We start from the raw sequence: 60,661 nt of genomic DNA, 5'->3' as shown, positions 1-60,661 counted from the left end.
AGGTGGAGACACGAGGATGCACACGTCTCTTCCTCTCGCTGATCAGGGCTGGGCAAAAGGAATAACCAGCAGCTAGGTAGAGAAGTTGAATGGTGTTTCTCGCTGTTGTCATGTGAACCATAATCTGTTATCCATAAAAAGTGTTAATGGATACATTTTGTGGAGTGTTCAGAAAAATTACAGGTTGGGAAGCTGCTTGAGACTTGGTCCTGATTAGAAAATATTGGGGACACAGGTTTGGGATCCACTGTGGTTTAAGGTATCATGTTTCCTCACTGATAGATAATGTTGTTGGACACCATGAGAGGTATCCTGTTTCCTCACTGATAGATAATGCCGTTGGACACCATGAGAGGGGGGGAAGACCCAATACTGGGAGGACGGACACCTATGCTAGTGGTCAGTCATGTGTGAAAAATACAATTCTATTTTAACTAGGCAAGTCAGTTAAGAACAAATTCTTATTTACAATGACAGCCTAGGAACAGTGGGTTAATTGCCTTGTTCAGGGGCAGAACGACAGATTTTTACCTTGTCAGCTTGGGGATTCGATCCACCAACCTTTCTGTTACTGGCCCAACACTCTAACCACTAGGCTACCTCCATTAGGGCACATCAATCACTTTGCAGGTGCATATTGAATTCAGGGAAATGTCCTAAAGAAACGGGGGTGGGGATTAATGTGTGTGTGTGCCTGCTGGTGAGTGTGTATGTAGCACTTAGGTGTGTTGAGAGATCATGGACGTGTTTTAGTCAAAGGAGGAGGGGGTGGGGATAGATCGCTGACTGACTGCTTGCTGACCTGCACAACAGAAACCTCTATTAGGGCTCATCAATCAGTTTGCAGGTGCATATTGAATTCACCATAAACCTGAAGTGGCTAAGATGGGGGAGCACCTGAGACCAATGGATGCTTTACTTCTTGATAGTTACAGAATGAATAACCTATAAAATGACTTTCACACGTCTCCCGTGGGTTTTTTCATATGGTTGACTCTCATGCCCCTGGCCTGGGGTCAGCCGGTCCGGTGGTCTGGTCGGTGGAGACCGGCTGTCCTTGGCGACGGGTCAGCAGAAAGAAAGAGACGGATAAAGAGAGATAAAGGCAGGCCGGTCACACGAGATGAGAGGGTGTCACAGTGTCTGTCACGTCTGCAGTGCAGTGAGTGACACAGCCAGCCTATTAATAGTTGTTCCTTCAGCAGGGCAATTAACCACAGCTTTGGCAATCAGCTCAATGCCAGCCAGGCTAATGCCAAAACACCACTTTTCATTTGACTGGAGACAATGGAAAAAATGTTAAAGTTTTACCATTACCATTTTGCCCCTAGGCAAATGTCAATTTATTACAAATCATGTGGACTTATAATGTAGATTTAAGCAGCACCACAAAGAAATTGCTGAATCCAGAATTAAGCATAGTATGTTTGAATACAACTTTGATTTCTTGCGCTAGTACGTGTATTGTAGTCATTTAAGATATCTGCATTGAGCTTACTGAACCAATTATTTCATTCACTAGTGCGGGATAACCAATCAGCGGCACTCTAGACATGCACTTCATGTGAGGAATGCACTGGGCAATCTCCATAGCGCCCAAGCTAACGGGCACAGCCTGGTCTGAGGGGGTGATCTGAACTCAGAGCCCCGCCTGAGATGCTGCTCTGTGGAGAGTGTCACGTCCACACTGACCGATAAGACTGCAGGAATGGGAAAGGGCAGAGCCAGGGAAATGTCCAAAAGAAACAGGGTGGTGGGGATTGTGTGTGTGTGCCTGCTGGTGAGTGTGTATGTAGCACTTTGTGTGTTGAGTGCAAGAGACATCATGCACGTGTTTCAGTCAAAGGGGGAGGGGGCAAGGATAGATCACTGACTGACCGCTTGCTGACCTGCACTGGAACACAGAAACCGGACAGTCATCCAAGATAGAGGGCAGGAGAGGTGACTACCAGAATAGATCCCCCCCACACCAAATGTGTGCAAGAGAGAGGATTTGAGCCAGTCTAGAGGCAATAAACAGGTGTGTCACAGAGCAATGATTAACTTCAACCCTTCTGTCCTAATCAGACCTAACCACAATTCAGCTTTTAACTGTTAATGAGAAAAATATCCAATCAACCTTACTATATAGAACAGGTCTGAGAAGAAACAAATATCTCGTATCCTCCTCAGAAAATACATCTGTCCATGTCACTGGGTGAATGTTTGAAATTAAGCAAAAAGATAGAAAGGCAGGACACTTTAAACACTTATTTGCAGCTGATGGAAGGTTTATTGGTTTAGTGCGAAGAGGAACAGTTCACATTCAGTAAGCAAACTACATTGAAAAGGCAGATTATTAAGGCAATATACTGTATAGAGAGATGTAGAATTTGCACAAATGCTTTGCTTCATACACCTGTACTTTTCTTATAAGTCATAAGCAAACCAGCACTTAGAATTTACTGTATAAACACTAGTAGCAACTCTGCTTCAAATGTAAGTTTCCAGTTCTTGTCCTATCCCTGTGACCTCTCGAGAACTGTGGTGGGGGGGGGGGGGTCGTTGAGGTAAACCGTTTAGCCAGCAAAACCCAGCTCCATGTAAGTGACGTTGATGTCAGCTATGATCACGCCCATCACCTGCCTCAGAGCTTCCTGCCCTGCCTCGTCCAGCCCTGCCTTCTCACCCATCACTTTGCAGATGATGTTGGTGATGAGCTGGTGAGCAGCAAGAGATGTTAATGTTTAGTTTCATACTGAATAAAAGCACTTTATAAAGGATATTTTTCATTCAGCATTTTAGTCAACTAAGCATGACAGTGTCATGGTAAAACTGGAGTGAATGCAACAAATGTATGAATAGAAGGAAAAACGGATAGTTTAAGAGAGAGAAGGGAGGGAGACTGGAATCATTCATCCTCACCGTGAAGTTTTTGAGGGGAATCTTGTGCTTATTGGCGTGGGTGGTTGCCAGGGATTTGAGGGTGGCAGCGTGGTCACCTCTCGCATTCAGCAGCTCACCCAGCTTCCTAAGCACAGTGGCCCCGTGGGCAGCTACTGCCGCGTTCCCTGACAGGTCGCCCGCTGCGATGCCTGCGAACTTAGGGAACAACGTCAGGGTTTCTGGGTGCTCTGCAAACAGACTAGAGGTAAGGAGAGAGAGGAAGAGATTTGTAAGGAGAGTTCTGTGAGCCTCTACAGTACACAGACAGCATTAAAAAAAAATTACAACTCATTCCTGATTGCTATATCGACACATTGGCGTCAACCTATTTCTTAGCATTACATTCAACACAACAGTCTAGTAGTTAATGGCCAGAACCATTCTCCAGAAAATTGCTTAGCCAACTCAGTAAAGTCTGGCTCTGGTCCATGGCATTTCGTGCATCTTGCTGATGTGTCTGAGCATCAGAAAGAAAAACGTAACGCGCTGGGCCAGAGCAAAGTACAGACCAATATTGTCCACTGACCGGCTCAGAACTAGTCCTCCGTGATTGTTGTAGTCAGCCTCCACTGGCCCCCAGCACTGCAGAACCATGTCATAGTTAGCCATGATCTGAAGAAGACAGACAGGGAAACTGAGTGACATGACATACAGTACAAATCAGGGCTGGGGTCTTAACTAATAAAAAGGCATCCATTTTCAGAAGTGTCACGTTTACGCGCGCTCGTTATCGCCAGTTTATTCATTATTACGCACACCTGCTGCTAGCATCGTTACGTTTACCTGCGCCTCATGACTCACCTGGACGACATCGCCTTCCTGATTACCTCCACTATATATCTGTCACTCCCTTCGGTTCTTTCCCCAGGTGTTATTTTATTGTTTCTGTTTTATGTCTGTACGCTACTCATGTTTCGTTCCATGTTCGTTTATTTGTCTAATTCGCTGCCTGTACTTGCTTCCCGCTTATTAACGTGCACGTTACAAGCAGCTATTTATTCCCAACATGTTTCCTTTTTTTTCAATTCAAATTGACCCCAGCCCTGTTAAAAATGCTTACAGTAGGAAAGCTAATATTTTCTGTGGCAAGAAGTCAGTGGGTTAGTAATAGTCATACTGAAGCTGAGTAGAGGAACAGATTAATAATATCAGATTGAACAGGACCAATGAAACAGGGAATTATATCGTTTTTATTTACATCATACCTATTCAGTAATGCATTAATCTAATCTAACATATGGCAAATCTACTCAGCATCAGGTGGTAAGTGTTAGGTGGGTAGTAGGGGAGAGTTGAAGTAACTGACTGAAGACATTCGTCAGTGAGTCAAAGCACTCTAGAAATGAGGATACATTACATTGATTTGTTTACTGAGTTAGATAATACATGGCATGTAACATTGATAGTTGAACGTGCCAATACAGTAATAAAATATTAAATCCAGATGTTATCTATTAAAATGTTCTCTTTTCAAAGGCAACAATGTAGTAACTATGTAGTAATTAAGTCAAAGGTCATTTCCCAATAGCTTTTCATTGACCTTGTCCTCATAGGATTCTATACCCACAGGTCAAAAATGGTCAGTCCACACAGACGTCAGCCATAAAATTACAGCCCCGTCAGCTCGGCCACACGGTCTTTACTAGCTAATTGTTAGATATTAATGCACTGTTGGAGCTAGGAACATAAGCATTTCGCTACATCCGCAATAACATATGCTAAATATGTGTAGCCGACTAACAACATTTGATTTTCTACTCTGAACAAGATAGCTTGATGTAGAGGCAGCAGACTTGTTCTCTCAGGACATGTTCCAGCATCAGTGCACCATAAGTCCACCTGTTGCATTGGCTTTGCATAGCCTCTAGACCAGGGGTATTCAACTCTTACCCTACGAGGTCCGGAGCCTGCTGGTTCTGTTCTACCGTATAGTTAATTGCACCAACCTGGTGTTCCAGGTCTAAATCAGTCCCTGATTAGGAGGGGAACAATGAACAAATGCAGTGGAACTGACTTCGAGGTCCAGAGTGTAGGTTGAGAGCTCTGGACTATGGGCCTTCTGTGTACATGTATGTGTTGGTTTCTCTTCGAAGACACTGACAGTCAAGCTGATGACAGGATTTGATGTCATACAGTTCAAATAGTTTACTGAAATTAATTTTGGGTTACAATATCAGCTCACCCAAACTCTCACTCATGATTATAATACTGTAATGTGCTTTTGCAGCCTCAACACTAATGCTAGGTAAAAAACTATAAACATGGTTTTTTAAAGTGAATAAACATTTGATCCAAAAATGTATTTCTAAAGCAAGGTTATCCAACCCTCTTCCTGGAGATCTACCACACTGTGGGTTTTCAGTCCAACCCTAATTTAACACACCTGATTATACTAATTAGCTGCTCAACAAGACCTTAACTAGGCGAGTCAGATATGCTAAATTAGGGTAGGACTGAAAACCTACAGGAAGAGGGTTGGGCAGCCCTGTTCTAAAGCATGACATAGAAGCATTGATACTTTACCAGTAAAGCAGGTAAACGTCCCGTGTCAATATTTCAAACTCCAAAAAACTTTATAGTCAAACCCATCCCCAAACCATACCTTTTATACCTCCTCCTCCCTCTCACGCACTCATCCCAGACCAACCATCATTCTCTCTCTCCAACTCCACCTCTAACCCTTCTAGCCCGCCCTCCGTTAGGTTACCAAATTATGATACCATACCAGTTAGACTCCTTTCTGTCCCTCACTGCATTGTGAATTCTATTGTCTCATAGTTCATAAGAAAAGAAGGTTCCAAAATCAAGATTTCCAACAGTCTATCAAATTCTGATTAGAAATGATTTCCACAGTTGCTAAGGTAATGCTGTATTGCTACAGTTCTTCAGAACTCTAAACCGTTTACAGGCTCGGCTTAGTATGACCATTTAATAACATACATACATCTCTCAATTGTTCATAATGTGTAAGAAATGCCATTTGACTCAATCCTATGACCGTTAGTATACGACAATAGCAGTGGTGTGATACCAACAGCATTGCTTTTTTTATGACACACTCATTGTTTTGAACAGGGCGAAAGAGCATCTGTCCTTTACAAATACATTATTGGCATGGTCAAAGACAAATGCTGCCAAAAGTCAGCAAATGAGAAAAACAGTTGTTACACTGCAATGACAGAAACTTTTGAACCTAAGGCCAAACAGGATTGTGACTCTCATATGTCCATGAATAGGCTATACATTGTCACAATCTAGATTCCTTCCTCTCTCTCTCTACTTTATCTCACACCTCTGTCTCTTTTTGCCATTATCCCCATCTCTTTCTCCTCTCCAATCTTTCTCCCTCTTCAGTCACCATGTAGCTTTCTCCTCTCCTATCTTTCTCTCTCTTCAGTCACCATGTAGCTTTATAAATAACTGCTGGCAGCAGCCAGGACCACTAGACAGTTTTGCCAGAGCATTTAAGCATGGATATGTTTAGTCCCTAGCCCTTTTCCCTCCTTTACTGTGGTTCAAGTTCAGGTCAAGTTTAAACCCTGCCGGTTAAACCGACTGACGGTGTTCTTTATTTTGTTCTACTGAGCTATATGGAATTGTTTTAAGGTCACACCAAGGATCATTTAGCTATTTGATTTTGAATTTTAAGACCCCTTGAATTATCCCAAAAATATATTTTTAGCCTTACTGCTATTAGCCTATACAAACGCATTGAATAACAGATTCACTACATGGAACAACAGATAGTCCCTAAAAAATATCAAAAAGGAAGTTTGTTCTGAAGTGTCTCTCCTATATCTATTCTCAAACAATTGTAGGCTTAGGGTTTTACCATTTCTGCCACCTGGTGACATTTTGCAGATACAACAGCATCCATCCACAAAAGGCCTTGTAGTCCACCTCTAGAATGTTTCGAAGGCTGGAATTTCCTCACTAGTTTTCTAAATTATTTTTGTTTTTCATGCCGATAGGCTAAATGTCATGAAATGGTTGGAACAGACAAATTCTGCAACAAACTCTAGGCCAATGCCATGAGCTATACTTAGATGGGAAAAATATATATTGGGGACAAAGACACGTTGGTCGTAGTCTTGACCAATTGTTTGGTTTATTGCTAGAATTATATAATGCTGGATACTTTGTGACCGCACCTTGTCTTGTTAACACCTTGTGTTAACTCGCTCTGTTCTCCTGACAAAGAATGTGATTGGACAATGTCTGACATAGAATTGGTGCGCGCACTTGTCAATCATTTAACCGGCCGCTAGATGTCCAATGTTATTCGCTAAGGGGGAGACGCATTCACATTTCATTGGTCAAAATAACATGTAATCACTTCACCCGGAAGTAATGGAGAAGCGTTTCATAGTTTAGGTAAGCGTGAATAGTTGTTGTAATTTCATAGCTAACGTTTTATTATATATATATATTTAATATATCAATGCTGTGGACGTATAATGCTTATGTTTAGTTAACAACCCGATTTTGAAGTTGGTCTTTCAGAATAATGCAAACTTTGAAAGGAGTCAGACACTTGACATCAGCTACCATGAAACAAGCAGGTAAGAATGAATCCTTTCTTGATCATCAGAACTTATGGGAGCTGTCTTGACATGAACTTAGTGAACTCATTAGTGTGTTGTTTGTTGAGCTTCTTATAACACTTCCTCATGCACTATTACTGATTGTCGTGTCATGTTAAATGCTTAGTAATGCGTCTTAACAGTAATTGCCCTTCAGTGTCAGAGTTCAGTATGCCAGTGCCATGGGGAGAGATAAGGGGCAAGGTCTGGGGTCCTGACCATGGTCGACCAATACTCTGCCTGCACGGCTGGGCAGACAACTGTGGCACTTTCAACACTCTCATTCCACTGCTGCCAAAAGGTGTGTATGCTGTCTGCCTGCTAGATCAGCACAGAGAATTCTACAATAGATTCATGAGAACTTGTCAATGGAATTGGAAGGACATTCAGTTGCATAGTTGTTCAGTACGGAGTGAGTCAGGCTCTTACGGTCTCTCTCTCTCTCTCTCTCTCTCTCTCTCTATATATATCTATATATATATATATATATATATATATATATATATATACACACACACACACACACACACACACACACACACACACACACACACACACACACAGAGTGGAAGTATGTAGCTGTGGATATGGCTGGCCATGGCCTCTCCTCCCATAGACCTCCTGGAGTCTTCTACAGCTTTCCTGCTTATGTGGCCGACATACAGCGAGTCATTGGAGGTATTAATTATTATTGAAATTAATTTAGTGGATGCATATATTTGTCCTATTTCACACATGCACAAGTGTGTATTAATACATATGTGTGAATGGGAAATGTGTTTTTTGCATATCCCACTCTCTCTGAGACACCCTCTGAGAATGGGGTCACGGCCAGTGTCTTCCTGGGGGCGACCCTGGAGCAATTAGGGTTAAGTGCCGACCTTTTGGTTACTGGCCCAATGCTCAAACCGCTAGGCTACCTGCTGGTTTGAGCGTATTCAGACCAGTGTGATCTTTGCTCCAGTAAGAGCTGAAAAGCAATGATTGAAAGTAAAGTGAAGTTAGACACAGCTATATGAGGTTTCCTCATTCTTTCTCTCCTCGGTAGGTGTAATTTAAAGTATGAAGCTACATTTAGCAGATTATCTATCTATCTATCTATCTATCTATCTATCTATCTATCTATCTATCTATCTATCTATCTATCTATCTATCTATCTATCTATCTATCTATCTATCTATCTATCTATCTATCTATCTATCTATCTATCTATCTATCTACTATCTATCTATCTATCTAATCCATTGAAATGGTTTGCAGCTCTCCAATGGAAGAGATTCTCTATTATCGGACACAGTATGGGTGAGTGACTGTTCATCTTCATGTTAATCTCTCTTCCACTCATTGTGTTCTGATCTGACATTGTTGTTTTCCTGTCTGTACAGACATCTGATCATGTGCTCTCCATTGTACAGGTGGCAATGTAGCTGGAATGGTAAGCATCTTAAAAAAAGAAGCATGTTAATGCTGTTTCATATCTGTGTGTCTCTTCGCAATTAACAATATCCAGAGACAGTACCTGTGTATGGTGTGTATGTAACCATGTCTTGTTGTCTTTGTCCAGTTCAGTGCCCTGTATCCAGAGATGGTGGAGTCAGTGGTTCTCCTGGACTCCTATGGATTCTTACCCACAGACGCGGTACTGAAACACTCACCACTCTTTTATCATTTGGACATCCACATTTTATAATGTCTCTCTACCATTGTGTCTCTTACCCTAGAAAGAATTGCATACTGTGATAAGACAGGGATTTGAAGGAATGCTTGAGTTTGAGAAGAAGAAAGATGAGAAGAAAGAGAAGGTTTACACCTATGAGAACGCATTGATGAGGTAAGACCACACTTCCTTGTTTTACAATGACACTTCTGTTATGTTGGGCTGTCTGGCCATAATCTCTCTCCTCTGATAATCATAGTCATTGCGTCACTCCTATGATGTGTTAATCACTTCCAGGCTTTTGGCAGCAAACCCCTCTCTCTCGGAGCAGTCAGCCCACATTCTTCTAGAACGAGGACTCGCTCAGGTTGAAGGAGGTAAAATAATAATTCTCTCTCTCTCTCTCTCTCTCTCTCCCCCTATCTCACATTGTCACATTTTTTTTCTCTTTTCACTTTGTTTGTCCTTCTTGTCATCTTTCGTACTCATATCATTGTAATATAATAGTAATCCTAATGCTTTCTATTTTTATTTCATAGGGGTGGTGTTCACCCGAGACTTTAGAATCAATCTGGTAAGACTCATCTTTTTGTGTCAATAGTCCTCATAAAAAAAGAGGTACTTGAGTTGATTTGTATATTTGATCTGTTTTATAGGAATGCTAATGTGTTCTGTTTCAGAAAAACGTTGTGCGTGTCAGCCTGGAGCAGAGTCTAGAGTTACAGTCCAGGATACAGGCCAGAGTTCTAGTAGTACTGTAGGACACTCTCCCATCATTACACTATTTCACAATTATTACAGGATTATTACACAGTTTCTATTGTAAACTACACTTCACCATACCGTCAATCACCATTTTTTTTTACTGCTAATATGTTTTACTTGAAGATCTCTCTAATTCTCCTGATAGGGCGGAGGAGGGGTTTGAGAAGATGTTTTCTGAACCACAACAGAAGACATTTACCTCAACGCTACTTCAAGGGTATAAAGACCAAAGCGTGAGTATACTTACGTATACACCTGTTTACAAAGAAACAATGTCCTACTCACATTTTAATGTCACTTTTTATGGTTGCGACTGAAACATTTTAGCAGAATATTTGTATGTTGTTACTACAGTCATATTGTGCTCTGCTCCTTGCAGCTACAGTACTGTATAGATAACTAATCAGAGACAGTGGTAAAAGCTCAGCATCACAGAGAGACAGTAAGAATAGTTTTAGCTGCAAACACTGACCTACATACTGGCACTCACATTGGTCAAATGCAGGGTTTTTGAGAAGGAATAGTTTATATGTATTTGTTTTCAATCTCTCTCTCTTCCCCTCTCTCTATCTCTCTCTTCCCCTCTCTCTGTCTGTGTCTCTCTCTTCCCTTCTCTCTGTCTGTGTCTCTCTCTCTGTCTGTCTCTCAGGGCATGGTGGTTGACGTACCTGGTGATCATCATGTCCACCTGAACACCCCTGAGACTGTGGCCCAAATCGTCACTGACTTCCTCCAGGAAGAAGCTCCTTCACACAGCACTGCAGAGGTTACACAGGCAGCCAAGTTATAATCCCCCGCCCCTCCCCCACTGTGTTAGTTAGTATTTAGAACTCTCAAATACATGCAGTGTGCCTGTAGCCTTCCTGGTGCCTTCCATCCATTCATAATATGAGCAGTATCGAAGGTAGACTCAGCGATATGATGCAGAAAGTAAATCATTCCTGGTGAACTCGTGAACTGAACTGTGTGTGACTGTGTGAGAGCGAAGTCTTGCATCTCGCTCATCTCAATATCTGTGGTGCTGCCCGTGGCAACGTCATTCTGCTGAATCTACCCATAATATGAGACTGGATCAGTTTACAAACCTGTAGACACAGAATATATTGCTACTTGTGCAAATAGACAACTGTTACATAAACAGATATTTAAAGACTTTGAAACCCTAATATTTATTATATTGTGCTGTATCTAAAACACACCATTACTTTTTAACGGTAGTCTGTCGAGCTAGAATACTTGATATTTACCAGTTGCTGTATGTCATGTCTTTTTAGATCTGGGCTGTTTAGAACTGGCATGTTTTCTCCCAACTGATGACACGGTGATGCCTTACAGTGCCTTGCTACTGGTCAGAACCTATTGAAATGCATTCATATTTTAATAAATCACACATTTTTATAAAAAAAATATTGTGTAGGGTTCGGGTTCAAACCAATCAGATGCAAACCTACATGTCCACTTCCTGGATGTGGCCCAATGAGAAGTGGATTAGAGGTTGATCTATCAAGCTTATCTTTCCTTCATATGGTCCTAGAGCTGAGTAACAATCATTCAACTAATTGGATAAAGGCTTCTTCCTGGTACAGTTTGACAATAAATAAGTTATCCTTCCTGCTCTTCAGTCTTATTTTAGTCATTGTCTCAGATAAAAGTCATTGTCTCAGACGTCAAGAGAAAAAAACATGACATGTTTTGCGTTGTAGATGAGCACTCTCCCTATAAGGAAAGCATATTGCTTCCGCCTGAGTGACTGATATGAAGGAGAACATTACCCTCTTACTCTGTGATGGTTTGTGCGTTAAATGGACTGGAATCGATTTCATGCAGAGGATGGAGGAGGCGACCGGAGACATCTGAAGTGTCCTGGCCCAAAAAAACACCACAATAACCATTGCATAACATCCGCCTCCACCCATCACTAGGGCTGTTGTCATAGCAATGCCCCCCCTCCTCCCCTCCCTTTGAATGTGACGTCAGAACCCAGAGCAGTATGATGAACCTCTCTGTCGTCTGTACAGAGAGATCACCTTGGATTATATTATACCATCCAGCTGATGGTTGTGCTGCATTAGACCAATACATCATCTGATTAGTGACTCCATTGCTCCTCCATTTTACACAACCACCATATTCAGAGGAAGGCAGGCACAGCAGAGACTACAGGTATGTGCCGAAACCTGCTAGCTACTGTGGGGTGATATTTTTTGTCATGATCATGTGCAGTTACTCTAGCAGCTAATGTGTGCAATCAGTTACAGTGGACATAATCTATTGATACAGTAAAAGGATGGCGAAGCATGTTAGAGTATTTGAATGGCAATCGCCTGCCACAACTAATATACCTTAACACAGAGGACCATTTTATAGGCTATTTTGATAGGGCAGATGCTTGCACATAGTATTTGACTTGAGATTGTGAGTATGTAGTATGTTTACAGGTAAAGCTGCACCATGTGTACAATAAGTAGATTGTGTTTGGTATTTCATCATCAGCTCACAATCTAATGTCTCCCTCCTCCTGTACCGCTCCGTAACAGTACCATGTCCTGGATGTTCCTGGACTGGTTCGTCCCCGTCTACCTGCTGGTGTCGGTCCTGGTGCTGGCCGGCTTCGGAGCCTGTCTCTACTTCCTCGAGCCAGGGCTTCAGGACGCACACAAGTGGAGCAACAAGACTGTGAAGCACCATCCGCTGGTGGTCAGCTTGAACAGCAAAGACGAAGATAGCAATGCCCTCATATGATATGACCACACACACTACAGGAAGGACAGAGGCTGACCAATGGAGTGGGACTGGGACTGGAGGACCGCAGGATGGTAGACAGACAGACACCTCCTGAGAGGTTTGGGACGTGAGAGGCCTGACTGGGAAGAAACAGCATTGAGAGGAAGGCACTGTGGTCAGGTGGTGTCACCCTTTGAAATGTGAAATAACATTTTCATAGAGAGGGGAAACAAAAATGAGGTCATTTGAACAAAGTGATAGTTCCTGTTTTCATGTTCATATTTGTGCCATTTCATGATTGTGCCAATTTTTGCATATATTTTGTAACCAGACATTCACTACATTTATCATGATGTTTAAGTATCGTAGTGCATTTGAAGCTGACTAATAAAGTGCAATAAATTACTAAATGTTGAAACCCAAAATCAGTTTTCTGAAAATGTCAATATGCCAGCTGCTATCAAGATGTCTCTTGTTTGGAAGTATTTGTAAAGGTGTTTGAATGAAACTGTACATTGCTTTCAGTAATGATATCAGTTATGTGCCAAATAGATTCATGATTAAATTGTTAAAGATGCCAAAATAATCCATTCAGAGGTCGATCCTAAGAAAACATTTGTATTTTATTCTCATCACACTGTCCTTTTTTACTCAAGGGTGGTGGAAAAAAGTATGTATGTATCATTGTACACTTTTGACCATGTTACCATAATTATATATTCATAAGAAATAACAAAATAAATGGTTTTATCACCACTTGAATACCCAGTGTTATGCACTAATTCTCAGCCCTGAAAAAAGAAAAACACAAAAAGATGAACATTTTTCAAAGATTTGTTTCAAGATTCTCCACCGGGAAGCATTGTAGTCGTTTACCCACAGACACATTTATGTTTCCCATAGACAAACAAAATGAGGAGGGTGGGAGTGGGTGAGTGAAACAGTGCAGCTTTAGATGAGAGGAATGGGGAGAATGTAACTTTGGTACACACAACTTCCAGCTGTTCTCCCTCTCTCTCTCTCTCTCTCTCTCTCTCTCTCTCTCTCTCTCTCTCTCTCTCTCTCTCTCTCTCTCTCTCTCTCTCTCTCTCTCTCACTGTCTCTCACTTGTTTTCTCTCTTACTCCATGTCAACAACCCAGATAGAGCCTATCGCATACACTCAGGTCAGTGCTTGTTTAATTGTATACTCATCTTTATGTTTATTTTTAGTTGATCAGGCTTGCAGTCTTCTGTAATGCAATGTAATGCAGATGACTATTTGAGTATGCAAGTTTTCTGCTATGCTTTTTACATGAAAGTTATGTTTCTTACAGACTTACTGCCAAATGTACAATAAAATATATAAACATAACATTTTTTTAAATTAACGTAAAATGTAATTCTCCCATTTACCTTCTCTCACTCCCTACTCATGAAAACTGCCAGGCTTTGCAGATATTCATAATTTCTCTTTGCAATGAGTTTTGATAACCAACTTGCAACTTGCACCCCCAAACAACCCAAAAAACACCTACTAGTCCCATCGCCCCTTCCTCTCCAGCTCTCACCTATTGTCACTAAGAAACCCATCCAGATCTCCTCCTTTGACGGCCAGGGACTCCATCTTCATTCAGAGAGGACTCTTGGCAACAGAAGGACAACACATCCTATTCTAAAGCTCAAACCTGGTGTCTCTCCGACACTTCCTACTCCGAAGGTCAGGCTAGGCCCATCCCCAACACTTCCTACTCCAAAGCCTATTTGGAAAGTTCCTATTCCAAATCCTAGCATCTCTCCAAAAGTTTCTATTCCAAATCCTAGTGTTTCGCCACCACTTATCATTACAAACCCAGACCTCTCTCCAAGCCTTTCCATCCCAAAGATCCGGCTTGGCCCATCTCCAAAACTGTACTGTCAAACAATGCCATTGGAGAGCCAAGGCACAAAACAGACCTCCCCGGTGGCCAAAGAAAGATGGGCCCGTTCAATCCCTATCTCTAGTACTAGAGGTCAGGCTGAGCATCGTAACCAGTGTTCCCCTAAACCAGCAACCCATGACATACTTGACCAAGAGGTTCTGATGGACTTTGTAACACGTTCTGGGTTGATGAAACCTGTACCAACATCTTATTCTAGAGGTGTAGGCACACCGCCTGATACGTACACCCATTCCTCTCCACAATCTCAACAGCCAGGGGCCTACAGGACAAAAGGCATGAAGTCTCAGGACCCGAACTTGTTGCAGGCCAGGCTCAGACTAAGGAAAACTGGAATGATAACAAAATCCAGTCCTGGGTTTCTTCTAGGTAAGGATGGCATTTCCAAGCAAAAGGTTGCTGACACAATATCTGAACCAAGACCAAATGACCTGGTAACCCCATCAGGTACTGCTCTGTCAGGAGGTGTGGCAGCCAGACAAAATGTTGTCTCAACGAGGAAAGTCCCAATTATTGTTGAGAATGATTCTCAATCAATTAATTTTCAGTTTAACTCAAAGAGGGGTGGACAGGGTTCCCAATGTGGCCTTGCTTCACCAAAAACATTAAAACACATTGGACATCTTCAGAAGGGACTTCAGTCTCAGGCTGCCAGCGTATATGCTGGTCGACTACCTTCCAGTCAAAAGGAATACTGTAAAAGTGCTTCTCCTCCTATGCCTCCCAAGACACCATCTTGGAAAGAACACCTAAGTCGATCAACATCTGCAGCAGTTACAGAACTCAAAAGAAGCAGCTATGACCTCAACCCTTGGGCAAAGAAGGGAGCAACATTCATAAAGGACTTTACCACCAAAGAGTCTCATCTGGAAGAGTCTACAAAGACAATCTTAGATGCTGCATCTCAACCTTTAGCACAAGCCAGCCCTAGTAGAAAATACAAGAACCTCCAAAGACCCAAATTCTGGACTAGACCTCAGTGTCAAAGTCTACCGACCGATACACAAACCATTGAGAGGAAACGGAATCAATCTAACCAGTCAAATAGCAGCATTTTGATGGGTAGGTGTCTTTTAGAAGTCAGTCAGAAACAGGAAGCCCTTCAGTCTGGGGTGAAAAGGTCAAACAGCGACAACTCCCAGACATGTCTGGTGGTACCTCTGACACAGGGGTCCTCCCTCACACCCTCTACCCTGTCAGAGGCCCCTGAGAGATCAACTATTAAACATGGACAGGGCTTGGATTTGGACCATTACCAAAATATCAATAGTGGTCAAGTTACAGAATCCACCAAACCCAATTTAGATGAATGTGTGCTGCAAAGTGGAACCGTTCCCAAAATGTTCAGCCAATCACAGAAACCTAATTTACATCCTGTCCAATCGGCTTTACGATTGGTGAAGAGCAACGACAGCAATCACAAAGGAGTCAAAGGACTAAGGCCAGTTCATCTAGAACCCACCCAAACAGGTCCACCTCCACCACCTGACCATGAGAGGCCCAACATAAACCCACCAGAATATTCCTCAGAAGAATGGACTGTGCACTGGCTCCTGTCCATGGAGCGCAACCAGCAGCACAAAACATCACAGGTTGGCCCAGATTCAACAGAGGTCGCTGAACAACCATCCCAACCCCAGAGCCAGGGTATAGACTGCTACATACCAGGAGAGATGGATATCTCACCATCACATGAATTGGATCACCCTCTTTCAAGCATGACATTTGTTGATGAAGAGGCAGAGCAATTACATGATGACATCACCACACCTCCTGGAGTGTATTTGTCAATGGGTGAGTAATGAGAAAAAGTTTCAATGAAGGCCATGCACATGATAGTGTAAACAAAATCGGATTTGTTGGTTATAATTTCTCTTTATTCAGACTTAACATATTACTCTGAAAGTCAGGATGAGAGAGATGGCAGAAAAGAGAGAGAGAGAGAGAGAGAGAGAGAGAGAGAGAGAGAGAGAGAGAGAGAGAGAGAGAGAGAGAGAGAGAGAAAGAGGAGGGGGTCAGAGAAGGCACTGGAGGGAATTTGAGACATGGCTCCTTATCAGAAGAGTAACAGACATGCAAAAACTGTGTGATAAAACCAAGTTTGGGGGAACAGTGGGGTAAAGTGAGTGACACATGACACAACACAAAAAGTCTGCACACCATGTAGACTAGAGAGAACAAACAAACTCAGACAACATGAACACAAAAGACAGCAGTGCGAGAACCTAAGAGCTAACAACAAAACGCCATATATGTGAGTATGGTACTATTTGATCATTGGATGCAAATGCTTCTCCTTTCAATTTTGTGGTGTGCTGTGACTGATTCAATGCATTTCAAAATATGGAATGTTGTAGTTAGGCCCAGGGTTGGGGAGTAACTGATTACATGTAAACTGTAACTGTAATCAGTTACATTACCAGCAAAAATATTGTAATGAAATTACAGATACTTTTGAAAAAAACATGATTACTTCTTGGATTACTTTTAAATTCAGAAAGGATGTTTGTGGAAAAAAATACATTATGACACCTTTCAGCATTTAAAAAAGGCGCAAGTTTAGGTTTGTTCCACCTGAGAGAGTCTGACCACAAGTCAGAGACCACTATGATGACACACCAAATGTGTTTGATGGATCCTTTTCTCTTCTTCTAATGCCTCTTAAGGGGAAAGGAGGCTAATCCAAAAGTAATTAAAAGTAATCAGATTACGCTTTGGGTAATCCAACAGTTACTTTACTGATTACAATTTTGGACAGGTAACTAGTAACGGATTACATTTAGAAAGTAACCTACCCAACCCTGGTTAGGGCTCCAGTGAATTATACAATACCAATGAAATTGTGTTTGGTTGTTGCTTTTTAGTTTACACACAACAATTTTATATATTTTTTTATCATTCATGTATACAGACTTGCTATTAAGCATTTCATGAGAATTGTCTCTCATGACTTTAAATTACCAAAATGCAAATGAAAGAAATTATGAAACATGAGACATGACTAATCTCGATAAATAGGCTACATGGGTCAATATATTTTTCATGCAGATTTTGTATAGATTTTTGTCAATTACAATTTGGTCTAATCAAATACTGATTGGTTGTGCAAAAATGACAAAAAATACTCAGGTGATGGCAAAAAGGTTCCCTAGGGGCAAAGTTCTGTTTGAGCATGCGTTCTGCATCACCTCTCTCTCATCTTGTCGCCTTGGTAACGGAAAGGGGGGCTCTTGACTAGAGAGAGAGAGAGAGAGAGAGAGAGAGGGGGAAGAGAGGGACGGAGGGAAAGAGGTACTCAGACAAATCACATGACCCGTTTCCTACATCTTTGCTTCCCTATGTTGGACATCCATCGTTTATTCTTGAGCATTGGGTTGAAAGACTAGTCGAAATTTCACTAGCGCGGAACAAAACTATTTGGGAAATTGAATACAGGAATCGGTAAGTCGCGCAACAATCAACATCACAGCAGACGAATGCGGACAGCTAGCATACCTAACGTTAGCTAGCTAACTTAGCATCATTTATCCAGCATGGATGGAGCCGGAACAATGGGTTGGTTAAACAGGTTTTGGGATGTAGGTAATCAGCTGCTATCGTGTATCTTGTGAGGTTAAACATGATCGGGGTTATTGTTCAGGATATTTATGATCAAGCTAGCGAAATGTGGATTGATCTGGCTAGCCTTCAGTCAGACCGTAGAAACGACGTTAAAACGTAAAATAACCACCCTCAGCTTGCGGGAGCACAGTGGGAAATATGGCCTTAATTGTCGCCATCAGAAATCACACAAAGATACGTGGATGCTCTAACATCATCATTGTAGTCTATCTTTGATGGGATGACAGACCACACATTCAGCCAGAGAATTTAGATTTAAATTTGAGATATGATTTATGACAAAAAAAGAGAGGTAAAACCAGGTGAAATAACATAGGGGGAGCTTAGTAGAGAGCCCAAATATGTATTTTTGCATTATTTTGTGCAGATCTAGCTATTATTTGTGATACCACTTCAAATTTTGAGCAGGCTTAGCATAATCTGTCAGAAGCCTATTTGATGTTGTGTATGCCTGTTTGATGTGTAGACTATTTGTGTGTGTGTGTGTGTGTGTGTGTGTGTGTGTGTGTGTGTGTGTGTGTGTGTGTGTGTGTGAGCAAGAGAGAGACAGCAAGCGACAGAATATGGTTATTCATTGATGCTCTAAATTCAGCTGACAGACTCTGCTTTTCTGACCTGTGATCTACAGTACCAGTCAAAAGTTTGAACACACCTACTCATTCCAGGGTTTTTCTTAATTTTTTTAACTATTTTCTACATTGTAGAATAATAGTGAAGACATCAAAACTATGAAATAACACATATGGAATCATGTAGTAACAAAAAAAGTGTTAAACAATAGATTATATATTTGAGATTCATCAAAGTAACCACCCTTTGACTTGATGAAAGCTTTGCACACTTTTGGCATTCTCTCAACCAGCTTCATGAGTTAGTCACCTGGAATACATTTCAATTAACAGGTGTGCCTTGTTAAAAGTTAATTTGTGGAATTTATTTCCTTAATGCGTTTAAGCCAATCAGTTGTGTTGTGACAAGGTAGGGTAGTATACAGAAGATAGTAGAGGTCGACCGATTAATCGGCATGGCCGATTAATTAGGGACGATTTCAAGTTTTCATAACAATCAATAATCTGCATTTTTGGACGCCGATTACATTGCACTCCACGAGGAGACTGCGTGGCAGGCTGACCACCTGTTACACGAGTGCAGCAAGGAGCCAAGGTAAGTTGCTAGCTAGCATTAAACTTATCTTATAAAAAACAATCAATCTTAACATAATCACTAGTTTACTACACATGGTTGATGATATTACTAGTTTAACTAGCTTGTCCTGCGTTGCAAATAATCAATGCAGTGCCTGTTAATTTATCATCGAATCACAGCCTACTTCGCTAAACGGGTGATGATTTAACAAGCGCATTCGCAAAAAAAGCACTGTCGTTGCACCATTGTACCCAACCATAGCTCGTAAGCATTGTACCCAACCAGGCTCGTAAGCATTCATTCAAACAGCACTGCGTTTGCCCGCAGCTCTTTGCAATGCTTGAAGCACAGCGCTGTTTATGACTTCAAGCCTATCAACTCCCGAGATTAGGCTGGCAATACTATAGTGCCTATAAGAACATAAAATAGTCAAAGGTATATGAAATACAAATGATATAGAGAGAAATAGTCCTATAATTTCTATAATAGCTACAACCTAAAACTTCTTAACTGGGAATATTGAAGACTCATGTTAAAAGGAACCACCAGCTTTCATATGTTCTCATGTTCTGAGCAGGGAACTTAAACGTTATCTTTTTTACATGGCACATATTGCACTTTCTTCTCCAACACTGTTTTTGCATTATTTTGTTTAATTATTTATTTGAAAACAAATGTATTTTTATTTATGTATTAAGTTAAAATAAAAGTGTTCATTCAGTATTGTTGTAATTGTCATTATTACAAATATATAGATAAAAATTGGCTGATTAATCGGTATCGTCTTTTTTGGTCCTCCAATAATCGGTATCGGTGTTGAAAAATCATAATCGGTCGACCTCTAGAAGATAGCCCTATTTGGTAGAAGACCAAGTCCATGTTATAGCAATAACAGCTCAAGTAAGCAAAGAGAAATGACAGTTCATCATTACTTTAAAACATGGTCAGTCAATCCGGAAAATCTCAAGAACTTTTAAAGTTTCTTCAAGTGCAGTCGCAAAAACCATCAAGCGCTATGATTAAACTGGCTCTCATGAGGACCTTCATGGTTGAATTGCTGCAAAGAAATAACTACTAAAGGACACCAATAAGAAGAAAAGACTTGCTTAGGCCAACAAACAAGAGCAATGAACATTAGACTGATGGAAATCTGTCCTTTAGTCTGATGAGTCCAAATTTGAGACTTTTTGTTCCAACTGCTGTGTCTTTGTGAGACGCAGAGTAGGTGAACGGATGATCTCCGCATGTGTGGTTCCCACCGTGAAGCATGGAGGAGGAGGTGTGATGGTGTGGGGGTGCTTTGCTGGTGACACTGTCTGTGATTTGTTTAGAATTAAAGGCACACTTAACCAGCATGGCTACCACAGCATTCTGCAGCAATACGCCATCCCATCTGGTTTGTGCTTAGTGGGACTATCATTGTTTTTTTAAAGGTCAATGACCCAACACAACTCCAGGCTGTTTAAGTGCTATTTGACCAAGAAGGAGAGTGATGGAATGTTGCATCAGATGACCTGGCCTCCACAATCATCAACCTCAACCCAATTGAGATGGTTTGGGATGAGTTGGACCGCAGAGTGAAGGAAAAGCAGCCAACAAGTGCTCAGCATATGTGGGAACTCCTTCAAGACTGTTGGAAAAGCATTCCAGGTGAATCTGGTTGAGAGAATGCCAAAAGTGTGCAAAGCTGTCATCAAGGAAAAGGGTGGCTACTTTGAAGAATATAAAATATATTTTAATTTGTTGAACACTTTTTTGGTTACTACATGATTCCATATGTGTTATTTCATAGTTTTGATGTCTTCACAATTTTTCTACAATGTAGAAAATAGTAAAAAAAATAAAGAAAAACCCTTGAATGAGTAGGTGTGTCCAAGCTTTTGACTGGTATTGTATGTCAAGGCTTATGGATGATTTCATACTCATGCACAGAAGCAGCTACATTTGTATGCCCTGGAGTGTCCTAGGCTCAAATTGCGCATGCATAGCCATATGTGTGTTTTCATCACCATCTGTTGTACAGTAGTGCACTATTTACTGTGGTAAACCAGTCTGCTACAGGTATCATTCTCTTTACAGTGCCTTCAGAAATTTGCCATACCTGTTGATTTATTCTACATTTTGTTGTGTTACAGTCTAAATTCCATATGGATTAAATATTTAAAAAATCTCAGTCATCTACACACAATACCCCCATATTGACAAAGTAAAAATATGTCTTTCAAAATGTTTGCAAATGTATTGAAAATTAAATAAATATCTAATTTACGTAAGTATTCACACCCCTGAGTGTTAGAATCACCTTTGGGAGCGATTACGGCTGTGAGTCTTTCTGGGTAAGTCTCTAAGAGCTTTGCACACCTGGATTTCACAATATTGCCCTAGAGGTCGACCGATTAATCGGCACGGCCAATTAATTAGGGCATATCTCAAGTTTTCATAACAATCGGTAATCGGCATTTTTGGATGCCGATTATGGCCAATTACATTGCAGTCCACGAGGAAACTGTTACGTGAGTGAAGCAAGGAGCCAAGGTAAGTTGCTAGCTAGCATTAAACTTAACTTATAAAAAACAATCAATCTTCACATAATCACTAGTTAACTACACATGGTTGATGATATTACTAGGCTAACTAGCTTGTCCTGCGTTGCATATAATCAATGGGGTGGCTTTTAATTTATCATCGAATCACAGCCTACTTCGCCAAACGGGTGATGATTTAACAAGCGCATTCGCAAATAAAGCACTGTCGTTGCACCAATGTACCTAACCATAAACATCAATGCCTTTCTTAAAATCAATACACAGAAGTATATTTTTTTAAACCTGCATATTTAGTTAAAAGAAATTTATGTTAGCAGGCAATATTAACTAGGGAAATTGTGTCATTTCTCTTGCGTTCAGTGCAAGCAAAGTCAGGGTATATGCAACAGTTTGGGCTGCCTGGCTCGTTGCGAACTAATTTGCCAGAATTTGACATAATTATGACATAACATTGAAGGTTGTGCAATGTAACAGCAATATTTAGACTTAGGGTTGTCACCCGTTCGATAAAATACGGAACGGTTCCGTATTTCACTGAAATAATAAACGTTTTGTTTTCGAAATGATAGTTTCCGGATTTGACCAAATTATGACCAAAGGCTCATATTTCTGTGTTTATTATATTATAATTAAGTCTATGATTTGATATTTGAAAGCGCAGTCTGACTGAGCGGTGGTAGGCAGCAGCAGGCTTGTAAGCATTCATTCAAACTACTGCGTTTGCCAGCAGCTCTTCGCAATGCTTGAAGCACAGCGCTGTTTATGACTTCAAGCCTATCAACTCCTGAGATTAGGCTGGCAATACTATAGTGCCTATAAGAACATCCAATAGTCAAAAGTATATGAAATACATATGGTATAGAGAGAAATAGTCGACACATCATAATTCCTATAACAACTACAACCTAAAACTTCTTAACTGGGAATATTGAAGACCTGGGAATATTAAACGTTAGCTTTTCACATGGCACATATTGCACTTTTACTTTCTTCTCCAACACTGTGTTTTTGCATTATTTAAACCAAATTGAGCATGTTTCATTATTGATTTGAGACTAAATAGATTTTATTTATGTATTTTAAGTAAAAATAAAAGTGTTCATTGTTCATTCAGTATTGTTGTAATTGTCATTATTACAAAGATATATATAAAAATCAGCCGATAAATCAGTATCAGCTTTTTTTGGTCCTCCAATAAACAGTATCGGTATCGGCGTTGAAAAATCATAATCGGTTGACCTCTAATTTGCACATTTATACAAAAAAAATAATCTTCAAGCCATTTTCAAGTCTTGCCATAGATTTTCAAGCCGCTTTAAGTCAAAACTGTCACTCAGGAACATTTACTGTCGTCTTGGTCAGCAAGTCCAGTGTATATTTGTGTTTGAGGTTATTGTCCTGCTGAAAGGTGAAGTTGTCTCCCAGTGTTTGTTGGAAAGCAGACTGAACCTGGTTTTTCTCTAGGATTTTGCCTGTGCTTAGCTCTATTCCATTTCTTTATATGGATAAACCAGAGTAGTGGGACAAAGGTACGGGACGGTAGGCAGGCAGGCAGAAAGGTCAAAACCGGGAAAACTAGGAAATAGGCACTATGGACAGGACAGGAGCAAGGGGAAAAACAGGAGACAAAGGGCTGTGAGACGTGTTAACTCTGGACACATGAAAGGTAGGATGTATACGAAGGGTCCGGGGCAACAGAAGACGAACAGCAGAGGGGCTAATGATTTTGGAGATGGGAAACGGGCCGATAAACCGGGGGAAGAGTTTGCAGGATTCCACCCGGAGGAGCAGATCCCAGGTGGACAGCCATACCTTCTGCCCGAGATGATACCGGGGAGCCGGGGTCCGGTGGCGATCCGCTTGTCGTCGATACCTGGAGGTGGTCTTGAGGATGGCCGACTGGCCTCTCCAAACATCTGGGCAGAAGGTATGCCGACCTCTTTCGGCTGGGAACGATGCACCTCCCGGACCCGTTTCCCTATTCTCCAGCTGTGTGCCGTTGCCAGGCACGAGGTGGGAAGGATGGTCTCAGGCTCCGGGGTAATAGCCGTGGGGCTATAACGGCGAGACAATGCATCCGGCTTGACATTCTTGGATCCTGGCCGATATGAGAGGGAGAAGTTGAACCGTGTGAACAGCAGGGCCCATTTAGCTTGCCTGGAGTTGAGGCATTTGGCGGTGCGGAGATAATCCAGATTTTTGTGGTCGGTCCATACGATGAACGGGTGTTCCGCTCCTTCCAGCCAGTGCTTCCATTCCTCCAATGCTATCTTCACTGTGAGAAGCTCACGATTTCCCACATAGTTTTTCACCGTGGCGTTGAGGCGATGGGAGAAGAAGGCGCAGGGATGTAGCTTCAGGTCCAGGGCAGAAAACTAGGAAACAGGCACTATAGACAGGACAGGAGCAAGGGTAAAAACACTGGTAGGTCTGAATGAACAAAACAAACTGGCAACAGACAAATAGAGAACTTAGGTATAAATACACAGAGGATAATGGGGAAGATGGGCGACACCTGGAGGGGGTTGGAGACAATCACAAAGACAGATGAAACAGATCAGGATGTGACAGATGACAAGCATACCGATAACATGATGCAGCCACCATCATGCTTAAAAATATGAAGAGTGGTACTCAGTGATGTGTTGTGTTGGATTTGCCCCTAACATAACGCTTTGTATTCAGGAGATAAAGTTAATTTCTTCCTTCTTTTCACTCTCATTTAGGTTAGTATTTTGGAGTAACTACAATGTTGTTGGTCCATCCTCAGTTTTCTCATATCACAGCCATTAAACTCTGTAACTGTTTTAAAGTCACCATTGGCCTCATGGTGAAATCCCTGAGAGGTTTCCTTCCTTTCCGGCAACTGAGTTAGAACGAAGATATAGATGTACTATTGTAAAGTGGTTGTTCCACTGGATATCTTAAGGTGAATGCACCAATTTGTAAGTCGCTCTGGATAAGAGCGTCTGCTAAATGACGTAAATGTAAATGTAGAACGAATGCCTGTATCTTTGTTGTGCCTGGGTGTATTAATTCACCATCACTGCCTGACTGAGGCACCTTACAGATAATTGTATGTGTAGAGTACAGAGATGAGGTAGTCATTCAAAATGAATGTTAAACACTATTATTGCAGAGTGAGTCCATGCAACTTATTATATGACTAGTTAAGTATATTTTTACTACAGAACTTATTTAAGCTTTCCGTAACAAAGGGGTTGATTACTTATTGACTCAAGACATTTCAGCTTTTAATTTTTAATAAATGTATAAACATGTATAAAAACATAATTCCACTTTGACATAATGGGATATTATGTGTAGGCCAGTGACACAACATCTCAATTGAATCCCTTTAAAATTCAGGCTGTAACACAACGATATGTGGAAAGTCAAGGGGTATGAATCATTTCTGAAGGTACTGTACAGTATATAGCCCAATGAAATAGGCCTAATTAAAGCATATTTTACCCTCCAGACATGTCAGAGTCCATTGTTCCCCCTGAAGTGAGACCCAAACCTGCTGTCCCTGCCAAGCCCCCTCATGTGGCAGTACCATCCCCCACAGCACCCCATGGGCCATCAGGGATAGGGGGCGGGGTCGGGGTTGATCGAGTTCCAGGGTTGGGACACTCTGGCGGTGGATCCACGTTGCTGGGATACATTGGGATTGACACCATCATCGAGCAGATGAGGAAGAAGACCATGAAGGCTGGTTTCGACTTCAATATTATGATAGTGGGTAAGTAAGGAAGGACAACCTCTTCTGTTTGTGTCTGGTATGATTGATATATTTAGTGTCTTTCTGAAGAGTGCGTGAACCCATGGTGTGCTAGCAAACACAGAGACGTGAAACATGAAATGAAGTCGTGCCTCTCCCTTGTTCTGTCTCTGTCGGTTCCTCCTTGTTCGGGCGGCGGTCGGCGTCACCGGTCTTCTAGCCATCGTCCCATTACCTCACTGCTGAAGGGGGGACCGGTACGTTTGCAGTGGTCGGCTGAGGCGGACAGGGCTTTTGGACACCTGAGGGCTCTGTTTACCTCGGCTCCCGTGCTGGCCCATCCGGATCCCTCTTTGGCGTTCATAGTGGAAGTGGACGCGTCCGAGGCTGGGATAGGAGCCGTGCTCTCTCAGCGCTCGGGTACGCCACCCTGTGCCTTCTTCTCGAGGAAGCTCAGCCTGGCGGAGCGAAACTATGACGTGGGGGACCGGGAGCTGTTGGCTGTCGTCAAGGCTTTGAAGGCGTGGAGACATTGGCTTGAGGGGCTTAAACACCCTTTTCTCATCTGGACTGACCACCGCAATCTGGAGTACATCCGGGCGGCGAGGAGACTGAACCCTCGCCAGGCAAGGTGGGCCATGTTTTTTTACCCGTTTTGTTTTCAACCTTTCTGACAGACCAGGCTCCCAGAACGCTAAGGCAGACACACTGTCCCGGCTGTATGACACAGAGGAGCGGCCCATGGATCCCACCCCCATACTCCCGGCCTCTTGCCTGGTGGCGCCGGTAGTGTGGGAGCTGGACGCGGACATTGAGCAGGTGCTACGTGCAGAGCCCACTCCCCTCCAGTGTCCCGCTGGGCGTCTGTACATTCTGTCTGCTGTCCGTGACCGGCTGATCTATTGGGCCCACACGTCACCCTCCTCTGGTCATCCGGACATCGGTCGGACGGTGCGCTGTCTGAGTGGGAAGTACTGGTGGCCCACCTTGGCTCAGGACGTGAGGGTTTATGTTTCCTCCTGCTCGGTGTGCGCCCAGTGTAAGGCTACAACCCTTACCCGTTCCACAACGGCCGTGGTCGCACCTGTCGGTGGATTTCCTTACTGATCTTTCTCCCACACAGGGTAACACCACGATCCTGGTCGTTGTGGACCGTTTTTCTCCCTACGGCCCTACAGACTACGGAGGCCTTGTTTACACACGTCTTCCGGCACTACGGGGTGCCTGAGGACATAGTGTCTGTTCGGGGTCCGCAGTTCACTTCGAGGGTCTGGAGGGCGTTCATGGAACGTCTGGGGGTCTCGATCAGCCTTACCTCGGGTTTTCTGAGGTCTTATTGCCAGGACCGTCAGGGGGAGTGGGCGGCGTTCGTGCCCTGGGCAGAGATGGCCCAGAACTCGCTCCGCCACTCCTCCACTTCTCCCCCTTCCAGTGCGTACTGGGGTATCAGCCGGTTCTGGCTCCTTGGCATCAGAGTCAGACCGAGGCTCCTGCGGTGGACGACTGGTTCCGGCGCGCGGAGGAGTCATGGGACGTCACTCATGTTCACCTTCAGCGCGCCGTGCTGCGCCAGAAAGCCAGCGCAGACCGTCACCGCAGTGAGGCCCTGGTGTTTGCACCAGGGGACCGGGTCTGGCTCTCGACCCGAAACCTGCCCCTCCGCCTGCACTGCCGGAAGCTGGGTCCGCGGTTTGTGGGGCCATTTAAAGTCCTGAGGAGACTGAACGAGGTGAGTTACAGGTTACAGCTTCCCCCTGATTACCGTATTAACCCCTCGTTCCATGTGTCTCTCCTCAGGCCGGTGGTGGCTGGCCTGCTCCAGGAGTCTGAGGTGCGGGAGGTTCCTCTGCCCCCTCTGGACATCGAGGGGGCCCCGGCGTACTCCGTTCGATCCATACTGGATTCGAGGCGTCGGGCGAGGGGCCTTCAGTATCTCGTGGACTGGGAGGGGTACGGTCTGGAGGAGAGATGCTGGGTTCCGGTGGAGGATGTGTTGGACCCTTCAATGCTGCGGGAGTTCCACCGTCTCCGTCCGGATCACCCTGCACCTCGCCCTCCGGGTCGTCCCCGGGGCCGCGTCAAGGGGGGGTACTGTCCTTCCTCTCCTTGTTCGGGCGGCGGTCGGCGTCACCGGTCTTCTAGCCATTGTCGATCCACTTTTCATTTTCCAATTGTTTTGTCTTGTTTTCCTACACACCTGGTTTTCATTTCCCTCATTAATTGTTGTGTATTTAACCCTCTGTTCCCCCCCATGTCTTTGTGTGGAATTGTTTGTTGTAAGTGCTTGTGCACATGTTTACTGGTGCGCGTCGGGTTTTGTACCCATGTTGGTTATTTCTTTATGCCATTGGTTTTGCAATTAAACTGCTCCGGCTATTACCTAGTTCTGCTCTCCTGCGTCTGACTTCCCTGCCACCAGTTACGCACCCCTTACAGTCTCTCTTCCTCAACAACATCATGCCTCAAACCATGCTCTCCCTCCACTCTCTCTCTCTCTCTCTCTCTCTCTCTCTCTCTCTCTCTCCAGGTCACAGCGGGCTGGGGAAGTCAACGCTGGTAAACACGCTGTTCAAGTCCCAGGTCAGCAGGTGGAGCTCAGGATGGGGCGGCGAGCATAAGATCCCCAAGACAGTGGAGATCAAGGCTGTGTCCCACGGTGAGAGAGACATTTCCTCTAAGCTCTGTGTGTGTGTGTGTGTGTGTGAGCAAGAGAGAGGGATAGAGTGTGTGTGCATGCGTGCGTGGGAGTGTTTGTGTGTGAGTATGTGTGTATCTTCTACTCTTGATATGTGATTAGAGCTGTCATTTGCTTGGTTTGGTTGTTTGGTTAGCTTTCAGAGGCCAATTCATGTTATAATGTTGTAGTGATGGCATTTATAACCGTACACTAGGTTGTGTTGACTGCAGGGGCTGCAGTGTTGCACTGCCATGCGCAGAGCCGCGGGCATAGAAAGACTTGACAGAATATGCCCTGAGGTGTCTTAGACTGGCACAGCTGGCACATGCAGCCCACCTGGCATCCCAGACAGACACAGACACAGAGGCAGAGCAGAGCTTCTGTCTTTTTCTGTCTGGCCAAAACCACTGTACTGCTAGCTTTAGTTCAAAGAAAAATCCCCTTCTACGAGACAAGGAAAAAGCATACATATCATTTATTGACTGCTTGCTTGCATGTTTAACTTTTTGTCACCTGATTTTGGCAAAAGTACTTACAGTATGAATGTTGTATTGAATGTGGTAATTGAATGTTGCAGTGATCGAGGAGGGCGGAGTGAAGATGAAGTTGACAGTAATCGACACACCAGGTTTTGGTGATCAGATCAACAATGAAAACTGGTGAGTATGTGGGAAGAATGTTCATTATTGTGCACTTACACAGTCTATTTTTTGTTTGGGGTCACTACATTTTTCAATTAGTTAAGCACAATGACATGCGTAGGATTTAGATTCAACCGTGCATATGATTCAGATAGAAATAGAACTGCCAAACTATAATAGATTTTTACATACTGTACATTCATTCTCCTTATCCTGACCGTACCCACCACTGCTATAACGGTTTTGTGTGTATTTATACTGTATATTCCTAACACCCACCTTGTTCCATCCATCTGCAGCTGGGATCCCATCTCCAAGTACATCAACGAGCAGTATGAGAAGTTCCTGAAGGAAGAGGTCAATATTGCTCGAAAGAAACGAATCCCTGACACCAGAGTTCACTGCTGCCTCTACTTTATCTCCCCAACGGGACACTCGTGAGTTAAAAATACATCATGTGATTCAGGAATAGAAATGTCCTAATTTAGAACATACTCAAATGTATGCACGAGTTACAGCCACTTCCTAGTATCTCTCGTTGACATCTGATTGGCGTTCACGTGCGCACGCATGCATGGAAGCTCACGCACACACACAGACTCTCTCACAGTTCTCTATCTCATTTCTAATGAGTTTATTTCCAGCTGTACTGACATTTAATTTGAGATCTAAACACATTCTTGAGCTACATCACAACACAACCAGGCAACATGGTTCGCTCCAACAGATGAAGCCAACTCATCTGAACTGTGAAATTGCCCTTTACATAAACAGTTAGTCTTCTGTGTGCCATGTTCTTTTTCTTGCGTTGATCATTGCGACTAACGGGATGTTTTCTGTTAACGGGATGTTTTCTGTGCTGTCACCTACACCCAAGGACCTCAATCAGGGACAGAACTGTTGCTCAATGAGCCTGTATCTGTCCTAAAGTCAGGAGACAGACATAGAACTGTTCTGAAAAGACTGGGTTTCGGGTTGAAATTGGGAAGCTTTTGAAAAGATTTGTTCACTGGTTGTAGAATCACGAATGCATGCCAGCCCTGCTGTAGGATTGCTAATTGTTTCTATCCCAGCTGACAAAGTAATGTCTCTCTTTGTCTCTCTCTCTCTCAGTCTTCGACAGCTGGACATTGAGTTTATGAAGCACCTAAGTCGTGTGGTGAACATCATCCCCGTCATCGCCAAGTCTGACACCATGACCCCTGACGAGAAGAATGAGTTCAAACATAGGGTGAGGGATAAGAGCCCTTGACCCTTGACCTTGATTAACCCTAATACATGGCTGTTGACTTCTATGGCATGAAGGAAAAAGGAAACAGCACACTGCTCTTGATAGTATCACTGATATTTAATAAGCTTACGTATCGGCCTCACGGCCTTCGTCAGAGCCTTGACCTTGATTAACCCTAATACATGGCTGTTGACTTCTATGGCATCAAAGGAGACAACAGCCATGTATCAGGGAGAGACCTTTATGGATGATATTGTTTATGCGTAACTACAGTCTAGATCAGGGGTCTTCAACCAGGGACCCCAGCCAAGGCAAACCAGCAACCCAGGGACCCCCATCATAGCAAAAAAAGTTGTGTCATCAGGTGAATAATAATGGCAAAAGAAGTAATCAATGTTTTAAAATGAATAGATTTGGCTGATAGTTTTTCATTATTTTGACATCCCCACATTATAATTGGAAGAGTGTAAAACAGGGGTCCCCAATCGTGAGCTACCAGTAGCTCACAGCCCACCAATGAGTAGCTCGCCAAACAATTCTGAAAGTACGTGCAATTTTCAGGTGTTCCACCGCAAACTGTTATAAACAAATCTCACAATTATCAGACATCGCAAGCTCTCTCAGCTACTATCTAATCAACATGGACATTATCCCACCCCTGGTTAGCCACTATTGGGTTAAAAAGCCAAACCTGACACAATATCTGCCAATTAATTTCCAGCAATATTGCCCGTCTGTCTATGTGGTGTGCACGTTTGTTTATCACTGGGTTTTGACAGTTATTGTGATAACCTTCTTGTTGGTTGACAGAAATACCTATCCCAAAACCTTCTCAATAAATGTTAACTGCAAAGTAGGCTTACCTGGCAGAAGTACTGTATATCATGAGTAAGTACAGTACCAGTCAAAAGTTTGGACACACCTACTCATTCCAGGGTTTCACTTTATTTGTACTATTTTCTACATTGTAGAATAATAGTGAAGACATCAAAACTATTAAATAACACATATGGAATCATGTAATAACCAAAAAAGTGTTAAACAATATATTTTATATTTGAGAATCTTCAAAGTAGCCACCCTTTACCTTGACCACAGCTTTGCACATGCTTGGCATTCTTTCAACCAGCTTCACCTGGAATGCTTTTCCAACAGTCTTGAAGGAGTTCCCACATATGCTGAGCACTTGTTGGCTGCTTTTCCTTCACTCTGCGATACAACTCATCCCAAACCATCTCAATTGGGTTGAGGTTGGGTGATTGTGGAGGCCAGGTCATCTGATTTAGCACTCCATCACTCTCCTTCTTGGTCAAATAGCCCTTACACAGCCTGGAGGTGTGTTGGGTATTTGTCCTGTTGAAAAACAAATCATAGTCCCACTAAGCGCAAACCAGATGGGATGGCATATTGCTGCAGAATGCTGTGGTAGCCATGCTGGTTAAGTGTGCCTTGAATTCTTAACAAATCACAGACCGTGTCACCAGCAAAGCACCCCCACACCATCACACCTCCTCCTCAATGCTTCATGGTGGGAACCACACATGCAGAGATCATCCGTTCACCTACTCTGCGTCTCACAAAGACACGGCGGTTGGAACCCAAAATCTCAAATGTGGATTCCTCAGACCAAAGGATAGATTTCCACTGGTCTAATGTCCATTGCTTGTGTTTCTTGGCCCACGCATTCTCCTCTGAACAGTTGATGTTGGGATGTGTCTGTTACTTGAACTCTGTGAGGTGCAATCTGAGGTGCAGTTAGTTGCTGATTTCTGAGGCTGGTAACTCTAATGAACTTATCCTCTGCAGCAGAGGTAACTCTTGGTCTTCTTTTCATGTGGTGGCCCTCATGAGAGCCAGTTTAATCATAGCGCTTGATGGTTTTTGCGACTGCACTTGAAGAAACTTTCAAAGTTCTTGAAATTTTCCGGATTGACTGACCTTCATGTCTTAAATGGGGCGGCAGGTAGCCTAGTGGTTAGAGCGTTGGGTCAGTAACTGAAAGGTTGCTGGACCGAATCCCAGCGCTGACAAGGTAAAAATCTGTCGTTCTGCCCCTGAACAAGGCAGTTAACCCACTGTTCCCTGGTAGGCCGTCATTGTAAATAAGAATTTGTTCTTAACTGACTTGCCTAGTTAAATAAAGGTTAAATATAAAACAAAGTAATGATGGACTGTTGTCTCTCTTTGCTTATTTGACCTGTTCTTGCCATAATATGGACTTTTATTTTACTAAATAGGGCTATCTTCTGTATACCAATCTGACCTTGTCACAACACAACTGATTGGCTCAAACGCATTAAGAAGGAAAGAAATTCCACAAATTAACTTTTAACAAGGCCCACCTGTTAATTGAAATGTATTCCAGGTGACTACCTCATGAAGCTGGTTGAGAGAATGCCAAGAGTGTGCAAAGCTTTCATCAAGTCAAAGGGTGGTTACTTTGAAGAATCTCAAATATAAAATATATATATTTTTTGTTACTACATGATTCCATATGTGTTATTTCATAGTTCTGATGTCTTCACTATTATTCTACAATGTAGAAAATAGTAAAAAATAAACAAAAACCCTGGAATGAGTAGCTGTGTCTAAACTTTTGACTTCTACTGTATATTGACAGAAAACATAGTGCACTACTTTCTTTTGTACACTAAGGACCTCGGTAAGAGTTGCAGGGGAGAAGAGTAGATTGTGCCTATTTGAAAGCTAGAAAGAAATGAGTAGCTCGCGACTTTTCATTTTTTTTTATGCTAGAAAAGGTTGGAGACCCCTGGTGTAAAATCTAACATAGCCTATTAGCTAAAAATGTAACTCCAAACACATTTTTTGATAATAGTAGCTGTTTAGCTGGTTAAACAAAGGTTTGCCATGTGTTGCCAAAATGTATGTCCATGTCAAGAAAGCTTACGAACAGCCAGCGGCACTTGCTGCAACTGATACTTGCGGGTGCTTTTTCAAAGCCTATGTAAGATATTCCAGTGAGTGTAATTAGCTCCAATGAGTGTAATTAGCTCAATATTAGGAGTTGAGAAATCATGTTGACAAAGAAGATATATTCCTCTTTTCTACTGTAGATATGTAATTTAAAAAATATATATTCTGTTTAGCTAACGATATTCATAAAAACATTGGAATAAAACATATTTTTTTCCACTTTTTTATATACAGTGGGATATGAAACTATTTATACCCTTGTTAAAGATTAGCAAAAATTAGAAAGTAATACTTTTTTTCTCAAAAAGGTAGTGGTCGAAATTATTGACACCCCTGTTTTCAATACTTTTTAATACCTCACCTTGCGAGGATAATGGCACTGAGCCTTTTTCTAAAATGTTTTATAAGTTGGAGAACACATTGGAAGGGATCTTAGACCATTCCTCTATATAGAATCCTCCCGAATCCTTGATTTCCTCTGTCTGCGCTTATGGACTGCCCTCTTCAATTCGAACCACAGGTTTTGAATGGGTTTCAAGTCCGGAGACTGAGGTTGCCATTGCAAGATTATGATTTTGTGGCAAATTAACCATTTCTTTGTGGATTTTGATGTTTTTGGCAAAAATGTCCTGGTACTGGGTAAAGTTAATAATGCTGTTGAACTTAACAAGGGCCCCAGGACCAGTGGAAGCAAAATAGCCCCATAACATCAAAGATCTACCACCATATTTTACAGTAGGTATGGGGTTCTTTTCTGCTTATGCATTCTTTTTTAGACACCAAACCCACCACTGGTGTGCGTGGCCAAAGAGCACTATTTTCATGTCATCTGACCAAAGCACCGGCTCCAACCCAAGTACCAATGCCGGTGAGTAAACTCCAGGCGTTTAGATTTGTTGGATGACATGAAAATAGAGCTCTTTGGAGCTCTTTGGTATCTATATTTTCGCAGACCCCCAGCAGTACTAGGGGCCGCGGACCCCAGGTTGAATATCCCTGGTCTAGATAGAAGTCATGGTAGAACTTGTTATGGATAACCAAGTCATGAGGGAACACATTATTGTAGTGCACATTAGGATATGTAACCTCTGCCTCCTCTTCGTCCCTTAGGTGAGGAAGGAGCTGGAGACGTATGGGATTGAGTACTACCCGCAGAATGAGTTTGATGATGACATGGAGGATAAGAATGAAAATGACAAGATTAGGGTAAGGGCCTCTGTTCCAATTTTTGATATCCACGACCTTACATCATACTGTAAAGGACTCAATCACTTCAATTGAATAATACTCTTCCTCTCAAGTGGAATAATGTGAACACGAGATAAATCTGTACCTCTCCCTCTTTTTCTCCCATGCCTCAATAGTATGAGCATGCAAAATAGCAATTGCCAAAATGATTAGGCAATTCAAATATTTAAATTAATTTCATATGAATATCAGACTATTTCTCTTATTCTATCTTTCCGGTTCTTTGTCATTTTAACTCTCTTTCTGACACCCCTCAGAATAATAATAACTCCTAACTCTGTCTATTGCACGGGATTCGTACATTTCTTATGTTTTCCTCGTCCAATTGAACCCTGTTTAAACGAGTCCGTTCACAGGAGGCCATGCCCTTTGCAGTGGTGGGCAGCGACAAGGAGTTCCAAGTGAACGGCAAACGGGTTCTGGGGAGGAAGACAGCCTGGGGTGTGGTAGAAGGTAGGTTTATTTATAACCTCAATATAATTAATTAGGTCCTATATTAATGCCAAGCGTATTATGTTGACCTTTCTCCTCAGAGAGGCAGAAGGAATGGATTTATGGAGGTTGTTATACTGTAGTTGGGCCCAGGCTCAGACATGTGAAGCAAATGTGATTTAGATTTTTTTTATGCCAAATGGGTTCTTTCTTGTATTTTGTTGCAGTTGAAAATCCCAATCACTGCGAATTTGCTCTGCTACGAGATTTCCTCATCAGGTAAAGCAATCAATCGTACATTGATCTATCTTTTACTAATGCTTTATAGCTTTCCTATTCTTACAATACAATTACAGATGAGTCTCTTATGGCTTTGAAGTTGACTTTAGTGACCAAATCCAACTGTATGTAGTTATCAGCTAATGCCCGCCCTTTCTCCACTCTCCCTCCCAGGTCTCACCTCCAGGACCTGAAGGAGGTCACCCACAACATCCACTATGAAACCTACCGCGCCAGGAGACTCAACGACAACGGAGGTCTGCACCCCATCTCGGCCAACAACACTCAAGAGAGCAACCTTTAAATGTAGGACTAGGGATTAAGGAAAGAGAGAGCTAAACAGAGAGATCAAAAGATATTGATAGACAAGTCTATGTTGTGATATGAGCATCACTGCATGCTTTGGAGAACATTATAGATGTGGAATTCATTGTCACTCAAAATATCATGTTAGGAGAGCTTTCATTCCAAAACACGTCCTACGTCTCCCTTTCCTCCGCCCATCGTCCTAATCCACACACACTCACATCCCAGTTACACCTGGGATTAACCTTTGATCCTGCAATCCAAAACAAGGCCAACCCCAATGTTTCCCCTATATGCATTTAGCATCGGCGCAATAAATAGTGGCCGCCACTGCAAATTTATTTAGTTATTTTTGTTATAATGTAGATGTGTAGATGTATGCCCCAGGAAGAACCCATCTGCCGCCCCCTGCAGGAAGACCCAAGGAAGACCCCATCCGCCACCCCCAGCTAAATCTGCAACCCAAAGCATTTTGGGATTGAAGGGAATGAATCAAATGAAGTACTTCAAATTCGAGGGAATTCCCTTTATTCATAAAAAATGGATTTCCTATTTCCGCTCACCTTGTGCTCTACTCATCCTTGCCCTGTAAGTATACCGTATGTTATGTAGCCGCCACTATAAGAATTGATTTTGTGCTGAAATACTTTATGAAGGGGCTTGTAAATGAGCACCTCAACTTCCACGGAAGCATTGTGACGTAAATATAAATTGACAAAGGGCTTTATTTATTTACAATATAGCTATTTTGTCACTTTAGCTTTACATTGCACAAAATATAGAAATCAAAGTCTGAAATGTTCTTTGCCATTCACAACTTTTGTGGGCTTTTTTGAAAGCTCTGATGTCAAAGTGACGTGCCAATTCCCTTTAATGCTGGCTTTCCTTCTCTCTGCCACACGAGGGCAGTGCTTCCCTGCGCATACTCACCCTGTGACAGGAAATAGTTTACTCATAGACTTAGATAGATGTCTCTTTTTAGTCCTGTATCTATCTCTATAGTTTACTTCCCTCCCTCCTATTCACTCCCTCCACTTCATCTTGTGACCCATGCCCAGTGCATGTTTACAAGAAGTCCTCCATTACCAGAGTAATCATTCCAAATATAACCAATCAGTTATGACATGGTAATGTTTACCAAGGTTTCTTATGGAAATCACCCTTCGATAGAGCACAGGTATTCCAGAAGTGGCCTACAAGCAATTAAGTTTCACTATATTTATCAAACAATTCACTTTTGATCTAAACTGTATCCTAAAAGGGGTTTCCCTGCCAAATGTTTATACAATCATACAGCGTGTGTGTGTTTGTATGTGTGTGTGAGTGAGAAGTGACTCAATTTGGTGTCTAACATTTGGAAATGTGTAGTCGTATATCATTAGTGTGGTATTAGTGAAGACGTTTTTCAAGGAACAATTTAAATAATACAAAAAAACAATTCTCACTCTTGTTTCTATACAATGTTTTTATGTGTGCATGTCAGGAAACATCTCTCCTAGTCCTTCTGTCATTTTCATTTAAGGATATCCCCAGCTCACATATCAATGCACAGTAATTTCAATACATTAACCATTTTTGAACATGGTGTGTACATCAACCAACTGCTAATAACAATGCATCACCAAAACTCCAGTAACTCAAATCATTCCACATCTCTTAAAAACAGCAGTGAAAACTTTTGGCTGTGAATGTTTCATTTAAAACCCATTTTTCTTAAAAGTTGTTCTGATATGCTGAGATGTCATTTCAGTATTGCATTCATTATTTATATATTCATGTATTATTTATAGTAATTTATTGTTTATTTAATAAAAATACTTTTGCCATCTCTTGAGTAGTGTATTGACTCATTTTCTTATCCATTCTTTATTATCTCTGTATTGCCTCTACTTGACAATAGTTCACATTTGGAAATACAGTACATGTGTTATTTACTTAGTAGAGAGGGAAGGGTGCTCCCTACTGGTTCTCCTGTTTCAATATCAATGTATGAATCACAAATGGGTACATTTCCCCCTCCCAGGAACTATGGAGACAATTATGCTTGTAAATTAATCAGTGGTGTAGAGTACTGAAATAAAACTACTTAAAAGTACTTCTTAAGTAGTTTTTTGGGGGTTTATATTTTTTACAACTTTTACTTTATTCCTAAAGAAAATAATGTACTTTTTACTCCATACAGTGCATTCGGAAAGTATTCAGACCCCTTTACTTTTTTCAAATTTTGTTACGAATACAGCCTTATTCTAAAATGTATTATATTTGTTTTTTTCCCCTCAAATGTACACACAATACCCCATAATGACAAAGGAAAACAGGTTTTCAGATTTTTTTTCAAAAGTATTAAAAATACAAACTGAAATATTACATTTACATAGGTTTTCAGACCCTATACTCGGTACTTTGTTGAGGACCTTTGGCAGTGATTACAGCCTTGAGTCTTGGGTAGCACACTACAAGCTTGACACACCTGTATTTGGTGTGTTTCTCCCATTCTCTGCAGATCAAGCTATGTCAGGTCGGACTGGGAGCGTCGCCGCACAGCTATTTTCAGGTCTCCAGAGATGTTAGATCGGGTTCAAGTCCGGGCTCTGGATGGGCCACTCAAGGCTTGTCCAGAAGCTACTGCTGCGTGGTCTTGGCTGTGTGCTTAGGGTCGATGTCCTGTTGGAAGGTGAACCTTCGACCCAGTCTGAGGTCCTGAGTGCTCTGGAGCAGGTTTTCATCGAGGATCTCTGTACTTTGCTCCGTTCATCTTTCCCTCGATCCTGACTCTCCCAGTCTCTGCCGCTGAAAAACATCCCCACAGCATGATGCTGCCACTGTAACAGCTGTCGTAGAGGGGACCATGATGCAGCGTGGCACGTGTTCATGATCTTTTATTTGAATCTAACAAACACTCGAACAAAAATAACAAAGGTAAAACGAAAGTGCACAGTTCTGTCAGGTACAGAGAACTAAACAGAAAACAACTACCCACAAACACAGGTGGAAAAAACCCCTACTTAAGTATGATCTCCAATTAGAGACAACGAGGACCAGTTGCCTCTAATTGGAGATCATCCCAAAAAACAACAACATAGAAATAGAAAACTAGAACCTAAACATAGAAATACAAAACATAGAAAAACACACCCTGTCACACCCTGACCACTCTACCATAGAAAATATCAGCTTACCATGGTCAGGACGTGACAGCCACCACCATGCTTCACCGTAGGGATGGTGCCAGGTTTCCTCCAGACGTAACGCTTGGTATTCAGGCCAAAGGGTTCAATCTTGGTTTCATCAGACCAGAGAATCTTGCTTCTCATTGTCTGAGAGTCCTTTAGATGTCTTTTGGCAAACTCCATATGAGCTGTCATGTGCCTTTTACTGAGGAGTGACTTCTATCTGGCCACTCTACCATAAAGGCCTGATTGGTGGAGTGCTGCAGAGATGTTTGTCCTTCTAGCAGGTTCTCCCATCTCCACCAAGGCCCTTCTCCCCCGATTTGCTCAGTTTGGCCGGGCAGCCAGCTCTAGAAAGAGCCTTGGTGGTTTCAAACTTCTTCCATTTAAGAATTATGTAGGTAACTGTGTTCTTGGCGACCTTCAATGCTGCAGAAGTATTTTGGTACCCTTCCCCAGCTCTGTGCCTCGACACAATCCTGTCTCGTATTCCTTCGACCTCATGGCTTGGTTTTTGCTCTGAAATGCACTGTCAACTGTGGGACCTCATATGGACAGATGTGTGCCTTTCCAAATCATGTCCAATCAATTGAATTTACCACAGGTGGACTCCAATCAAGTTGAAGAAAAATCTCAATGGAAACAGGATGCACCTGAGCTCAATTTCGAGTCTCATAGCAAAGGGTCTGAATACATGTAAATAAGATATTTCTGTTTCTTATTTTTAACACATTTGCAAACATTTCGTAAAACCTGTTTTCACATTGTCATTATGGGGTATTGCGTGTAGATTGATGAGGATTTACAAAAAAATACATTTTAGAATAAGGCTGTAGCATAACAGCCTTACGGCTGAACACACGACTGAACAGTAGTCCAGGTGCGACAAAGCTAGGTTCTGTAGGACCTGCCTTGTTGATAGTGCTGTTAAGAAGGCAGCAATGCGCTTTATTATGGACAGACTTCTCCCCATCTTAGCTACTGTTGTATCAATATGTTTTACAATCCAAAGTTTACAATCCAGGGTTACTCCAAGCAGTTTAGTCACCCCAACTTGCTCAACTTGCTGAATTTCCACATTATAAGATTTAGTTGAGGTTTCTAGTTTAGTGAATGATTTGTCCCAAATACAATGTTTTTAGTTTTTGAAATATTTAGGACTAACCTATTCCTTGCCACCCATTCTGAAACTAACTGCAACTCTTTGTTCAGTGTTGCAGTGTTGAGTTATCTGCATACATAGACACATTGACTTTACTCAAAGCCAGTGGCACGTCGTTTGTAAAAATTGAAAAAAGTAAAGGGGCCTAGACAGCTGCCCTGGGGAATTCCTGGATTATGTTGGGGAGGCTTCCATTAACAGGTTCTGTTAGACAGGTAACTCTTTCTCCACAATATAGCAGGGTGTCACGTCCTGACCATAGTAAGTTGTTATTTTCTATGGTAGAGTAGGTCAGGGCGTGACAGGGGGTGTTTGTCCGTTTTTGTATTTCTATGTTGGTTTTTGTTTGGCATGACCTCCAATTAGAGGCAGCCGGTTGTCGTTGTCTCTAATTGGAGGTCATATTTAAGTTGATGTTTGTCCCATTTGTGTTTTGTGGGTGATTATATTTTGTGAGTGTGTTTGTTCCTCCTGCGTCACGGTTTGTTGTTTTGTCCTTAAGTTTATTTTGATATTGCATTAAGTTTCACGGTCTAATAAATATGTGGAACGAAACAGACGCTGCATTTTGGTCCGTTCATTTAAACAGCCGTGACAGAATCACCCACCAACAAAGGACCAAGCAGCGTGGAATGGAGCAGCGGGACAAATGGACTTGGGAGGAGATATTAGACGGGAAACGACCCTGGAAGCAGGCTGGGGAGTATCGCCGTCCGAAGGAGGAGATCGAAGGCAGCAAGAGCGGAGCGGCGATACTATGAGGCGCTATATCCACCAAGAGGCAAGGACGAGAGGCAGCACAAAAAAATGTTTGGGGGGGGCACACGCGCAGATTGGCTAAGGCGGTTTTAAGACCTGAGCCAACTCCCCGTGCTTACCGTGGGGAGCGAGTGACCGAGCAAGCACCGTGTAATGCGGTGATGCCACTGTGTCGCCAGTGCGCACTCACAACCCGGTGTGCTCGGTGCAAGCTCCTCACCGTTGCTGTGCTAGAGTTGGCCGTCAGCCAGGAAGAAGTGCGCCGGCTCAGTGTATCTGGTCTCCAGTGCGTGTCTTCGGTCCAGGTTATCCTGCGCCTGCTCTACGCACAGTACCCCCTTTCACCAGCACAGCCCAGTTCGTCCTGTGCCGGCGCTCCGCCCTTGCTTGGCTCAAATAACCATCCAGCCAGGACGGGGTGTGCCAGCTCTAAGCTCCAGACCTCCGGTGCGCCTCCGGAGCCCAGTACGTCCTATGCCTCCTCCTCGCACTCGCCCTGAGGTGCGTGTTACTAGTCTGGCGCCCCCTATGCAAGCTCCACACATCAGGCCTCCAGTGCGCCTGCCCAGTCCGGGGTGTCCTGTTCCTGCTACCCGCACTCGCCCTGAGGTGCGTGTTACTAGTCTGGCGCCTCCTATGCCAGTCCCACGCATCAAGCCTCCAGCGACGCTCCCCAGTCCGGAGCCTCCAGCGACGTTCCTCAGCCCGGAGCCTCCGGCTGTCCGCAGCCCAGAGCCTTCGGCGGCTGTCCGCAGCCCAGAGCCTTCGGCGGCGGTCCGCAGCCCAGAGTCTTCGGTGGCGGCCTTTAGCCCAGAGTCTTCAGCGGCGGTTGGCGGTCCGTGGTCTGGTTCCTCCGGACATACAGAAGCGGCGGGATCAGCGGGCGGTGGGGGTACTACGCCCGGAGCCAGAGCCGCCGCCATAGACATTAGTCACCCACCCTACCCTCCCTTTGTGGTTTTTTTTTTGGGGGGGGGGGGGGTTGTTGTTTAGGGGGGGTTTTGTTGTTGGTTTTGTAGGTGCGGTCGGAGTCCCGCACCTTTGGGGGGGTACTGTCACATCCTGACCATAGTAAGTTGTTATTTTCTGTGGTAGAATAGGTCAGGGCGTGACAGGGGGTGTTTGTCTGTTTTTGTATTTCTATGTTTAGTTTCTAGTTTTGTATTTCTAGGTTGGTTTTTGTTTGGCATGACCTCCAATTAGAGGCAGCCAGTTGTCGTTGTCTCTAATTGGAGGTCATATTTAAGTTGATGTTTGTCCCCCTTGTGTTTTGTGGGTGATTATATTTTGTGAGTGTGTTTGTTCCTCCTGCGTCACGGTTTGTTGTTTTGTCCTTAAGTTTATTTTTGATATTGCATTAAGTTTCACGGTCTAATAAATATGTGGAACGAAACAGACGCTGCATTTTGGTCCGTTCATTTAAACAGCCGTGACACAGGGGGTGTAAAGCCATAACACATATGTTTTTCAAGCAGCAGACTATGATCTATAATGTCAAAAGCCGCACTGAAGTCTAACAAAACAGCCCCCACAATCTGTTTATCATCAATTTCTCTCAGCCAATCAAGTGCTGTGCTTGTTGAATGTTCTTCCATTTAAGCGTGATGAAAGTCTGTTGTCAATTTGTTTACTGTAAAATAGCATTGTAGCTGGTCAAACACATTTTTTTTCCAAAAGTTTACTATGGGTTGGTAACAGGCTGATTGGTCAGCTATTGAGCCAGTAAAGGGAGCTTTACTATTCTTAAGTAACGGAATGACTTTTGCTTCTCTCCAGGCCTGAGGGCACACAATTTCTAGTAGGCTTAAATTGAAGATATGGCAAAAGGAGTGGCAATATCATCTGGTATTATCCTCAGTAATTTTCCAAGTTGTCAGACCCCGATTACATTTACATTTTAGTCATTTAGCAGACGCTCTTATCCAGAGCGACTTACAGTAGTGAATACATACATTTCATGCATTTTTTTTTTGTTGTACTGGCCCCCCGTGGGAATCGAACCCACAACCCTGGCATTGCACACACCATGCTTGACCAACTGAGCCACAGGGAAGGCTGGTCATTGTCGATAGACAACCATTTTTTCACCTCTTCCACAATAATTTTACGGAATTCAAAATTACAATTCTTGTCTTTCATAATTTGGTCAGATAAACACTACCAGTCAAAAGTTTGGACACACCTACGTATTCAAGGGGTTTTCTTTATTTTTTTATATTTTCTACATTGTAGAATAATAGTGAAGACATCAAAACTATGAAATAACACATATGGAATCATGTAGTACCCCAAAAAATTGTTAAACAAATCTAAATATATTTTAGATTCTTCAAAGTAGCCACCCTTTGCCTTTATGATAGCTTTGCACACTCTTAAGATTCTATCAATCAGCTTCATGAGGTAGTCACCTGGAATGCATTTCAATTAACAGGTGTGCCTTGTTAAAAGTTAATTTGTGGAATTTCTTTCCTTCTTAATGCGTTTAAGCCAATCAGTTGTGTTGTGACAAGGTAGGGGTGATATACAGAAGATAGCCCTATTTGGTAAAAGACCAGTAATTGGCAATATCAGTGGGTTTTGTGATGAATGATTCATCTGATTCAATCAATGATGGAGCTGAGTTTGCCCAAAATGTAATTCATTTATCTTTGTTTCATAGTGTAGTTTATTTTTCTTCAGTTTAGTCACATGATTTCTCAATTTGTAGAATGTTTGCCAATTGGTTGTGCAGCCAGACTTATTTGCCTTTCCATTTGTGTCATCCCTCTCAACCATACAATTTTTCAATTCCTCATCAGTCCACAGGGATTTAACAGTTTTTACAGTCATTTTCTTAATGGGTGCATGTTTATTAGTAACTGGGATAAGCAATTTCATAAATGTGTGAAGTTCAGCATCTGGTTACTCCTCATTATACACACCATGGACCAACAAATATTCTTTACATCAACAACATGGAATCACTACAAAACTTATTGTATGACCTTTTATATACTATATTAGGCACAGCCTTTTGAACTCTGGTTTTCCTAGATATGGCTACTATATTGTGATTGCTACTATATTGTGATCAGTACATCCGATGGATTTGGATACTGCTTTAAAGCAAATTTCTGCAGCATTAGTAAAGATGTGATCAATACATGTTGATGATTTCATTCCTGTGTAGGTTGACTGATAACCTGAACCAGGTTGCAGGCACTAATTACAGTTTGAAACTTTCTCTTGAGTGGGCAGCCTGAATGAAACCCATTCAATCTTTAAATCACCCAGAAAATAAACATATGTAGATATCACATACAGTGGCTTGCGAAAGTATTCACCCCCCTTGGCATTTTTCCTAATTTGTTGCCTTACAACCTGGAATTACAATTGATTTTTGGGGGGTTTGTATCATTTGATTTGCACAACACTTTGAAGATGCAAAATATTTTTTATTGTGAAACAAACAAGAAATAAGACAAAAAAACAGAAAACTTGAGCGTGCATAACTATTCACCCCCCCCCCCCCCCCCCCCCCCCCCCCCCCAAATGCAATACTTTGAAGAGTCACCTTTTGCAACAATTACAGCTGCAAGTCTCTTGGGGTATGTCTCTATAAGCTTGCCACCTCTAGCCACTGAGCTTTTTGCCCATTCTTCAAAACAAACCGCTCCAGCTCCTTCAAGTTGGATGGGTTCCGCTGGTGTACAGCAATCTTTAATTCATACCACAGATTCTCCATTGCATTGAAGTCTGGGCTTTTACTGGGCCATTCCAAGACATTTAAATGTTTCCCCTTAAACCACTCAAGTGTTGCATTAGCAGTATGCTTAGGTTCATTGTCCTGCTGCAAGGTGAACCTCCGTCCCAGTCTCACCTCTCTAATCGACTGAAACAGGATTCCCTCAAGAATTTCCCTGTATTTAGCGCCATCCATCATTCCTTCAATTCTGACCAGTTTCCCAGTCCCTGCCGATGAAAAACATGGGGATGGTGTTCTCAGGGTGATGAGAGGTGTTGGGTTTGCGCCAGACATAGCATTTTCCTTGATGGCCAAAAAACTCAATTTTAGTTTCATCTGGCCAGAGTACCTTCTTCCATATGTTTGGGGAGTCTTCCACATGCCTTTTGGCAAACACCAAACATGTTTGCTTATTTTTTTCTTTAAGCAATGGCTTTTTTCTGGCCACTGTTCTGTAAAGCCCAGCTCTGTGGAGTGTACGGCTTAAAGTGGTCCTATGAACAGATACTCCAATCTCCGCTGTGGAGCTTTGCAGCTCCTTCAGGGTTAGGTGGGCGGCCCTCTCTTGGCAGGTTTGTTGTGGTGCCATATTCTATCCATTTTTTAATAACGGATTTAATGGTGCTCTGTGGGATGTTCAAAGTTTCAGATATTTTTTTATAACCCAACCCTGATCTGTACTTCTCCACAACTTTGTCCCTGACCTGTTTGGAGAGCTCCTTGGTCTTCATAGTGCCGCTTGCTTGGTTGTGTCCCTTGCTTAGTGCTGTTGCAGACTCTGGGTGTCACGCCCTGACCATAGTGAGTGGTTATTTTCTATGGTGGAGTAGGTCAGGGCGTGACAGGGGGTGTTTGTCTGTTTTTGTATGTCTATGTTTAGTTTCTAGTTTTGCATTTCTATGTTGGTGTTGTTTGGCATGACCTCCAATTAGAGGCAGCAGGTTGTCATTGTCTCTAATTGGAGGTCCTATTTAAGTTGATGTTTGTTTCACATGGGTTTGTGGGTGATTATTCGTGGTGAGTGTATTTGATCCTCCTGCTTCAAGGTTCGTTGTTTTGTGTATATTCTGAAGTGTTTAATTGTTGCATTCGGTTTCACTGGTTAAATAAATATGTGGAACTACAAAAACGCTGCATCTTGGTCCGCTCCTTCTAACAGCCGTGACACTGGGGCCTTTCAGAACAGGTGTATATATACTGAGATCATGTGACAGATCATGTGACACTTAGATTGCACACAGGTGGACTTTATTTAACTAATTATGTGACTTCTGAAGGTAATTGGTTGCACCAGATCTTATTTAGGGGCTTCATCGCAAAGGGGGTCAATACATATGCAAGCACCACTTTTCTGTTTTTTTTTATTATTATTTTTTGAAAGAAGTAATGTTTTTCCTTTCAGCATGCCCAAGGCACATTCAAGCAGATGAGCATGGACTCATCTTTCTTTTGGTGTTTTTCAGAGTCAGTAGAAAGGCCTCTTTAGTGTCTTAAGTTTTCATAACTGTGACCTTAATTGCCTACCGTCTGTAAGCTGTTAGTGTCTTAACAACCGTTCCACAGGTGCATGTTCATTAATTGTTTATGGTTCATTGAACATGCATGGGAAACAGTGTTTAAACCCTTTACAAGGAAGATCTGTGTTTGGATTTTTACGAATTATCTTTGAAAGACAGGGTCCTGAAAAAGGGACGTTTTTTGTTGTTGCTGAGTTTAGTAAGTAATGAAGTTAGTAATGAAGTTCAGGTGTGACTGATGATGTTGCCAGGTTGCCAGGTTCGGTGGCTAGTAGAGTGGAGACTTCGAGCACCGGAGCAGGAGTAGATGTAACAGTACCCCCCCCTCTACTCCCGATGGACTACACCGGCCAGGGGAACGTCCCCGAGGGCGAGTAGCGGGCTGGTCCGAACAACGAAGATGGAAATCTCAGATGATGTTGGGATCTAGCATTTTGCTACCGGAACACAACATTCTCTAGACCATACCTCTCCCAGTCCACCAGGTACTGGAGCCAACCCCCATGATGTCGGGCTGATGGCACAGGAGGGGCTCCCCTCGATGTCCAAGGGAGACGGAGGGGTGTCGTGTGGGACAGCATCAGCAAGGGAACCAGGAACCACCGGCCTGAGGAGGGAACCATGAAAAGATGATGAGATCTGGTAGTTAGTATGGAGTTGTAATCAGTAAGTTACCTCGTTGACCCTCCGGAACTTGAACGGTCCCACAAACCAAGGACTCAGCTTCTTACAGGGCAGGCGGAACAGAAGGTTCCTGGTGGAGAGCCAGACGCGATCACCAGGATGGAACACGGGAGCCTCGATCCGCCTGCTCTTTCTAACACAGGACGGCGTGCTGGAGTCTCACATGGCATTGTTCCATACCTCTTCTGCATGCCTGAACCACTTGTCCACTGCAGGAGCTTCGGTCTGGCTCGAAGCTCACACAGCCAGGGGCTGGTTGATAAGAACACAGTGGAAGGGAGTCAGCCCAGTGGAAAAGTGTCGCAATGAATTCTGGGCGTATTCATCCCCTGCCGGTCCTGGCAGTGGCTCCTTAGAAAACTCCCCAGCTCCTGGGTCATCCTCTCCACCTGCCCGTTAGACTGAGGCCGGTACCTGGAAGTGAGGCTGACTGTGACCCCCAGCTTTTCCATGAAGGCCTTCCATACACGTGATGTGAATTGGGGGCCACGATCGGAGATGATATCCTCCAGAAGGCCCTAGTACCGGAAGACCTGCTGGAACAGTGCCTCAGCAACCTGGATAGCAGTAAGGAGACCAGAGAGCGGAATGAAACAGCATGATTTTGAGAATCTGTCCACTATCACAGAAATTGTGGTAAAACCATCAGAAGAGGGGAGATCATTGACCAAATCAATGGACAGATGAGACCAGAGATGCTGAGGCACAGGAAGGGGAAGGAATTTCTCTACTGGAGCATTCCGGGGATAATTGGATTGGGCACATACGGAACAGGAGTTGACATAACAATTGACGTCCTGCGTCTTGATGGGCCACCAGTACTTTCCAGAGATGGACTGAATGGGTTGGGTGATACCTGGATGTCCAGCGGCGACAGCTGTGTGCACCCAGGTCAACAACCAATCCCTTATCCCCGTGGGAACGTAGGTGCACTCAGGAGGACAGGCTAGCATGTGCGGGTTCCCTCTCCAGGGCCTGGTGAATGTCCACATCAACATCCCAGAGCACAGGGGCTACGACTCGAGAGGGTGAAATTATGGATGCACTCAAGATAGGAACCTCTCCTGAATCATAGAGATGGGACAGGGCATCGGCTTTAATGTTTTTTGACCCTGGGCGATATGTCAGCGGGAAATCGAATGTGGTGAAGAAAATGACCCACCTGGCTTGGTGCGGGTTCAGTCGCCTCACTGTCCATATGTACTCCAGGTTCCGATGGTAGGTGAGAATGATAAATGGGTCCTGGGCACCCTCCAGCGAGTGTCTCCACACTTCTAATGCCAACTTCGCTGACAGGAGCTCACGATAGCCAACATCGTAGTCCTCTCTGCAGGAGACAACTTTTTGAAGTAATATGCACATGGCTACCATTTCTGTGGATTACCTTGATGTTGGGACAGGACAGCCCCCACACCTACTTCTGAAGCATCCACCTCCACCATAAAGGGCAGCGTAGGATCTGGATGTTTGAGCAACAAGGGCGGAGGTGAAATGTCCCTTCAGTAGGCAGAAGACTTTGTCAGCTGCAGGATTCCACCCCAACTTCCCGAGGACCACCCTAGAGGAGAGAAGTGAGACAACAGGTGATCGAGACAAAGTTCTTAATGAATTGGCAGTAGAAGTTGGCAAATCTCTAAAACCGTTGTAACCCCTTTATGGTGGTTGGGACTCACCATGACATGACAGCCAGCATCCACCTCCTTCTCATCCATCATGACTCCTTGTGGGCTAATCTGGTAACCCAAAAAGGAGACATCCTCCTGATGGAATTGACACTTCTCCGCTTTGACGTAGAGGTGGTTGGCCAGGAGGCATTCCAGGACTTCTTGGACGTGGGCGATGTGATCCTGCAAGGTAGCCGAGTAGATCAGGATGTCATCGATATACACGACCACCTGGCGTCCAAGCATGTCCCGGAACACCTCGTTGACGAATTCCTGGAACACTGACAGAGCATTGGCTAATCCAAAAAGGTATCACCAAGTAGTTGTAGTGACCAGACATCGTGCTGAAGGCAGTCTTCCATTCTTCCCCCTCCCGGATGCTGATCAAATTGTTGGCACACCACAGTTCCAACTTGGTAAAAAAACAGGCCATGCGGAGTTGTTCGATCGTGGCCCGGCACCAACGGGAGAGGGTAGCGGTACTTTGTGGTGATGGAATTCAATTTTCTGTAATCAATGCACAGGCGCAACCCTCCATCCTTGTTGTCCATGAAGAAGAAGCCTGCCGATGCAGGGGAGGTGGACGTGCAAATGAAACCCTGCTGGAGCGCCTCCTGGATGTACTCCTCCATTGCCTTGGTTTCAGCCCTCGGCAGAGAGTAGATGCAGCCGCATGGAGGCGCAGAGCCTGCAAGCAGGTCGATGGCACAGTCCTGGGGGGGATGAGGAGGGAGACAGGTGGCACGGGTGTTTTAAAAAACTTCCCAAAGTTTCTGGTATACCTCCGGGATGTTGGGCTTAAGGGCAACCACAGGACTCTCAACCGACGTGGAACCACAGGGAAAGGAAAAGCAGGTATTCTGGCATTCGGGTCCCCAGTCTGTGATTTTCATCCTGGCCATGAGATGGAGGGGTTATGATGTTGAAGCCATGGGAGGCCAAGGATGACCTTGTGTACGGGTGCACTGATGTTGAGGAAGGGAAGGCTTTCTTGATGTATTGATTCCACGGTGAGGGTGAGTGGTGCTGTGATGTGTGGGATTGTCCCGGATCCTAGTTGTTGACTAACCAGTGCTTAAACAGGACAACGAGAGAAGTGTGGGTATGAGGTGATGTTAAGGAAGGAGGTGAGGGCCTGGTCAATAAAATTCCCTGTGGCACTGGAGTTCACTAGAGCTGTAGAGACAAAACATGAAAGACAACCAGCAGGTGAAATTGATACTAGGAAAGGTTTGGCGGAAAATGATGATGATGGAATCCTAACCCAGGAGACGGATGATCATATGGCTGTCCCTCTGCTCTCGTGGATCCCCGGTTAGAACGTACTGGACACTGTTGAAGCTGGTGCCCCTCCTGTCTGCAATAAGGATAGAGCACCAGCTGTCTACGACGGCATCGCTCAGCCGCGGAGAGGCGTGTGGCCCCCACCTCCATGGGTTCAGGCTCTGACTCAGAATGATCAACGGAGGAGGGAGAGGGGCGATGGGAGTACCGACGCTCCCGAAGCAGGTTATCTAGACAGATGGCCATTGCGATGAGGGCGTCCAAGGATAGGTTATCGTCTCGGCACGCCAACTACGTCTGGACTTCTCCACACAATTGTCTTCTGAATAGGCTGCTGAGCGCCGGTTCATTCCATCCGCTGGATGCTGCCACTGTCCGAAAGGTGAGCACGTACCCCGACGCAGTCTGGCCATCCTGCTGTAGTTGCAGTAGGTGCTCACCCCCCTCTCTGCCCTCTGGGGGATGGTTGAAGACCCCCCTGAATAGAGCCATGAACCCCACATAGGAACCCAGATCCTCCTCTCCTCTCTCCCAGACGGCCGTGGCCAATTCCAATGCCTGTCTGGTCAGCAGAGAAATAACAGTGAAAACCTTGGACCTCTCGGTGGTGGGGGCTCCCATCTGATGAGCGAAAATAGAGGGAGCACTGGAGTAGGAAGCCACAGCATTTCGATCGAGTTCCGTCATATTTGTCCGGGAGGGACAATCAGGCATCGCTGACCAGGACGGACTGCTGGATGGGCTGGGGTACTGGCTCGATGGGACGACTTGTGGTAGAGAATCCTCCGCTGTTTGGAGATGATGCCCCTAGTTGAAGAACGAGTAGGACCTCATCCATTCCAAAATGAGCCAGCTGGTCATGGTGTTGACGAAGTAGGTGTCCCTGTTCATGTTCACCGACCATCTGGGAGATATCTTGATTAACTGCTGCTTCCATTTGTTGAGGTAGTATTCTGTAACGCAGACGCAGGGAGTCAGGAAGCAGTTAGTGAGTTTAATGATAATGAACATGTAATGATACAAAACAAGAGAAGCGTCTGACATGGAAACATAAACAATACTACCTGATGACTGACAAAACAGAGTGCTAGATAAATGGTAAGTAATGAAAGTAGTAATGACATCTAGGTGTGACTGATGATGGGGCACAGGTGTCCGTAATGATGGTTGCTAGGTGTGCGTAAAAATGGGTTGCCAGGACCGGTGGTTAGTAGACTGATGATGTCGAGCGCCGGAGCGGGAGTTGAAGTAACAAGCACTTGGTGGTCTATAGCAGCTTCCCACCTGAACGGGCTTAAGGTGAGGTCAGATGAACCTGTAGTCATATTACTTCGACAGTGTTTAACATGAGGTCCTCTCTAAGCTTAACAGGAATGTGGTTCTGAATATAAACGACAACACCTCCACCTTTGGCATTTCTGTCTTTTCTGTAGCTCTTCTAACCATGTATTGCTACCACTGTATCCTTAAAGGTATGACCTAAGTTAGTTTCATAGAATATGAATGTCATCTGTTACTAGGAAATTATTGATTTCATGAACCTTGTTTCTTAAGCTACATATGTTAACGTGGACAATTTTGGGCACTTTTCTGGGATGCTTGATTGTTTCCATTGCTTTACTGAGAAGCTTAGCAGAGGTAGACATGCTCATGTTATTTATGTTAGTGCAGGGTGAGCTGCACACAGTGGACTTCCTACTAGGGCATACCACCTCATTGCGAACAGTATAACTCTTGTTCATAGGCACATTATTACTGCATACAATAGCTGTGGGATCAGGAGAGGCATTCAGGGCAGTAAGAGGTACATAAATTAGGTTACTTACATTACTTCCAACGCCCCTGGGATACTGTACATTTGCTGAAGAATTATTACAACTCAGAGACACAATGGTAGGGATTAACTGAGCTGGGCTTCATTGATAAGTCATTGTCTCAATGCAGCCTTATAATGAGCCTTATAATGCTGTGAAAGGATCCAGGAATCCAAATTATTTGGGTGGATCCCATCCTCCTTATAAAACAAGCTTTGTTTCCAGAAGGTATCATGTTAAATGTTACACCCACAGAGCTGCAGTAGTCTCGTAGCCAGTTATGGAGGGCTAAAAGTCTGCTGAACCATTCAATGCCATGATTTAGGGAGGGTAGAGGGACAGATATTATGGGGCGTTTGTTGATGTCAAGCAGTGGCCCAATCAGTTCTTTAAAATTCATCTTCAGCTGTTCTGAGCTGCCCTTCGTAGTGTCATTGAATCCCATATGAACTCTGATAGACTCAATTTCCTGATGCTGGTTTAAAATATTTGGGAGAGGCCTCCCGACTGGCACATGTGGTCTCAGGCACTGCATCGCAGTGCTTGAGGCGTCACTACAGACCTGGGTTCGATCCCGGGCTATGACGTAGCCGGCCGCAACCGGGAGACCCATGAGGCGGCACACAATTGGCCCAGCATCGTCCGGGTTAGGGGAGGGTTTGGCCGGCCGGGATGTCCTTGTCCCATCGCGCTCTAGCGCCTCCTTGTGGTGGGCCGGATGCATGCACGCTGACACGGTTGCTTGTTGTACAGTGTTTCCTTCGACACATTGGTGACGGTGGCTTCCGGGTTAAGCGAGCAGTGTGCCAAGAAGCAGTGCAGGTTGGCAGGGTTGTGTTTTGGAGGAAGCATGGCTCTCGACCTTCGCCTCTCCCGAAACCGTACCGGAGTTGCAGTGATGAGACAAGACGGTAACTATCAATTGGATATCACAAAATTGGGGAGAAAATGGGTAAAATGTTTGGGAGCAGCTTATTGATGTCCTGTACTCGTGCTCCGGGATAGCACAACGTTTTTTCCCAGGAACTGAGACATTTCTCACCATTGAACTGCCCAATACAACGGCCAGAGAAGGGAATGGAGAAATCCGCCCACCCTTTACACAATTTGTTGAATCTTTCACGGGCCCACGAAAAGCTGGATAGAGTTCGCCCGCTGCTCCCAGCGATAGGTCGAGACCTCCCATGGCAGGCAATGCCCCATCATATCCATAGAGAGGGAAAGGAGCCAAACTCAATGACGAAGCCGATGCTGGAGTCAGCGTAGTTAGAGTCATTACAGCCATGGCAGACACAGGCAATCCCAACGATGAAGGCGCAGGCACCAGTGCAGCGAAGCTATTCCTCTTGTCAATCTGCATACGAACCTCTCACAGTCACTCCCGTCCGATTAGTAGCATGCCGCTGCCTTCGATGTTCACGAGTAGAGACATGGGACCAGCGCTGATTGGAACATTTTTCTTGCTGTTCAACATCTACTTCACTACAGGATGGAGGAGTAGAAGCAGATTGAGATGACTTCCTTGGTAGGCAAGTTCCAGTTAGCGCAGGCCATTTGGATAGTGACAGATGACAAGGCAGGGAAAATTCCATCAGGCCCGAGCGGCATCCAGCCATAGGAGTTGAGAACGAGAAAGTTCCAATTTGCATTGTCCCCATAAATTCGTGCAAAATTGAGATTAGTTTGATAAACTTAACCACCTCATTCCTGTAATCCTCCGCCAGCAAACAATTGCCGCATTGGAACTCTAGATTGTCAATATTGTCCCGGACAAGAGTGTAATAAACACAGCTCTACAGCGCTGGAAATGTTCATTAGCTATTCCAGGCGAAGCAGGCTCCATTGCAACCTAGCTAGCTAGATGGCTAGTTGGTAGCAGGTGTTGACACAAGTACGCAAGTTTGTGTCTGTGTCAAGTCAGTGACAGCAGCTGGCGGGGAAACACAAGAAGCTTAAAGAGCTATACTGGTCACAATTGGGAAACTCACTCACACACTGGAAATAAGCACTTTCCTGCTATTGCGAGCATTCTACAACCCTTTGGTAGTATGGCTCGGTGAAGTCTGGCTTGGCCGGCTGAGTGGTAAGGCTGAAGCAGTCGAGCAATCTGCAGTTGACTGGGGCAGCTCTAGCAGGGCAGAAATTGTATGAACTGACTTGTTGGAAAAAGTGATGTGATCAGGCACGTGCATAGATAGGGGTCAACTCATGGCCAAGCACTTGCCCTCCTACGAAAAATTGCCCTCGCAACTCGGTGGATTTGTATTTATTTCATGAATTAGCCTATATGGTCTTTTTTCATGTGAATTTGAAATGTAACTAATTGCACATCAAATTAGCAAATTTCATAAGCTCTTGAATCGCCTAAAATACCCCCTCCCCCACCCTCCAAGAGTGCACTTTGCATGCAGTGGCTGCGGGCGCTGGGCAGGGAGACTTGAATACTGGTAGGAGACTACTTTTGAGTTGGATCTTTCTCTCACTGTTAGGGACAAAGAATGGGGCAATTGTTAGTAAGGGGCAGATGTCAGCAGCAGAACAAACTCAAATCAAGTAAAAACGAGTTTGTTTCGACAGCATAGCTAACTAGAGCACTAGCTAACATATTTACATCATCATTTGCTCTGATCAGATGATAGCCACTCTTCCTGATGTCAATCATCTCTGGTCCTCTCTAGGCCTAGGAGGCACTGGCTTGCTTACAATTTGTGATGAGTGAGTGTATTGTTGCAGAAAATAAATAAGACTTTATGAAATTGTGGCTACAGAGGCAGTTGGTATGTTATGAATTTCGTGTCAATGAATTATGAAAGGCGATTATTTTTTATTTCTGCCCTTTTTTATTTTGAGCACCTGCCCCCCAAATGTCTGTGCACGGCCCTGCATGTGATCAAATGCCATGCAGTTTTTGATTAAGTCGCCGCTGTTGCTTTTTTCCAACTGCACAATGCAGCCATCACCTGCATTGTGGGAGGCACTATTTGTCAACCAATCATTTGGTTGTTTTTGCCTGACCCAAAGCGAACGTGACCTGAAACAGGAATCAACTTTGCTGCGATTCTAACACTACACTACGGGGGATACAAATTAAAGTGATATTTGAGACCTATGTTTTTAGTTTGTGAGTGTGTGATATGGGGGTATAGAAAACTTTAGACATTTATAAAGAAAAACCTTTATAAACAACAGCAGCTATGTTCACACTGCCATGGTGATCTGAGCCTTGCTGTTGGAAAACCACTACAGTGTCTGACTTTCAGCTGTCGCAGATGTACCTCCCCCGACTTTCATCTATTGCCGACTTTTATCTACAGTTGGCTTTGCTAGCCTTACTGCTCAAACACACCCATTGCTTACACCTCCAATCCTTTCAGATCAATCACAAGGGCAGTGTCTTAGAATTCAGCCTATATTAAGGCAATCAGAGAACACTCCTGTCACTCCTCACCCTAACTAGTCTGTCTAATGATCACACCTGCTTCCAATCATCTAGTTAAACTGTGGCGCCTCCATGGCTTTCAGGGACAGTATAAAAGCCCCAGTCATTCATACAGCATCAAGCATTGCAGTCAGATAGTTTTGGTTGTGTGGTAAGCCTTCAAGGTGGAGCAGCTAACAGTAAGGTCGTGTTTACACAGGCAGCCCAATTCTGATATTTTTTCACTAATTGGTCTTTAGACCAATCAGATCAGCTCTGAATAAGATCTGATGTGATTGTTCAAAAATACCCATTTCTGAAAAAATATCAGAATTGGGCTACATGTCTAAACGCACCCTACCTAGCTTTTGCTAGAAAATGGCAAAATCCTTTGGATATGGTATGAGGTAATGTCTTTTCAACAACTACATTTTAAAATGTTGATTCTTAATTGATATAACTTGTCTAGAATACCACTAGATTATGGTGAGTGGTTTCAATAAAAAAATGTTGTGGCTTAAATGTTAAACTGAGGTTTTCTTCCTTACTGCACTGGGGGTATATTGTTGTAATTTATGCTTACATTGACCATTTGCTGTTTTTGGTTTTGTAGCCTACCCATACCAACAGCCCAAGTCAGCTGAGCAGCCCCAGACTAGCTTCCAGCCCCAGTCAATCCGGCAGCCGAGAGCCGAGCTTCCGGCAGCCGAGCCATCCGACCTATAGTGCTCTGCTACCCGAGCTCGATGGGCCCTGACATTATAGAGTACATTGGTTTAGGGCAGGATAGGGCCTGTTTTTTTTGTTTTTAATCAATAACTAGGATACCGGCAGGGCTCTGGAATCACTAAATTCATAACTAACATTTGGAAGCTGAGCCATTTACTCGTGTTCTGCTGCTCAGTATTGTCATATCCGACTAAAATAGTAACATGGTTTATGAAGTGCTTCAACCTCATCAAATATAAAACAGGAGAGATTATTTCACAGAAAATGTGTTTTGTTGGAGTTTAGGGTGATAAAGTAGTTACCAGCTAACTGCTCTCATGTCTTGTCATTGAGCAGAGCAGCCCAAGTGGAGCCATTGCTATGGATACTCAGACCCAGAGCCGACATGAGCAGCACTCAAGGAGCGAGTGACAGAACGAGAGGAACAGCTAATGGATTCACTATGGCGCAAGTTATTTCTGATTTTGTGTTTCATGCAGGGCCACCCCGAGCATCCCATTGGTTCCTGCATGAACGGCCCCCCGAGCATGCCATTTTCATGCTTGTGTGACACTTGATATTCTGGAATTCCCTTGATTTGTCTATGTGATTAAACTGTGGGTCAAAAGGGAAATAAAAGTATTATCAGATTTTCTTTGGGGGGGGGAGGGTGAATCCCACTGTATCGGTGTCCTAGACAGCTGTAGTCATAGTTAGCTAGCTACCGTTGTCACCCCAACCTCTTCTGTGGGGTTTATCGGCGGTTGGTATCCAACCTAATGGTGCATTTCCGCCTCCCGCCTGTGTACCAGAGTCCTAGCTTAAAAATTGACCAATAGAAATATAAAGGGTTGTTGCAGGAATGCAATCATGCCGGAATGCCGGAATTGCCAGCTGCAATCGTACCCTTCTTGACCAAGCAGCCAACTTACCAGCAGACGAGCTCCCTGCAGACCAAGCCATTTGAGCAGCCTTCAGACTAGTTCTCTTTCAGCCAACTTGGTTTGACATCTCACTATGGGACACGCCCTCTCTAGCGTGTCATTGGTTGAAGCCTTATTCAATTGCTCTTAACAGGCCAATCAATCAAATATATTTATAAAGCCCTTTTTACATCAGCCGATGTCACAAAGTGCTGTACAGAAACCCAGCCTAAAACCCCAAACAGCAAGCAATGCTGATGTAGAAGCACTGTGACTAGGAAAAACTCCCTAGAAAGGCCAGAACCTAGGAAGAAACCTAGAGAGGAACCAGGCTCTGAGGGGTGGCCAGTCCTCTTCTGGCTGTGCCGGGTGGAGATTATAACAGAACATGGCCAAGATGTTCAAACGTTCATAGATGACCAGCAGGGTCAGATAATAATAATCACAGTGGTTGTAGAGGGTGCAACAGGTCAGCAGCTCTGGAGTAAATGACAGTTGGCTTTTCATAGCCGATCATTCAGAGTTAGAGACAGCAGGTGGGGTAGAGTGAGAGTCCAAAACAGCAGGTCCGGGACAAGGTAGCACATCCAGTGAACAGGTCACAGTTCCATAGCCGCAGGCAGAACAGTTGAAACTGGAGCAGCAGCATGACCAGGTGGACTGGGACAGCAAGGAGTCATCAGGCCAGGTAGTCCTGAGGCATGGTCCTAGGGCTCAGGTCCTCAGAGAGAAGAGAGAAAGAGAGAGAAAAAGAGAGAATTAGAGGGAGCATACTTAAATTTACACAGGACACTGGATGAGACAGGAGAAATACTCCAGATATAACAGACTGACCCTAGCCCCCCGACACAAACTATTGCAGCATAAATACTGGAGGCTGAGACAGGAGGGGTCGGGACACACTGTGGCCCAGAAAATATTTTCTGGGACAAGGTTTGGCTTTTTCAAGAGAGGCTTATTACTGCCACTTTTACTGAATTTGGTACACATCCGGTGGATAGGGAGCCATTTATTATATTCAACATAGGAGGGCCAAGCACAGGAAGCAGCTCTTTCAGTAGTTGATTTTTGTACTCTGACGTCCTTGGGTAGGTGGAGGGAGTCTGGAAGGGCATCTAGGAATCTTTGGGTTGTCCGAGAATTTATAGCACGACTTTTGAAGATCCTTGGTTGGGGTCTGAGCAGATTAGTTGTTGCGATTGCAAATGTAATAAAATGGTGGTCCGATAGTCCAGGATTATGAGGAAAAACATTAAGATCCACAATATTTATTCCACAGGACAAAACTAAGTCCGGAGTATGACTGTGGCAGTGAGTAGGTCCGGAGACATGTTGGACAAAACCCACTGAGTCGATGATGGCTCCGAAAGCCTTTTGGAGTGGGTCTGTGGACTTTTCCATGTGAATATTAAAGTCACCAAATATTTTAATATTATCTGCCATGACTACAAGGTCCTTTAGGAATTCAGGGAACTGAGTGAGGAATGCTGTATACGGCCCAGGAGGCCTGTAAACAGTAGCTATAAAAAGTGATTGAGTAGGCTGCATGACTGCATAGATTTCATGACTAAAAGCTCAAAAGACGAAAACGCAGTCATTTTTTTGGAAAATTGAAATTTGCTAACGTAAATGTTAGCAACACCTCCACCTTTGCAGGATGCGCGGGGGAAATGGTTACTAGTGTAACCAGGAGAGGCCTCATTTAACACAATAAATTAATCAGGCTTAAGCCATGTTTCAGTCAGGCCAATTACATCAAGATTATGATCAGTGATTAGTTCATTGACTATAACTGCCTTGGAAGTGAGAGATCTAACATTAAGTAGCCATATTTAGAGATGTGAGATATCACAATCTCTTTCAATAATGACAGGATTGGAGGTGGTCTTTATTCCAGTGAGATTGCTAAGGCGAACACGGCCATATTTAGTTTTGCCCAACCTAGATCAAGGCACAGACACTGTCTCAATGGGGATAGCTGAGCTGACTACACTGACTATGCTAGTCGCAGACTCCACTAAGTTGGCAGGGTGGCTAACAGCCTGCTGCCTGCCCTGCACCCTATCTCATTGTGGAGCTAGAGGAGTTAGAGCCCTGTCTATGTTCATAGATAAAATGGGAGCACCCCTCCAGCTAGGATGGAGTCCGTCACTCCTCAGCAGGCCAGGCTTGGTCCTGTTTGTGGGTGAGTCCAAGAAAGAGGGCCAATTATCTACAAATTCTATCTTTTGGGAGGGACAGAAAACAGTTTTCAACCAGCGATTGAGTTGTGAAACTCTGCTATAGAGCTCATCACTCCCCCTAACTGGGAGGGGCCTAGAGACAATTACTCGATGCCGACACATCTTTCTAGCTGATTTACACACTGAATCTATGTTGCGCTTGGTGACCTCTGACGGTTTCATCCTAACATTGTTGGTGCCGACGTGGATAACAATATCCCTATACTCTCTACACTCGCCAGTTTTAGCCTTAGCCAGCATCATCTTCAGATTAGCCTTAACGTCGGTAGCCCTGCCCCCTGGTAAACAGTGTGTGATCGCTGGATTATTATTTTTAAGTCTAATACTACTTAATGGAGAGAACCGGTTGAAAGTTTCTGTCAGCTTTATGGGTGTACGCCCAGCGTGTCTATATAACACCCCACAATGCTCTGGTTTTCTCATTCTTCACCTTTTCAGTCTTTGGTTTACTAGCCCGTTTAGCAGCCTTCATCAGAAAACGTAGCTCTCCATTTAACTTCTATGGGCTACGTGGGCGTCCCACCTGCGGGACACAGCCAGTGAAATATCAGGGCGGCAAATTCAAAAACAACAAAATGTCATAATTCAGCTTCCTCAAACATACAACTATTTTACACCATTTTAAAGATACACCTCTCCTTGATGTAACCACATTGTCCGATTTCAAAAAGGCTTTACAGCGAAAGCAAAACATTAGATTATGTTAGGAGAGTACATAGACAAAAATAATCACACAGCCATTTTCCAAGCAAGGACATGTGTCAATAAAACCCAAAACACAGCTAAATGAAGCACTAACCTTTGACGATCTTCATCAGATGACACTCATAGGACATTATGTTACACAATACATGTATGTTTTGTTCGATAAAGTTCATATTTAGATCCAAAAACAGCATTTTACATTGGCGCATGATGTTCAGAAAATGTATTCCCACCAACTCCCGGTGAATGTGCACATCAATTTACAAAAATACTCATCATAAATGTTGACAAAATATATAACAATTATTTAACCTCTCTCGGGTATGTAGTCAACAGCCAGTGGAATCGAGTGGCGCGATATTCAAAAACCTTAAAAAAGCTATTACTTCAATTTCTCAAACATATGACTATTTTACACCATTTTAAAAGACAAGACTCTCGTTAATCTAACCACATTGTCCGATTTCAAAAAGGCTTTACAGCGAAAGCAAAACATTAGATTATGTCAGGAGAGTACCCAGCCAGAAATAATCACACACCCATTTTTCAAGCTAGCATATAATGTCACAAAAACCCAAACCACAGCTAAATGCAGCACTAACCTTTGATGATCTTCATCAGATGACACTCCTAGGACATTATGTTATACAATACATGCATGTTTTGTTCAATCAAGTTCATATTTATATCAAAAACCAGCTTTTTAAATTAGCATGTGACGTTCAGAACTAGCAAACATACCGAAAACTTCCGGTGAATTTACTAAATTACTCACGATAAACGTTCACAAAAAACATAACAATTATTTTAAGAATTATAGATACAGAACTCCTTTATGCAATCGCTGTGTCAGATTTTAAAATAGCTTTTCGGCAAAAGCACATTTTGCAATATTCTGAGTAGATAGCTCGCCATCACGGGCTAGCTAATTTGACACCCACCAAGTTTGGCGTTCACTAAACTCAGAATTACTATAAGAAAAATTGGATTACCTTTGCTGTTCTTCATCAGAATGCACTCCCAGGACTTCTACTTCATCCACAAATGTTGTTTTGGTTCAAAATAATCCATAGTTATGTTCAAATATCCTCTGTTTTGTTCTTGCGTTCAAGATACTATCCGAACGGTGACGCACGGACGCATGTCGTGACAAAAAAATTCTAAATATTCCATTACCGTACTTTCGAAGCATGTCAAACGCTGTTTAAATTCAATTTTTATGCGATTTTTCTCGTAAAATAGCGATAATATTCTGACCGGGAGACGTCGTTTTCGTTCAAAGACTCAAAGAAGAAAATGGACTCTTCACGTGCACGTGCGCCCCCGTTTCATTGTTCTCAGATCGACCACTATCCAAATGCGCTACTGTAGTCATTTACAACATTAACGATGTCTACACTGTATTTCTGATCAATTTGGTGTTATTTTAATGGACAACATTTTTTTGCTTTTCTTTCAAAAACAAGGACTCCAAACTTTTGAATGGTAGTATATATTTATGCGTAGATGTCTTTCTCTGTCATCTCTC

The 60,661-nt window shown here is 43.5% G+C and overlaps 3 protein-coding genes across 6 annotated transcripts; 2 read left to right on the top strand and 1 right to left on the bottom strand.

Moving 5' to 3' along the window:
- Positions 1 to 2,255: 2,255 nt before the first annotated feature.
- On the bottom strand, positions 2,256 to 5,506 carry mb (myoglobin). Its single transcript, NM_001140642.2, is given in 4 exon segments — positions 2,256 to 2,511; positions 2,982 to 3,124; positions 3,452 to 3,537; positions 5,449 to 5,506. Coding segments are annotated over 3 exon segments (282 nt in total). The 5' UTR covers positions 3,535 to 3,537; positions 5,449 to 5,506; the 3' UTR covers positions 2,256 to 2,455.
- A 1,707-nt stretch (positions 5,507 to 7,213) lies between these two features.
- serhl (serine hydrolase like) lies at positions 7,214 to 11,546 on the top strand. 3 transcript variants are annotated; one of them, XM_014130670.3, is made up of 13 exons: positions 7,214 to 7,299; positions 7,417 to 7,487; positions 7,666 to 7,809; positions 8,073 to 8,186; positions 8,770 to 8,811; positions 8,925 to 8,944; positions 9,074 to 9,148; positions 9,231 to 9,340; positions 9,464 to 9,543; positions 9,706 to 9,740; positions 9,847 to 9,923; positions 10,077 to 10,164; positions 10,581 to 11,546. In XM_014130670.3, exons 2-13 carry the CDS (start codon positions 7,433 to 7,435, stop codon positions 10,719 to 10,721), a joined length of 981 nt encoding a protein of 326 aa, XP_013986145.3. In that variant the 5' UTR covers positions 7,214 to 7,299; positions 7,417 to 7,432; the 3' UTR covers positions 10,722 to 11,546. The 3 variants fall into 3 exon arrangements, with proteins under 3 accessions (XP_013986145.3, XP_045563485.2, XP_082822021.1); XM_045707529.2 differs by having other exon boundaries at positions 7,257 to 7,487; XM_082965895.1 differs by lacking the exon at positions 7,214 to 7,299 and having other exon boundaries at positions 7,305 to 7,487; positions 7,652 to 7,809.
- A 5,143-nt stretch (positions 11,547 to 16,689) lies between these two features.
- LOC106589417 (neuronal-specific septin-3) lies at positions 16,690 to 37,192 on the top strand. Of its 2 annotated transcripts, none has more exons than XM_045707514.2 (10): positions 16,690 to 16,827; positions 25,368 to 25,631; positions 28,138 to 28,266; positions 28,865 to 28,946; positions 29,228 to 29,365; positions 30,042 to 30,159; positions 34,204 to 34,299; positions 34,698 to 34,794; positions 35,001 to 35,052; positions 35,227 to 37,192. In XM_045707514.2, the coding sequence occupies exons 2-10, from the start codon at positions 25,370 to 25,372 to the stop codon at positions 35,354 to 35,356; spliced, it is 1,104 nt and encodes a 367-aa protein (XP_045563470.1). In that variant the 5' UTR covers positions 16,690 to 16,827; positions 25,368 to 25,369; the 3' UTR covers positions 35,357 to 37,192. The 2 variants fall into 2 exon arrangements, with proteins under 2 accessions (XP_045563470.1, XP_045563464.1); XM_045707508.2 differs by lacking the exon at positions 16,690 to 16,827 and adding an exon at positions 17,838 to 18,014.
- The last annotated feature ends 23,469 nt before the right edge of the window (positions 37,193 to 60,661 follow it).

This window comes from Salmo salar, chromosome 02 (genome assembly GCF_965601325.2).
Source record: "Salmo salar chromosome 02, fSalSal1, whole genome shotgun sequence".
NCBI lineage: Eukaryota > Metazoa > Chordata > Actinopteri > Salmoniformes > Salmonidae > Salmo > Salmo salar.
Note: the sequence above shows the minus strand (reverse complement) of the source record. Positions and strands in the feature narration are given on the sequence as shown.

Excerpts from the sequence above, each read along its gene's own strand:
- LOC106589417 (XM_045707514.2), top strand. The coding sequence starts at position 25,370 with ATGTCAGAGTCCATTGTTCCCCCTGAAGTGAGACCCAAACCTGCTGTC. Across the intron at positions 28,267-28,864 it reads GATCAAGGCTGTGTCCCACG|TGATCGAGGAGGGCGGAGTG; the intron begins GTGAGAGAGACA and ends TGAATGTTGCAG. Across the intron at positions 30,160-34,203 it reads AGAATGAGTTCAAACATAGG|GTGAGGAAGGAGCTGGAGAC; the intron begins GTGAGGGATAAG and ends TTCGTCCCTTAG.
- serhl (XM_014130670.3), top strand. The coding sequence starts at position 7,433 with ATGCAAACTTTGAAAGGAGTCAGACACTTGACATCAGCTACCATGAAA. Across the intron at positions 8,812-8,924 it reads TATTATCGGACACAGTATGG|GTGGCAATGTAGCTGGAATG; the intron begins GTGAGTGACTGT and ends TCCATTGTACAG. Across the intron at positions 9,341-9,463 it reads TATGAGAACGCATTGATGAG|GCTTTTGGCAGCAAACCCCT; the intron begins GTAAGACCACAC and ends AATCACTTCCAG.